The 66,214-nt window shown below is 45.4% G+C and overlaps 1 long non-coding RNA gene across 1 annotated transcript; it reads right to left on the minus strand.

Moving 5' to 3' along the window:
• Nucleotides 1–32,844: 32,844 nt before the first annotated feature.
• LOC132813902 (uncharacterized) lies at nt 32,845–58,315 on the minus strand. The gene is made up of 3 exons (XR_009644208.1): nt 58,246–58,315; nt 57,513–57,619; nt 32,845–33,588 (listed from the first exon to the last, which is right to left on the minus strand). It is a non-coding gene; the product is annotated as an uncharacterized LOC132813902 (long non-coding RNA).
• Nucleotides 58,316–66,214: the final 7,899 nt, after the last annotated feature.

Below are 66,214 nucleotides of genomic sequence, written 5' to 3' on the forward strand. Positions count from 1 at the left end.
GTTGTAATCTCCTCTGGAGTAGAGTTGACCTGCATAAGAAGGATGGATTGTCCCTGAATTGGCAAGTGTCTAATATCCAGTCAGGGAGATTTGCTAGTGATTCTCGGGAGGCATTAATCCAGTGAGGGTGTGGGGGTGAACCCAAAGAGATAGTGAGAAAAGAGGTATGTGTGAGACTGGTACAGTTCAGAAGTCAAACAGTTAAGGCAGGCAAGGGCAAGGCACAGAATGCGGTAGAACTGAGCAGTTACACTGCATTTACTTCAATGCAAGAGGCCTGACAGGGAAGGCAGATGGGCTCAGGGTATGGTTTTGAACATGGGCTATGATTACAGAAACATTGCTCAGGGATGATAGGACTGGCAGCTTAATGTTCCAGGGTATAGATGCAAGAGGAAGGATAGAAAGGGGACATGAGAGGAGGCGGAGTGGCCTTTTTGTTTTGGGGTAGCATTACAGTTGTGCTTAGCGAGGATATTCCTGGGAGTACGTCTAGTGAAGTTATTTTGTTGGAACTGGGAAATAAGAAAGGGATGATCACCTTGTTATTATTATCAGCGTGGGTTTCGTCTGTTTGCTCTGGTTTCCTCCCACTATCTAAAGATATGCAGGTTGTGTGGATATTCCAGGCTGAATAGCCCATAGTGTTCAGGGATGTGCAAGCTAGGTGGATTAGCCATGGGAAATGCAGCGTTACAGTGGTAAGGTAGGAGTCCCTGAAGTTCAGTGTGGTTGTGATGGGCTGGATGGCCTACTTCCACGCTGTCAGGATTCTCTGATAATTCTGCTCATTTTAAAATAGCTACAGAAAATAATAGATCAGATCTAAACAGTGTTCTAAATTGGACAAGGGCGAATTTTGACAGTACAAGGCGAGAACTTTCAATATTCCTTTGCTATCCCCAGGGAAAGGGACGGCTGGAAAGTGGGGACATAAGGACATAAGGAATAGGAGCAGGAGTAGGCCATCTGGCCCCTCCAGCCTGCTCTGCCATTCAATAAGATCAGGGCTGATCTTTTCATAACCTCAGCTCCACTTTCCTGCTCTCTCACCATAATCTTTAATTTCTTTCCTGTTCACGAATCTACCTTTTGACCCAAAGATAGTCAAGTCGATAACCCAAACTGCTGCACTCAGTAGCAAATTTCACAGATTTAGCTGAAGAAGTCCATCCTGAACTCAGTCCTTAATCTGATACTCCCTTATGTTGATGCTCTGCTCCCTAGTTTTACCCACCCCAGCGAAAATCACCTCCCTGCTTCTATCTTATCTATTCCCTTCATAATTTCATTTTTACCCAATCCAGCCTCCCATACTTCGAAATTCCAATGAGTATAGAATCAGTTTCCTCAATCTGTCTCCATACGCCAACCCTCTGAAATCCTGAATCAAACTAGTGACCCTCCTCTGCACCCCCTCCAGTGCCAGTACATCCTTCCTGAAGTAAGGGGACCAAACCTGTCACAGTACTCCAGGTGTGGCCTCCCCAGCACCCTGTACAGCTGCAGCATAACCATCCCTGTAGCAATGAAGTACAATATTCCCTTCACTGCTTTGATTACCTACTATCTGTTGTCTTCTGGCATGCATTCCGTCAGGGCCAGGAGATCCATCTACCATTGGGCTGTTACCTTTCCCAACGTGAGCTCTTTACAGGGAATGGTTGCTTCTCTGTCCTCATCTGCCATTGCCCCCATAGGCCTGTGACAATGAGAGTATATAGACAGTATGTTCCTGTTAAGGCTAAGGCTGGAATGTGTAGGGAATGCTGCCTGTCACGAGGAATTGTGGCTCTGGTCAAGAAAATGAAGGAGGGATATGGTAGGTACAGACAGCTGGGTTTAAGTGACTCCCTAGAGGAATATAGGGGCAGTAGGAGTACACTCGAGGGAACTAGGAGGGCAAAAAGGGGACGAGAGAGCTTTGTGAAATGGGTTTGGGGAAAATCCAAAGAGATTCTAGAAATCACGAAGGACAAAAGAATAGTCAGGCAGAGAATAGGGACCCTCAAAGATCAACAAGGCTGTCTATGGAACTGCAGGAGTTCAGGATAGATACTTCCTGTGGATTTTATGTCAGTGTTTACTGAAAGAGGATGTGGAAGTGAGAGAGTTTGGAGAAATAAAAAGTAATAACTTGGCAAGTGTCCATATTACAGAGAAGGAGGTACTGGATATCTTATAATACATAAAGCTGAATAAATCCCTGAGGCCTGATCAGGTGTGTCCTAGAACTTTGTGGGAGATTAGAGAAGTGATTGCCGGGCCCCTCGCTGAGATATTTGTATCACCAGTAGCCACAGTTGAGGTGCTGGAAGACAGGCGCCATTATTTGAGAAAGGTGATGAGGAAAGACCAGGGAACAATACACCAGTGAGCCTGGAGTCAGGCAAGTTGTTGGAAGGGCTTCTCAGGGAAAGGTTTCGACGTAATTGGAAAGGCAAGAAATGATTAGGGATAGTCAGCATGGCTTTGTATATGGAAATCACTAACTTGGACTTCAGAAAGACATTCAAGGTGGAAGAACTAACTATTTGGATACAAATTGGCTGTAACGTTTGAGACAGAGTGTAGTGGTGAAGGGTTGCTTTTCGGACTGGCCCCCTGTGATGAGCAATATGGTGTAAGGATTGGTGCTGGGTCCACTGCTTTTCTTCATTTATATGAATGATTTCTATGTGAAAATGGGTGCTATCGTTAGTGACTACATGGACACCAAATTTGAGGTGCAGTGGATCGGGAAGAAGGTTACCTCAGAGTAAAATGGGACTTCAATCAATTCGGCTGAGGAGTGGCAGATGGAGTGTAATTCAGATAAATGTGAGCTCCTGGATTTTGGAAAAGCAAATAAGAGCAGGACTTATACATTTAAGTCCTGGGGCGTGTTGCTGAACAAAGACCTTGAGGTGCAGGTTCATAGTTCTTTGAAAGTGGCATAATGGATGGGCAGGATAGTGAAGGTGTTTGGTGTACTTGCCTTTATTGGTCAGTGCATTGAGTATTGGAGTTGTGACATTATTTTGCAGCTCTACAGGACATTGATTCAGACACATCTGGAATTCTGCTTTCAGTCCTGGTCTCCCTGCTGTAGTAGTGATATTACAAAACTTGAAAGAATTCTGAAAAGATGTGCAAAGGTGTTGCCAGGGTTGAGGATTTGAGCTATAGGGAAGAGGCTGAATAGGCTGGGGCTGTTTTCCCTGGAGCATCGGATGCTGAGAGATGACCTTCCAGGTACATAAAATCGTGAAGGACGTGGAGAGGGTGAACAACCAGGGTCTTTTCCCAAAGTTAAGTGAGTACAAAACTAGAGGGCACAAGCCTAAGGTGTGAGGGAAAAGATTTAAAAGGCATCTAAGGGGCAATGTTTGCAAGCTGGGCGTGGTACATGTATGGAATGAGCTGCTAGAGAAAGTGTGGAGCCTGGTACAGTTACAACATTTAAAAGGCGCCTGACTGGGTACGTGATTAGGAAACATTTAGAAGGTTATGGGCCATGTGCTGGCAAATGAGGCGAGATTAATTTAGGATATCTGGGCAGCGTGGATGAATTGGATCGAATGGTCTGTTTCTGTGCTGTACATCTATGAAATTTAACTATTTGAGGATACATTTGGAGGGCTACGGGTAAATGGGAGGAGAGTAAGGGCGGATTGGCACTATCTCCAGAGGGAGAGCGTACAGCCCCAATATACTGAATAGCCCCCAGTCCCTGTGCTCTGTGATACTGCCCCATTCACTGTGAATGATGAAGCTCATCCCAGGGCAGAGCCACAGACATATAGAGCACGGAAACCGACCCTTCAGTCAAATTCATTCCATGCCGTCCAGATATCCTATCCTAATCTAGTACAATATGGCAGCAGTTGGTTCATTTTCTTCTCCACTCTTCCTATTCATATACCCATCCAGATGCCTTTCAAATGGTTTAACTGTACTAGCTGCCACCACTTCCCCTGACAGAAGCTTCCATACAGGCACCATCCTCTACATGAAAAAAGCTGTCTCTCGGGTCCCTTTTATATCTTTCCCCTCTCACCTTAAACCAATGCTCTCTAGTTCTGGACTCTCCTACTCCAGAGGAAAGACCTTGCCTATTTGTCCCATCAATGCCCTTCATGATTTTATAAATCTCTGAGGTCACCCCACAATCTCCCACACTCCTGGGAGGATCCCACCACTCATGTCACAAAGGGGTCCGGTTGATTGACGGCAGCTTCAGACCAGTAAGAGAGTTGGTGTAATCCTCCAGCCAATGGGAGTGAATGAGGGGTGTGGCCAACAGGCCAGCACGTGACAATGAGCTGTGCAAGTGCAGTGTCACTGGGGTGGGGGAGAGACCAGTGAGTGTGAAGGGAGTGGGAGAGACTGGAAGAGAAATGGAGTTAGTGTGGACTGGGAGGGTTTATAAACACGCGATATAGGCTGCTAGTCCTGAATTAGAAACTCTCAGTAAATGAAAACCAAAAGAACTGCGGATGCTGTAAATTAGAAACAACAACCAGAAGATACTGGAAAAGCTCAGCAGATCTGGCAACGTCTGTGAAGAGAAATCAGAGTTAATATTTCGGATTCGATTACCCTTCCTCCGAACCGATGTCACTGAGAAAACAAATGTCGGTTTTTATGCAGAAGGTAGGGGTTAAGGTGTAAATAATAGGTGGTGATAAATTCCAAAGACAGAGTTAGGAGCAGTTGGACAATGGAATGGATAATGATCTGGCTGGGGAAGATGAATAGATGTTAATGGAGACTGTTAGTGGCTAACTATAGGTAGTGTGTCATGGCAGGCTATGTAATAACAAGGCCTGGTGTGTGGGGTGGGGGACGAGGGCGCAAGGGCGTTGGAGACGTGGGACCTAAAATTAATGAATTCAGTTGTAAGGCCAGAAGCCTGAAGGGTCCCCAAGTACAAAATAAGGTGTTGTTCTTCCAGCTTACGTTAATGTTTGGCGCAGGAGAAGCACAACAGTTCAGACAGTATCCAAGGAGCAGGCGAATTGACATATTGGGCTGAAGCCCTTCAGCAAGAATGTGAGGGAGGGGAAGAGGGCTGACAGGTAAGAGGATGGGTGTGTGGGGCTGGCGGGAAGGGAGTTGCGAAGGCGATAGGAAGATGCAGGTAGGGGGTAATGGTGAGAGGGTGGAGTGGATAATTGGCAAGGAAGATGGACAGGTGGGACTGTTCAAGAGGGTGATGCTGAGTTGGAGGCCTGGAACTGGGATAAGGTGGGGGAGGGGAAATGACGAAACGTTGATTCTGTGGTTGAAGGGTCCCAAGATAGAAGATGAGGTATTCTTCCTCCAGGAGTCATGTAGCTAGGATTTTATGGTGGAGGTGGCCCAGGACATGCATGTCCTTGGCAGTGTGGGAGGGGGAGTTGAAATGGTTGGCCACAGGACAGTGGGGTTGGTTGGTGCATGTCTCCCAGAAAGGTTCCCTGAAACATTCTGCAAGTTGGCGTCCTGTCTCCCCGTGGTATAGAGCAATGAACACAATAGATGAGGTTATTCAATGTACAGGAAAATCTCTGCTGGATGTGGAAGGGACCTCTGGTGTCTTGGATGGAGGTGAGGGGAAGGTGTGGGCACAGGTTTTACACCTCTGACAATGGCAGGCAAAGGTGTTGGGAGTGAAGGATGGGTTGGTGGGGAGCATGGATCTAATGTGGAAGTCACAGGGAATGGTCTCTGAGGAATGCTGAAAGGGGTGTGGAGGGAAAGATATCTCTGTTGGTGGGGTCTGATTGTCGGTGGTGGAAATGGCAGAGGATGATGTGTTGTATCTGGCTGAAAAGTGAGGACTTGGGGGTTCTATATTTGCTGCAGTTGGGGGGGTGGGGTTCAAGGGCAGAGGTGCAGGAAGTGGTGGAGATACACTGAAGGGTATTGTTGACCACATGGGAGGGGAAATTGCAGTCCTTGAGATACAAGGCCATTTGGTGTGTTCTGGAGTGTTCGGCATCAAGCTTCCCTGGAACACTGCATTAAGAATGAGACAGATGTTGGCCAGGGAACAGGCTCGTGTGTTAAAGTGGCAGGCAACTGGAAGCTCAGGGTCTGTTTTGGTTTGAGAGGGAGCACAGATTTGTCCAGATTGCACTTCGTCTCTTTGTAGGGAGTGTCAGATTTAGTCCCAATCACCCACTTCATGATGCTAACCTGTAAACTCCTTATTTTCAATTCCCTGCAACTCCTTATGAACTCAAATTCTAGTACCTTTTTTAGGTGAAGTGTTCCAGATTCTAACAACTGTCTGTTCATCCAGAAACTGCTGCGGTCCACGTTGACTCTGGGGTTACAAAGGATTGAATTGAAAGATGAGGTGCTGTCCCTGAGCTCCCACTGACATGCATTGGAACAGTACAGGAGGCTGAGGGCAGTGTAGGGGTGAGCAGACAATGACAATGACAGGGCTGCACTGTGAGGGCTGCTTGGCTCAATGAGTATTTTGGAGTTGGGTGTAAACAGAGCGAGGTGGGACAGGGAGAATGTGAAGCTGAAACTCAGTTTTGTTTCAGCCCATTCAGAAATTCACATGGTCCCAAAGGGAAGAGCCAGTTTGTAAGCGATACCTGTGGAAATTTTGTAACAGTTTTTAAGGTATAACGTATCAACTTAAGTAAAGAATACGGGATTTTGATTACAATGTTTGAAGGGTAGGAAGATTGCTCGTTCATTTAAATTCTCTAAATGAGAATAACTAGCTGAATCTAGAGAGCCTGTGTGACTGGAGACCTCAGACCCATGGTGTGTTCCTCTTGTACAATGTGGGAAAATTAGGGATGTTTCCAGTGTCCCTGACGGGCTATGTGTGCAGGAAATGTGCCCATCAGCAGCTACTGGGAAACTGCTTTTCAGAACTGGAGCTGTGAGTGGACTCACTGTGGAGCATCTGCAATACTGAGAATGTTATGGACAGTATGTTCAGTGAGTTAGTCACACTGCAGGTGAGGGTTACACAGGCAGAAAGGGAATGGGGGACCATCAGATCAAGTAAAAGGCTCAGGAAGGAAGTGCAGGAATCCCCAGGGGTTATTCCCCTTCCCAAACAGATACTGTATACCGCTTGGGATTCGTGTGTGTGTGTCAGTCTCAGGGGAAATCAGCAACAGCCAGGTTCATGACACAGTAGATAGCTCTGCTGCCCAGAACGGGAAGAAACAGAGTGGCAGGGGATTCAATAGTCAGGGTTACAGACAGGCACTTCTATGGCCACAGCCATGAATCCAGGATGGTATGTTATCTCCCTGGTGCCAGGATCCGCGATATCATGGTGCAGCTACAGGACATTCTGGAGCTGGAGGGTAAACAGCCCGTGGTTGTAGAACACACCGATACCAACGACAGCATGAAACAAAGGGATGAGTGCTTGAAAGCTGGATATTGGGAGAGCAGGGACACATTATAATGCAGCTCCTGAAATGTAATGATGTCAGACTTGCTCCCAGTGCCATGTGCTAGTGAGAGCAGGAATAAGAGGGTAGATCACCTGGATGTGTGCCTGGAGAAATGGTGTACCAGGGAAGGGTTTAGGTTCTTTAGGCATTGGGACCGTTTCTGGGTTAGGTGGGACCTGTACCAGCCTGACCGGTTACCCCTGGGCAGAGCTGGGTCAAATCTCCTGGGGAGGCTATTGCCAGTTCCATTGGTGAGGTATTAACTAGTCTGGCAGGGGGATGGGAGCTGAAGTGTCAGGTTAGATGGGTCAGGTTCAGGACAGGGAGTGGGAGGTAGAATATTAGTGATGTCGTCAGCGGGTCCGAAAACCAAAGGAAAGGAGGATTAAACGAGGATTGAGTCCCTCTTCATCCATCAGTCCTGACATCCCAGGAATCAGAGTCAACAAAATCTGGAGCTGTACAGCTCTCTGTCTCCAAGTGCTTCAGCAAAATGGTGGGATTCTGCAACAAACCCAAGAAGTGCTGGAGATCCCCAGCAGGTCGGGCGGCATCTGAAATGGTGAAACCTACAGGAAATATTACAGCCTTGGTCATGTTTTTCACTGTCCACTAAACCTCCAGTTTTGGCGTCATCTGCAGAATTACTAATACCTCCTATGTTTACATCCAAATCATTGATATAAATGATGAAAAATAGTGGATACACACCAATCCCTATGACACTCCACAGGCCTCCAGTCTGAAAAACATCCCTCCACCACCACTCTCTGTCTTCTACCTTTGAGCCAGTTCTGTACTCAGATAGCTGGTTTCTGCTTTATTCCATGAGATCTAACCTTGCTAACCAGTCTCCCCTGAGAAAGCTTGCCGAATGCCTTACTAAAGTCCACGTTGATCATGTCGACCAGTCTGCTCTCATCAATCATTTTTGTTACTTCAAAAAACATTCTACCCCCCGGAAAACATAACAGTTACAGCACCAGAATAATCAGCCCACCGTGTCTGTGCAGATCATGATGCCATTCTAAACTAATTCCGTCTGCCTGTACATGATCCATATCCCTGATAACCTATGCCTGCTTATGTGTCTGTCCGAATGCCTGTTAAATTGTGATTGTTTCTGCCTTCCCCATCTCCCCGGAGAATACATTCTAGTCACTTATCAACTTCTGTACAAGACACTTGTCTAACACAACTCCCTTTAAACTTGCACAGATTTGTTGGAAACGCTGAGCAGGTCGTGCAGCATCTGGGAAGACAAATCAGTTAAAGTGTCTGGTCTGGTCTGGTCACCCTTCCTCACATACATTAACTCTAATTTCTTTTCACAGATGCTGCTAGACCTGCTGAGCTTTTCCAGAAACTTCTGATTCTCTTCCTGGTTTACAGCATCTGCAGTTGTTTCGGTTTTCATATCCTTTAAACTTTCACCCTCTCCTCTAGAATTTGTCATTTCCACCTTGGGAAAAAAAATCACATTATTCGTTTGGACTCCCCTACTCTGGGGGGAAAAAAGAAGAAACCATGACTAGTCACCCTATCATTGCTCCTCATAACTTTATAAAGTTCGATAAAGCCACCTAAAGTGTCCAGTGCTGCAGGGAAATAGCCTCAGCCTATTCAGCCTCTCCCTATGATTCAAATGTTCCAATACTGGCAACACCCTCGTAAAACTTTTCTGAACTCTTGCAAATTTCCCAACATCTTTCCTCTAGCAGGGAAACTGGAATTGAAAGCAGTCTGGGCATTTCAAAAGTGGCCAAGCCAATGAACTGTGCAACCGAAACCTGATCTCCCAACTCCTATACTCAATGCACTGCCCAATAACAGCTAGCATACCAAACACCACCTTCACTGACCTGTCTACCTCAACCACACTTCCAAGGAACTATCAACCCACACTGCAAGAACCTGCTATTAAGAGGTTGAGTCCTATTCTGGTAACATCTTTCTGAAATCAGGGAGACTACAATTGAATGCAGTATTCTAACACTGGCCTCACCAATGCCCTACTCAGCCACAACGTGACCTCCTAACCCCTATACTCAGTGACAGAATCCCTACAGTGTGGAAGCAGGTCTTTTGGCCCAAGAGACCATACCAACCATCGGAACAGCATTCCACCCTAACTCTGTGACCTACCATTCCCCAAAGCTAATCCAGCTAACCTGCATGATTTTGGATTTGTGGGAGGGAATTAAGAGCACCCAGAGGCAGCCCACGCAGAGACACAGGGAGAATGTGCAAACACCACACAGACAATGGAATCGAACTAGAGTCCATTTATTGATCAGCATGTTCCAAATGCCACGCTCAGCACCTGATCTCCCTGAAACTCACTTTCCAGAAACTATGCAGTTGTTCTGTGACCTTCAGGCGGAATTAAGGTGAGGAGGAGAAAACAGTAACAGGGTTGAGTTGTAGATCTATAAAATAACTCTTCTTCTTCCCCCTCTCTGTTCCCCTGTCTCCTCCCACTCTGTCTGTTCCCCCCTCTCTATCAGTCAGCCCTTTGTTGGTCACCACCACCCCTGTCGCCTACCCCCACCCCCAATCGTTCTGTCCCCCTATCTGTCGGTCTGTTGCGCCCTCAGTCTTTCCCCCTCTCTGTCAGTCGCTCCCCCGTCAGTCGCACACCCATCTTCCCCCGCCCCCACGTCGGTTGCACCCCCCTCAGTCCGTTCCCCCTCTCTGTCGGTCGCCCCCCCAACCGTCAGTCACCCCCTCTGTTCCCCCCGTCTGTTCCCCTCCTCTCTAATCTCACTTTCTATCCTCAACCATTTCTGTCCCACCACTCTCGATCCACCCACCCTCTCTCTCCCTCCACCCACCCCCTCCCAGTCCCCTAGTTCTGTATTCCCCCCACCGCAGGGAAAATATCTTCTCTATTTACCCTATCTATGCCCGGCCTGATTTTAAAAATCTCTTTCCGCTCACCGTTCAGCCTCTGATGCTCCAGGGAAAACAGCCTATCCAGCCCTGGCAGCATCCTATAATTCTTTTCTGACCCCTTTCAAGTTTGCGAACATCCATCTGATCGGAAGGAGACCAGAATTGCAAGGAATATTACAAAAGTTGCTGAATCAATGTCCTGTACAGCTGCAATATGACCTCCCAACCCCTGTACTCAATGCTCTGACCAATAAAGGCAAGCAGACCAACTGCCACCTTCACTAATCTATCTACTTGCTACTCTACTTTCAAGGAACCATGAACCTGCGCTCCAAGGACTCTTTGTTGAGCAGCACTCTCCAGGAACTTACTATTAACTGTAAGTCCTGCTAAAGTTTGCTTTTCCAAAATGCAGCAGCTCGCATTTTTCTAAACTGAACCCCTCAGCCCATCACCCATCTGATCCAGATCCTCTTGTACTCTGAGGTAATCTTTTTCCCTGTCTACCACAACTCCCATTTTGGTGTCATCCGCAAACTTATTTACAATACCTCTTATGTTCACATCCAAATCATGGATATAAATGATAAAACATAGTGGATCCAGCACCGATCCTTGTGACACTCCACTGGTCATAGGCCTCCAGCCTGTAAAGCACCCTCTGCCTTCTACCTTCGGGCCAGTTCTGTCCTCCATACGATCTAACCTTGCTGACCAGTCTCCCGTGAGGAACCTTGTCAAACGCCATACTGAAGTCCATGCTCTGACCTCAGCAATCTTCTTTGTTACTTCTTCAAAAAAACTGAGTCAGATTTATGAGACATGATTTCCCATGCACAAAGCTGTTATTAATATCCAGGATTTAACTCTGTACATCGGGGTCTGCGTTGCCCAGTTATAGGTGTTAATATTCGGGATGAAGTTCAAGTACGCCAGTATTTTGTTAGTGACTGTGTGTTGAGTCTTGTTAATATCGCCAACACAGGTTTTGCCCACGAGGAAATGGTGGCAGTGTCCTTACCTCTAGACCAGGAGGATTGAGCTCAGAGTTGAGGAACAGCATCTTTGAAGAGGATGATCAGAAAACCTGCCCAAGCCACCAGGCCATACTGTCTCCCAGCTGTCCCTGCCTGAGCGTCCAAACAGAACCTTCCTGTAGTTTCTCTCCTGTCAGACTCTCCCATTGCACAGTTTGTCCAGGATCCCCTCCTGCTGCTGCACTGATCCTGTCCCTCACTGACCTGTCCATCCCCAAGTGTCCTCCACATTCATTCATTGTTTACAATCTCATTACCCCAGTTCTCCAGCCCCACCCCTTCCCATCTACAGAGACGACTCAGTGGTTAGCACTGCTGCCTCACAGCACCAGGTACCCGGTTTCGATTCCGGCCAAACCCAGAGTTTATGCATTCTCCCCATGTCTGAGCGGGTTTCCTCCGGGTGCTCCAGTTTCCTCCCCCAATCCAAAGATGGGCAGGACAGGTGAATTGGCCATTCTAAATTGCCCCTCGTATTAGTTTCATTAGTCAGGGGTAAATATAGGGTAGGGGAATGGGTCTGTATAAGTTACTGTGTGGAGGGTCGGTATGGACTTGTTTGGCCGAAGGGCCAGTTTCCATACTGTAGGGATTCTGATATATTGGGCAGCAGCTGCTGTCAATCTCCCGGACTCCTGTATGATCGGGAGCACGTGCTGTAGGAGGGGAGGCCAGTGTATGGGCACAGTGCTGGCCAATTGTGGGAGTATGCACAGTACGGGTCAGTGCCAGCGAGGGAGGCTGTGGGTGTGACGGATTAATCTGTCATTGGCAGCTTCCACCCTCTGGGAGCAGGACCCAGGGGAATGGCCCCTTTCCCGGCCCCCCTGCCATGTGATCAGGCTATCAGTGGGGCAGTGTTTTTCAGAAAGTTATCAGAACTCTTTTGTGAAGATTCAGGGTTTTTATGGAAAGGGACAAGGATGGGCCTGCAATTAGAGCTTTAATTCGGTTCACTTTAGTAAGACGGGTTTTGGCCAGAGTGTGCAGGAAACAGGTGTATGCAGGGTATGCAGGATGGTTGCCGTCCGAGGGTTCCCGAACAACACCCCCGCCTACCCCCCCGGACTCAGAGCCAGACTCATTGATTTGGTTCTTCGTCCGCAGACAAGAGCTAGGAAACTGAATTCAAAGAGAGGAGAGAGAGTGTGAGAACTGGGTGTGGAGGGAAGGAGTGAGGAGATTGGTTTGGATTTCAGTTCACAGAAGAAAGAAATTGTTAGACTGAGAGTTAAAACTTTGGTGAACAAGAAACTACAATTTAATACTATAATTATCTTATAAAGATCCATCCTCTATTAATGCGGTGAGTTGTTTTCTCAGGTGTAGGGTACTGAAAGGGTGGATTTGCAGATGAGAAATTCAAATTGAACTTCATGTTCAGATCTGATAGTTACTTGATCCATGCCGATCTGAATATCATTGGCCTTTTCATGTGGAAGGAAAGGTGTGCATTCTGTCCTTGGGCGCATATTCCAAATCTCAGTGTGACTGGAGAAAATACTGAGGTACAGCCAAGTCCATGTTAGTGTGGTGACTGTGGAGAAAGAGTTTGTTTGTTTTTGAAAGTCTGAAAAATCATGGCATGTTTCCCAGGAACAATTAAGCCACAGCTTTGCTTTGTAGAAGGACAAGTCTTTAATTAACCATACAACCAGAAAGACACAAGGATACCTGCACCATGGGAAATATTATGAAAACGAGATTGTTGAAAAGGATTGTAATCCATTGACATTCTCACGTCGGTTCCAGCGCCGTGGGGAAACACTGGAAATGTGCTGAATGCAATGTAGGTTTCAGTTATTATATTGGAAAATGTGCAGAACAATTTACATGGGTTTCCAGGGCTCAGGGGCCTGAGTTATAGGGAGAGGTTGGACAAGCGAGGATTTTATGTTTAGAGCAGAGGAAACTGAGCGGGTTTTTTTTTCTAGAAGTGTATAAGACCATGGAGGGGCATGGGTAAGGTGAATGCACTCAGTCTTTTTCCCAGGGAATCAAGGACTGGAGGGCATCAGTTGAAGGTTAGAGGGGAAAGAATAAAAGAGAAGCTGAGGGGCAACTGTTATACACAGAGGGTGGTATGTATATGGAATGAGCTGCCAGTGGAAGTGGTTGAGGTGGGTACATTAACAACAGGTAAAAGACATTTGGATAAATACATGGATAGGAAAGGGTCAGAAGCAGATGGGCCAAGTGCAGGGAAATGGGGTTAGTGTGGATGGACATTCTGGTCGGCATGGGCCAGTTTGGGCCAAAGGGCCTGTCTCTGCTGTAGGACTCTGACTCCAGGTATATTTCCTCTTTCTCCTGCTATCTCTGGGAGCACCCTGGGATGTATTCCATCAGGGCAAAGAGACTTGTCTACCTTTAGCTCCATTAGCTTGCCCAGCTCTAACACTTTCGTGATAATGGTTGTTTCTTGGTCCTCACCTTCCTCAGTTTCCTTATCAATTACTGGCATGTTCTTCGTATCCTCCACTGTGAAGACTGACTGCGGTGTACTCATATTCCTAAACCCTGCTGGATAGGGATAACTAGGTACAGAACTCTGAGAGGTCTTCTCAGAGTCTTTATTGATGAGACATGGCAGTTACCTGGATAGTGTACATGCAAAACACCTCCAGGCAGCATCAGGTAAAGCCCCACCTATCCAATGTAAAGCTCCCATTCTTATACCTTTTGTGGTTTGGGACTTTGAATAGAGACTCTCTCTCAGTATTGTCTCCATGGCAACGGTCAGTTAGAAAGTCGACTTCAGTTTCGCACTTTGTGGTTAAAACATACACCCCTGTGGCTCCCTCAAGTACCTGACAGGCACTTCAGTTTCAGTGGGGTTGTATATCAGGATTCTGATATGGAGGAGCCGGTGTTGGGGTGGGGTGGACAAATTTATAAATCTCACAACACTAGGTTATAGTCCAATAGGTTTATTTGGAAGTACAAGCTTTTGGAGTGTGCTGTGATTTGTAACGTGATCAGGATTATCTCTATGGTAACAGTTAAGTGCTTCAACAATGAGAGGCCACATTTCCCCACACAATAGGTTCCTCTCTAGCAGTGTAAGCTGCTATTCCGGCCCTGGGGATAGCTACTCATCACTTTTCTCCCCCAATCCCATCTAGCTTTCTGTTGATCTTTAAAGTTTTTTCTAATCTCCTAGTTTCTCCTTGGTTATTGCCAATTTGTTTGCCTTCTATTTCAATTTGATAGACTCCCTTATTTCCTGAGCCACTCATGGCAGATTACTCCTTTTTCCTACAGTCCTTCCTTTTCCCTGATATACTTTTGCTGAGCACTTCGAAAAATTCCCCCGTTGTCCGTCAACTTTCCCACGGTAAAGTCTTTGCTTCCGGTTTACATTAGCCAACTCCTGCCTCATCCTATTGTAGTCTCCTTTGTTTAAGCACGGATCTTGGATTGGATCTAATCTTCCAGCTTTCCAGCTGTGTTCTAAGTTCAACCAGATTTATCAGAAGTCATTTATCAGATTACGAGGTGAGGTGAAGTTTCCTGGGTACTTTGCGTTTCATTGTCAAAGACCTTCGCTTTGTATTAAAGTACAGGATAGATATTCACAACAGAGTATTCTGGACGGCACATACATGGACACTGTGGGCAATTTAGCATAGGCAATTCACCTAACCTACACATCTTTGGACTGTGGGAGGAAGCTCGGGTACCCTAGGAAACCCACACAGACATAGTGAGAACGTGTAAACTCCACACAGTCACATCTGGCTGAAATAAAACCCGGGTCCCTGACGCTGTGGCAGCAGTGCTCACCACTCAGCTACATCTGCTTAAAATCTGCTACCCCTTATTAACCTCCCCAACCCGCAATATACGTTCCTTACGTCAGAAATCAGGTTGTGGAAGCATATGTCTCAGTAAAACCCAGTGACAGTCCATATGTCCTGTGTGTCTGAATGGGGATCCTATACACAACACCCTCCAGCCCACACTTTTCATTCACTATCCAGAAACATGTCTCCAGTGGCTTCATGGGGACTACAACTCCCCCAGTCCCTGAGGCAGGGACCACACGTGTGAGGTGAAGCCCAGAACTGCACATGTACAGAATATGGGCGGATTTTGGAGCATGTGCTTTGGGGTAATTAGCGGAAAGCATTTGACATTGATATTGGCTGGAGGAGGAACGTATCAGCTTGTAGTATTGATGGGTTGGTGGGGGGGGTCAAAGTGTCACCTCACCCACATGGGACCAAGTTCCATCCCCAACTTGTCATAATGCTGGGAATCGACCAATGGGAAACAAAGCAGGATCTGACCCATTCTCCCAGACTGAAGGTTCCTCTTCTGTCCAGGATCTGCAACCACCCTTTCTATTTATTTCCTTTTGATTTATTCTCCTGTAACATTATAGACTTGCAGTAACTGAAGGGAAAGGAAGTGAACCCAGAAAGGGTGCAGAGTCTAACCAGGACAGGAAGTGTTGGCATGGATCTGTTTATCAGTAACTCCATGAGAATGGGGGCAGGTACATTAGGGACAGCAGAGGCAGACCAGTGGGAGAGAGTAAGTGGGCTGGAGCGTTCCAGCTTTTGCAGAAGAAAGGGCAAAAAGATTTCCAGAGAAGCTAGAATTGTCTGCTCTGAATTTCTAATCTGTACATATTTGTTTATTCAGGGTGCTACATGGTGAAGGTTTGCAGCCTGAAATCTCAATCTCATGTGCAGATTGTGATTAAATTAACCAGCATTTGAAGAACCAAAGATGGAGAATAACTTGGCCAAAATCCAGCAGCACTCTCCCTGACAGCATTGTTGGTCTTTCCGCGCCAAATGGACTGTGAATGGTTCAAGACAGCAGCTCACTACCATCTTCTCGAGGGTAACTAGAGATGGGGAATAAATGCTGGCTGAGCCAGTGATGCCCATATCCTGGAAATGGTTTCTATCTCTAGTTGCTGAACCCCAGTTGATGTTACTGCAGGATGATGAGAGACACAGAGTGCATCCTCCAGGAGGCAGCACCATCACATTACCCCTGCCTACACCCACACAGTAACACCGCCACGTCACTGGAACAAAAGGCAGTGAAGCCAAAGGAGGACTTAGATATAGTTCTTCGGGGTAAAGTCATGAAAGGGGATTGGAACCCAGCAGGAACAGGAGACTGAGCTGGATGGTCAGCTGTTTCCCATTGAATGGTGGGGCAGGATTAAAAGGCTGAATGGTCTCCTCCTGCTGCTATCTCCCAGGTATGTATATAGCCATGGAGTCCGGGGCGGAAGAAGTAGGCAGGGCAGGGATTCTCCAGGCGAATGCACTTCCACATCCGGTTTCAGTGAGGGACAGTTTGATGGATTTTATTTAACATTTGTCTTTAACACAAGGTTTGTGAATTTGGTTTTAAAATATTGTAGCTATTTATTCCACAATAAATAAAACTGAAAGAAAAGAAATGAAACTATCTGAATATAACAGTTTTTAAAATTTCAAACGCACTGTAAAACAAATCCTGTCTACTCCTGGACACCATCACTTTCCAGATACTCAAGCTCCAGGGAAATATTCCCTCCCTGTCTGAACCTTTGGTTTGATTTAACTGCTTTTCTGTTCTGGTTATGTGAGCTGTGAAGTGTTCTTTATTCCCCATTTCTCTGACCCGGACGTGGTATCTCACACACAGCTGAGCAACCTTCCCACCATCAACATCATCACCCCCCATTACCCCATTTTGGTTCACATATAATCACCAGCAGTAAACCCCCCATGTAACCAATTGAATATTTATAAACAACGCCCCTTACAGGCAAAGCAAACAATTACAAATGACAAAGTGGGAAGGGATCAAATCAAAGTAGAGTTGGGAGTGAGGAGGCAGCGATGGAGATAAAGCACTGTATCCACTGCGGTACCCATCTCTATCTAAAGGCAGCGGGAGAATTGATAAAAGCTACGCGCTCCTTCTCCAAGGACGCCCTGTTGTATCACCTTTATCCTCAATCATAGAATAGAATCCCGACAGTGTGGAAGGAGAGCATTGGCCCATCAAATCCCACCAACTATCCAAAGAGCATCCCATCTGGAGCACTCCACCTCTGCAACACTGCATTTCCCATGGCTGATCCACAGAGTCTGAACAATCCTGGACACTGTGGACAATTTAGCATGACTGATCCACCTAACCTGCACATCTTTGCACTGTGGGAGGAAACCAGAGCACCTGGAGTGGACCCACACTATCCTGGGGAGAATGTGCAGACTCCACACAGGCTGTTGACTAAGGCTGGACTCTAACCTTGTACCTGGTGCTGTGAAGCAGCCGTGCTACAATCACAATTTAAATCAAAACAGATGACCCCTGCTCATTGATGTTTGTGGAGACTCATTGACCAGAGACATCCTGAGATTCATAAAGAGACAATATGAATTCAGTCAACTCCTGCCGAGTTAATGTGATTAATAACAACATCAATACTCCAACAGTATCATCAGACCTCGTAACTACTCTATCATTTATGATTTTTAACCCATGGGAAGTTTGTTACCAGCTTCGATGACAGCCATAATCCTCTGACCACTTTGACAGAGCCAGTGCTCGTCAGTTCTAATAGTTATCAATAGATTGTATCTAAACAGGATGCCCACAACAGGAAGTGCTCTAACACTCAATGCCCGTAAGGCAAGGTCATTTTCCTAAAACCACTCACGACTGGCAATACCATTAAAGATATTTTATACAGTAACCTTTCAGTCTCAATTGCCAGTTCCAGTCCATGAAGCAGCCAGTAACATGCCAGTGAATTGAATTCTAACAGCAGCATTGCCCTGGTAGGAGAGATTGAGGAGATTGAAGCTGTCTCCTCTGGAGTATCTAAACATGAAACACTTCAAATGAACAAAATTCTTCAAGAGCTCGAGAGAATGTATACAGGAAGATGTGCTCCTAGGCTGGTGTGCCTGGAATGAAATAAACACTAACTACGGTATCTTTACCCAGCATCCCCTTTAGCTGCATAAATGTTGAAGATTTATTTGCTGCTCTAATTCCACTCTCTCCATCACTCCCATTTTTCACTGCTGTAATGTTGCTGACTGTGCAAATATATAAAATTTAATTTAATCCATCCCAAAACCTCTCTGTCCCTGTGTCTCACTTGTGTTCACCGAGATGCTCACTCAATCTGACCTCTTTACAAACCCTGCCCTGATATTTCCTTAGAGGGCTCAGAATTTATTATTCACAGAAGTGTTACGGTGCAAAAGGAGGTTGATTGGCTGATCAGCTCTCCAAAGGATCACCTCACGGAAAGCTATTCTTCTCCCTTTACCCCATAAACCTTCCCATTCATCCTCTTCCAATAACACCGGCGAGTTCACAACTAACCACAGCGATCAGATTTATTTTGTTTGTTCATGCGATCATGGCATCACTTGCTGGGGCAGCATTTGTCATCCATTCTGACTGCGCAAGAGATGATTCAGAGTCAACCCCATTATTCAGGGTCTGGATTCACATGTTGGCTGGACCAGGTCAGGAGTAACACGGTCTCCCAGACCCAATGACCGGAAGAGTTGATTTCTGGCCTACTATCTTATTTCTGAAATGACAATGAATAATGTTTGCCTTTGAATTAAAAGAGAAAGATGAAAATGTGTTTTATTCTGATTGAGCCCGTCCTCCTGTTTCTCTCAGTTGTTATTGACAATCTCATTCCCCTCACACCAGAACCTGTTCCAGAGAGTGTTACAGAAATAGCAGAATGGTCAGCTGCAGCTGGTCACCTGACCGGTCACTGGTCCCGAAACGTTCACTCTCCACAGATGCTGTCAGATCTGCTGACTTTTCCAGCAATTTCTGTTTTTATTTCTGATTTCCCAGCATTTGCAGATGTTTAGTTTTTCATATTCATCTGGTCTGTTGCACAGGAGTTTATTGATGAAATTAGAGGGTTTTGCAAGTTGTACGTTAGGTCACACATCAGCTATTATCATCATGAATGGCAGAGAAGGGTTGAGGCACTGAATGGCGTCCTCCTGTTCCAATGAAAGTTGTCCATCGGCAGCTTGTGATAACATTTCCCCTCACTGCTCACTTCACCTCCATGTCTAACACACTATTACTGCCTGAACAAACCTCCTGTGTTTGAACTAAACCTGCTCATGTTCAGTGGCTCCCTCTCCTGCCACCCGGGTTTAACTCTCATTATGGAATGCTGTCTTGTATTACTGCGGGAATGCCCACAAGGACTCAGCCTGGAGTCTGTATCCCCTGGGATCCACGAACCCCATTTATTTCCTCCTTCCTCTCTCATTCTGGCTATTGAACTCTCAGTTTCAATCCATTCTCTTGTCATGCTCTTCAACATGTCCATGTGGGTGGACTAGAGGCAGCTGGGATTTAATGAAGGGAAATGGGAATTAGGCGGAAGCATGAGGTGACGTGACAGCAAAGACAGTTCTCATTGTAACGGCAGAGTTTCTCCATGACCCAGTGAGAGCTGCAACACCTGAGACTGTGGGGGAGCCAGATTCAATCAGGGATTTGGGAAAACATTCAGACACTGACCTGTCCATCTGGTGTTAACTCAGACAGAGAGAATGAAAGATACACATTAGATTGCAACTTTGATGATCTGGGGCAATGACACATGCTTCCGACCTGATGATTTCAACCTCATATCTCTGAAAATACAAACACAAAGCTTCCCATTTGTACCAGGTTGTCTCTCACCCTCCTGTTTTCTTGAGAAAAACATTTGGAGCCGTTCAGCCTTTTCTTGTAATTATAACCTCTATGTTCCTGTAAGATTTGTAATGAAACCTTTATTGTTTTCCTGTCCCTTGTGAGTGATGGCAGCAGCAGAAACAGGTCCTGACCTGTGAGGATTTTCAGTTGGAATACTTATATTTAAAAATTCGTTCTCACCCTCACATACAGTGTGAAATTGAGTGAGAACCCACAGAAACACACAGGCAGCATGTGTACCTGAGCTGAACGAACCAGGCATTAGGAAAATGTGACAGCAATCGCAACCATTTATAATCGCATAATTCTGCAGGTGTAGACAGAGGCTATTCGGCCCATCAAGTCGGTAATTACCTGCTCTCCTACCCTATCCCCGTAAGCCCACATTTACATTGGCCAACCCAACGCGCCTAACCTACACTCTCCAGGCCATGTTAGCACGGCCAATAAAGCAAACCTGCACATCTGTGGGAAGGTCACAAATTACATCCAAATGCTCGGAATTGTGGATGAAAGCTCACAAATACTTGACTGACGCAAATTCTCTGTTTCCAAAATAAAATCTGGGGGAAACTGCAGCCAGAAAGATTTCCCATTATCTCTGGAGGAACAGAATTCAAAATTTGTGCCAATGACCCGGGGGGAGTGAAAGTTACACTGGTCAGGGAACCATCAGAAATGTAACAGGTTGTGAGTAGGTAGGTGTGAGACAAGGACAGAAAGGCAGTCTGTCACATAGGGGAAGGCAGGAGAGATTAAACAGCAGAAATGGTCGTCCCTCAAGGCCAAGGGGAATAGATTTAGGGCTGGGAAAGAAACAAGGAAACAAGATATGCAGCTGCCAAAGAAATACTTTGAGAAAATAGATTATAACAACATAGAGGACAGAGTCTACAGTCTGAAATTGTTGCTCTCATTGGTGAGTACAGAACGCTGTAAAGCCTGAGTCATTCTATCACAGCCAACACATGAAGGATGGGCCAAGTGGCTTTGATCTGTGCTGTAATTTTCTGATAATTTTATTCTGACATTTGGAGCTCAAGTCTAATGATGTTTAACTTCTCAAATTGGACTGGAGTTTAATATTCTGGAGAAATGTCAAATAAATCACATTTATCCCATTCTGCAGAACTTAGTCCATTGCCCTGCACGTTCCAACATTTCAGTTCCATCCACGTACTTTTATTCAAATGTAATGCTGGCAATTGCCTCTGTCACCCCATCAGTGAGATCCTGCTCTCCACCATCTCTGAGGGAAATAAATTCTCCTTTCCCTTTTTTTCTGAGAATTATCTTCAATCTAAAACCTCTAGTTCCTGATGGCTGTGTTAATGATTTGCTGCTTCCTATCCATTCTACCTGGATTCCTCAGCATTTCATCACATCAATTAAATCTCAGTTCATCTTCCTTGGAAACCCCCCCCCCACCCAACCTATCCAACCTTTCCTCAGAGCAGAAATTCTCCAATCAGAGAAACATTCTGATCAATCTTCTCTGTCCCCTCTCTGGTGTGATCACATCAATCCTGGAATGTGGGGACTATGAGTTAGTGCAGTACTTTAGCCGTGGTCAAACTAGTGTTCCAGTGTCACCTCCGTGTTCTTGTGGTTGTTGCTGATACAACGTGTCTGCGTGGGTTTCCTCCGGGTGCTCCGGTTTCCTCCCACAGTCCAAAGATGTGCGGGTCAGGTGAATTGGCCATGCTAAATTGCCCCTAGTGTTAGGTAAGGGGTAAATGTAGGGGTATGGGTGGGTTTCGCTTCGGCGGGTCGGTGTGGACTTGTTGGGCCGAAGGGCCTGTTTCCACACTGTAAGTCTAATCTAATCTAAAAAAAAGTGTCCTGGTTTTCCCACATGGAACTGGATGTGCACTCCATGAGACTGGGATTCCCTACCATGTGTTTATTTGTTAACTAATCCTAAATTAACTTCACATTTCAGATACCCACCAATAAATTTCGTCCATTATACTCAAGTCACCTTACTTTTAATATCTCTTTAAAATTATTACTAGCACAACAGGTTTTAATTTGCTGAATAAGTATTCCGGTGTCTTCACTGTTACAATCATTGAAGATTATCTTTACCTTCAGCTACACGTGGTGAATTGAACACTGATTGTAAATGTATTAATATCAAATGGACTTCAGTTTTATGATGGTTAATCCAGTCTGACATTCTTGTTGATTGATATCTTGGAGAGAACTGTCCTCAGAACTCCAGCTGTGCTCTGACTTCAATCGCACTGGTTGTGGCTGGACTGCAGATCTTAGATCTGTTCCGTTGTTTACTGGATTGCTTCGCTCTGTCTATCACTTGCTGCTTATGCTGTTTGGTAACTTCATCAGGTGAACACCTCATTTGTAGGTATTCATGCTGCTGTTACTGCCATGCCCTCCTGAATTCTCTCAGTTGAATGAGGGCTGATCCTCTGGTTTGATGGAAGGAGGGAAGTTGGAGAATATGCTGGGCCGTGATTCTGTAAGCTTTGTTGGAGTACGACTCTACTGTTGTTGGAAGGCAAGAGCTAAACTCTTGCACTGTAAACCCGATGTACAAGAAGCTACATGCAGTATCCTGAACCCTGATAGGCCAAGACATGAAATACGAGCAACGCTGTACAATGATGCAGGATCACAACTGCAGCAAGGGGAGATTAAGATCCAACTTGACATAGGAGTAGGGAAAGAAGCAGCTGATCAGATTGTCTCCTTCATAGTCACAAAGAGACTCTGTGAGATTATTGTCCTGTTGGAGGTGAGGATGGAGGAGGTTGGGGAGATGAGGAGCTCTTCAAAGGAAACTAATCTGCCTGAGAGTTATGGGATCGACTTGATTGCTAGGTATTTAACAGAAAGGTAATTGAAACTGTTCTTATCCCCAAAAGATAACAAGACTGATGGTGTTTACAATCATGATCAGAAACAAACCTCAGAATACATGGTTCATAGATGGATGTCAATAGCCCATCAACATCCAGCTCCTGCAATTATTCAGCAAATGTATGTGTGATTAACCAGTCCTGATGTCAGTCCTGATGTACCAGAAAATCCCTGTTTACTCGGTGCAGATGGACAGTGATGTGGGGAAGTATTGGCCGAATGACATTGTCTGGACAGTTAATCCAAAGCCCCAGATAAAGTTCTGGAGGCCTGAGTTCAAAGCCTACTGCAGCAGATGGGGGAATTTGAATTATTTTTTAAAAAACTTGAAAATTTAAGAATCTAATGATGAAGATTAATTGATTGCCAGAAAAGCCCATCTGGATCACTAATGCCCGTTCAGGAAGGAAGCTGCCATCCTTACCTGGTCTGGCCTACATTGTGACTTCAGACCCACAGCAATGTGGTCGACAGTTCAGAAATGTTGTGAACATTTCCAAAACGAAGTTCTCGATATGCAAAACTTTATGAACTGCCAAAACCGTTGCCCATTACTTGGTGTGAAAAAGAGAAAAAAAATCATCCAACTGTGGGTATGAGTAAATTGACTGGTATCTCAGCAGGATGGATGCCTGAGTGAATCCCTTCCCCCCCCCCCCCCCACCCCCCACACACACACACACACAGAGCAGGTGAACAGCTTCTCCCCAGTCTGACTGGTTTGGCCAGTTTCCAGGTGGGATAGGCAAAGAATTCCCTTTTGACATTCCCCACATTTCCAGAGTCTGTCCCTAGTGTGGCTGCACTAGTGTTTTGCCATTTCAGATAAATGCTGGCAGACTGCTATACACACCGTTACACCCTCACCACCCCCTCCATATATATATATACACACACACACACACACACACACACACACACACACACACACACACACACACACACACACACACACACACACACACACACACACACACACACACACACACACCAGAACCCAGTATAAAGCAGTAAACATTATCTCCTGCTGTGGAAGGACAGACTGTATTGGTCTGAGTAGGAACACTGAACAGATTTACCTAAATGACAACTTAATCGGTGACCACAGCAAGTTAAGCAAGTCCAAATAAAATGCATTATTGCACAGAGAGAGGCCCATCAAATCCAAGCTGGCTCTCTGTAGCAGAATCCCATATTCTCCCTCCTCATATGTCCCACAAACTTTGCAAGTTTATTTCCCTCAGATCTGATATAATTGTTTTTATCAATCATTCATCTTCTCCTCTGCCTGCACCACCATAATAGGTAATGTTCTGCATATTTCTAGCCAATACAGACAGCAGAAACACTTGTTCATGTCCCTCTGTCTCAAAACCTTACATCTGATCTTAATTCTTGTACCATCGCCTATCGAATACAGATATTTTTGTCTGCTATATCTAGGTCTGTTATAATCTTATACAGCTCTATCAAAAATATATTTAGCTTGTTTACTTCAAAGAAAATAGCAATTTCTTCAAATCAATCCAATGACTGCATTTTCTTCATCAGTGAACCACTCCAGTAAGTCTGTACTCCACATCCTGAAGATCACTCATATCCTTCATTGTTGATGACTATTTTGTTCCACAAATCCAGACGATGCAAGTTTTCTGCACAACAGCAGTAGCTTTATTATCGGACAGCCGGCGAGAGCTTTAAAGCATCTCTAAAGTAGCAAAGTGCCTACTTGTAGAGACTCTTCTTCATGAATCTCTGCCTTACCCACAGAGACAGTATATTTAATAGGAATTAGACAAAGGCATATCAGTCACATGGGCGATTGTCATTACATAGTTTAAAGCAGGTAATTATGACCTTACAAAGCTTGATGAATGGCGATGTCCTGTGATAACGTATGAATGGATTATAGAAACTGATTATCGTAATGTTCATGATTATGTGTTGGTGGGAAGAGATTAAGGCTGGAGGGTTCTTCCTTCAGTAAATGGGGAATTCACTTACCTATGCTAATATGGAGGGGAGGTAAGACAATGGGAGCTTGTTAGATGATTATAACTGTTATCTCTTATAATCCTTTCCAAAACCTTTCCTACAATGGAAGGAAGGCTCACTGGTCTATAATTACCTGGGTCATGTCTGCTGCCCTTCTTGAAAAAGGGCACAACATTTGCAATCCTCCAGTCCTCGGGTACTAAACCCATTGACAATGATGACTCAAATATCAAAGCCAAAGGCTCTGCTAGCTCTTCCATAGCTTCCCAGAAAATCCTCGGATAAACCCCATGGGGACTTGTCTACTTTCACTCCTTCTAGTATTGATAACACCTGTGTGTAACTAACCTCAATCCTTTCTAGTCTAATATCTCGTACCAAGTTTTGTCCTCTACAGTATTCCCCTTTTCCTGTGTAAACACCATTGAGAAATGTTCATTTAGCACTTCTCCGATCTCTGCACGGTCCACACTCAACTTCCCACTTCTGTCTTTGATTAGCCCTATTCCTACCCTAATCATCCTTTTATTCTTCACATACCTATGGAAAATTTCAGGATTATCCTTTATTCTGTTTGCTAAAGACTGCTCTTGTCCTCCCTTTGTTTTTTTTAAAACTCTCTCTTTAAATCCTTCCTAGCTGATCTGTAACTCTCTATTGCTTCATCTGTACCATTTTGCCTCATCAACACATAAGCCTCTTTCTTCTTCTTAACAAGAGATTCAATTTCTGGAGTAAACCATGGTCTACAAACTCTGTCTGTGCCAGTTGGGTCACCCCACAGCCATTGATTTTCCAAAGACAACAATCCAAGATTTTCCAACCTATCCCAATCCAGGCAACATCCTGGTAAACCTGTTTCCACCTTCCCAAAACCCTTCACATTCTACCTATAATAAGGTGATCAAAACGGCACACAATACCCCAAAGGTGGCCTGATTCTAGGTTTATATTCACTTCCCTGACAGAAGGAGGCAAGCCCTGCCATCCACCTCCTTCACCACTTTCAGGGATCTTTCAGCTTGCAACTGAAGATCCATCTGTATATCAGTGCTGCTCAGGGCCCTTCCGTTTATTGTATACATTCCTCTTGCTATGTGTCTTCCAAAACGCATCACCTCACACTTGTCTGAATTAAAATATATCTGCAATTTCTCCACAAAACTTTCTGACTCATCTCTTTCTTGCTGTATCCTTTGACATCATTCTTCACGATTCACAACTTCAACAGTTTGTGCCATCTACAAACTTGCTCATTAAATCTTTTACATTTCCAAACTTTTCATTTACATACATTACAAACAACAGATGGCCCAGGTCTGATCCTTGTGGAACAGCACTAGCCACAGACCTCCAGCCAGCAACATGCCCCTGCACAACTGTTGCTGGGAGAAATATCAAAGAGGAGCCTTGAGTTCTGTGATGAGCAGCATGACCAACGTTTATTCAGAGCTCCTTACTAATACATGATGGGAGAGGTCTCTCTCTGGCTCCCCCAGATAACTCCAGCATTTTGATGTGTTTATTTCATACGTTCCAGTAATATTTTCCCCCTGACCTGAACTCCAGGGTTTGGAATGTCAGCTCGGATATTTCCGTGTTCCCTTTCACAGTCTCTGATTCTCTCAGCCCATGCAGCTGCTTTGCCAGTTCTTTCACAAATGGTTTAACCCTATCCTTGTCATTGCACATCTCCAGCCCTCCCACTACCACACATCTCCAGCCCTCCCACTACCAAACATCTCCGGCTGTCCCACTACCAAACATCTCCGGCTGTCCCACTACCACACATCTCCGGCCCTCCCACTACCACACCCTGTGGCATCTGCAAAGTCCATCCAGTCACTAATTCAAAGGGGGACAGCCCCATACCCTTTGCTGGGGTTGTCCTCAGTTTCATTAGGCTGGTGTGGAGTACTCTAACCCATCGCTGTCCTGTCTCTGAGAGAGCCTTAGTCAGACTAGCTATCAGTGTCTGCGTCATTCCTTCTAGTGTCCCAGAGCTCTGGGGGTGGTATGGAGGAATGGGTATTCTGTTCAGTACCAAACAGGGCACATAGCTCTTTAGCTATGTTCCCTGTAACATTTGTCCCTTGGTCATAATCTGCAGGGGAATGCTTCCACCCAATGAGTAAACCTATTTATTAAAATCCAGTAGGACTTCCTTCCCTGGGACTGGGATGGGTGTGTGTGTCAAATCCATCTGTAATTGTTCCCATGGGCCCCTGCTGCTGCCTCCATTTTATCCTGATTGCTTTCCCTGGCTCACACTGTGAACACACTGCACCCCTTCGACAAAACCTTGCTCCCTGTTCTAGGCAAGGATTGTCGTGGATCATCTGCTATTGCATTGTATCCTGCCCCATATGGTTCAGCCCATGATATGTTTTTAATAATGTTTGCCTTATACAGTGTGGTGGCACTGCTGGATCATCCAGACTCTGTCTTGTCCTATTATTGCCCCACCCTTTTCCCATTCCTGTTTCTCCTGTTGTGGGACTGTTTCTGGGAATATCTTTCAACCTTCCTCTCTCACTTCTGTAGCTATGCCCATTGCCATCTCCTCGAATGTCTTCACTGTTTCAGTCAGTATTTTACATACAAGATTATTAAAGGATTCGACATTCTGGAGGCTGGAAGCATGTTTCCGCTGATGGGTGAGTCCCGAACTAGAGGGCACAGTTTAAAAATAAGGGGTAGGCCACTTCGAACAGATTGAGGAGAAACTACTTCACCCAAAGAGTAGTGGGATGGAATGCTCTGCCCCAGAAGGCTGTGGGGGCCAAGTCTCTGGATACTTTCAAGGAAGAGTTGCATAGAGCTATTAAGCATCGTGGAATCAAGGGTTATAGGGATAAGGCAGGAACAGGATACTGATTGAGAATGATCAGCCATCATCATAATGAACGGTGGTGCTGTCTTGAAGGGCAGAACGGCCTACTCCTGCATCTATTGTCTATTCACCCGCCTTCCCCACATACTCACTGCCCTGTTAGTGTGGGGTTTCTACTTTCCTGTGAGCTATAATCTTCATTATTGCTGCTTCACTGGGAAAGTTAGCTGCTTCCACAAACTCTCTGATCTGTCCTTCATGCTCTATGTGCCCCACCAAGCCCAGGCTATCAATTGGTCATGAACTATACCAAAGGCATGCTGTCTGTCTGTGTATGTGCTGACTCCCTGACCCCTGGCTACTGTCAGTGCTTCTGTTAGGGCTCGTGATGGTTCTGCCATTTCTGGGTAATTCTCGACAAAAGTCCTCCAATAATTGAACAATCCTAAAGTTTGCCTTATCTCCTTCACGGTGTGTGGGTGTATAGTTTTGAAATCATGATCTTTCGTTACACTGGGATTGTCCTCCTTCCTTCCTGATTTGATCGCCCTGATGTAATGTCCCAGGTACGTCTCCCCCTACCTTCCCACGCTCTGTGGGTTAATTTTAAGCTCGGCCTGCCTGATCCAACACAATACTCTGTGTGATATCTGGATATGTTCTTTCTCTTCAACTGAGGTAATGAGGTGCTGGTAAGATTAAATTGACAAACTCCATCAGCCATGTATCGGTGGGATATACTGGAATATTATGGGATCCCTGAGGTAATTGGATCCAGGTCTACTGCTTTCCTCAGACAGTAAATACCAGCTTATTCTGCTTTTCCAGGTCCACAGGAACCCATTCACAATATCAAGGGCTGAGACTGTATCCTGTTGCAATTTTAATCCATTAACTGAAGTGGTGTGGTTCGCTACTGTAGGATACTGTTTAGTGGCGGATTTACTGAGGGAGGTATAATCAATAGTGAGGTGGGATGACCCTTTCGGTTTCTGTGAGTTAGTCTGGGATACTGTTAGTCTGACTATTCCCTGCTTCTCTCAATCTGTTACTGTCACAATGACTGCCTCCTCAGCCCCAGCTTTAATGGGATCCTGTTTGTGTGGGGAGTGAGAGGACCCTCGATCTTTACAGGATCTACAGATAACAACCCACATTCCTGTTTGAGTTACCCGCCCTGCTATAACTCTCCAGATTCTCTGACTGCTCCAGTCTCCCTGCAAGGTAACTACTCTGGAGATGTCGCCTCTCCTTTGCTTCCTGTCCCGGGGCTGGCCAGGTTGTTCCCATATTACAGTTTGTGTCTCTACATCAATAGTTGTTCGTAACTGTTCTAAAATGGCAACTCCCAGAATGGTCCTTTCCTCAGTTTCACGCTCCCATATCTGAATATATTTTGCCGTATCCATGATCTGCATCGGGACAGGTTTATTTCATCCAGCTTCCTCGATTCCCTCTCCAACTGCTCTCATTTTAGTAATTGAGGAGTGAGGGGCAAATCTGTATCGGTAACTGATATAGATGCTCCTGTATTAATATTATGTTCTGCTGGTTCCCAAGCACAGCATCAATGAATATTCATGTGCCTACATGAACACAGGTGCACACACAATGTGAACATCTAGCTCCCTCTCTCTGCCTACGTTCCTTGGCTATATGCCCTTTCCTGCTTCCCTTGTAACATTGTGGGTCTGGTTCCCCTCCCTGTACTGCAGCTATTCCCCTGTGTTTCTGAGTTTGCCTCAGCTCTCATGGCCCAATTCAGAAGGTGGTTAGAATTATCTCCCACTGGGAGTCCCATGTTTATAATTACAGTTAAATATGGTCCCATGTTATCTTTAAACACATCAACCTATTTCATCATCACAGGTTGGGGGTTGGTAATCCCCAGTGGTCCTTACACACCTTAGGTTTCCTCTCTGTATGATCCGCGATATTACCCTTGGGTCCCTGAGTCACCAAGGTTATTTTAGCCCATTCAGCCTGACCCCTCCCCAGTGTGTCCCTGTAATATCTGTAAATGCCTGGAGCCACTGATCGGCTGGGCACTGGGAGGGAAGCAGCTCACACCCTCACCATCTCATTGCAGAGACATGTTCTGCTGTACACATCGTGGCATCTTGGCCTGACACCATCATCGGTGAGACTGTATCTCAACTCATTTATCTGTATTCACCCAATAAGGCCCATTATTACCATTTCTCTATCAGGCTGGGTGGTCATTCACCAACATCTGTCGTTCAGCTGGATAAACGGTTCAGTTTGGTTTCTGTCAGTTCCCTTTCTTGCCCCCCTCCCGTCTGTCCAAGTTTGAGCTTTGATGCACAGCGGTGCCACAGACATGGCCTTCTGGGCCTTACAGGGCGGTGGGTCAACCCACCTATTGTCCTCTCTCTGTCCATACGTGGGCGCTTTGTCATCTAACCCGTCCCAGTCAGTGTCACCATCCTCACTGCCTTCTGAGGATAGTGGGAGACTCGGTACCTCCCCCACTGTAACTACCACCTGGCTCTTGGCTTTCAGGTCTCGCGTCTGAGAGGCACCACCTTCACTTGTTCCTGTTTCCCATAATAATGTAAGACATCCTGTCATTCCTGGAATAAAACAGAACAAAATGTAAATTTGGTTTGACTTGAAATATGAGTAATTTGACATTCACTTGACATATCTATAGAAGTGAAAATTCTACTGTGATTATTTAAGTGAATTTAACGTGATCATATGGTGAAAATGATGATAATCAACGACAATGAATGAACTGAATAATATGTGATCATTTGTACCAGTTCTTACAATGAAAATTCGATTTTATTTTAATGCTTGTCACCCATTACACCATGGGCATTGTTATTAGGGAATAAAGTAATGGAAGGATATCAGAGAAAATAAATAGACTTTAATTTTAGCTTCACTACAATAATGAACCAAAACAATATTTGGACATATGGGTAAACTACATAACAAAGTTTCCAGTGTCATTATTACCATGAAAACTATTTTAGTTTGCAAGTTGTTTTATACTAAGAATAATTGGAAATAAATTGTGATTATGAATTGACCATTTAACATATATTTTGAAGAGAATAATCAGATATATTTTTTGCAGGAAATTAGGAAAGTAAATAAATATGTATATATTGATATTAGTAGTTTTAAAATGTTTAGAAGTTGACTAGGATTATTTGATTGAGAGAGGCTGCATGATTATAAAGACTAATTCACCTTTTTCATTGCATTGTTGGTTTCACTAGAATCTGTTGTGGTCTAAGCTCTTGTTGTGTGCAATGGACTGTCACTAATAGCTTAATTAACCTGCGAGTCTCAGATCAGGTTTCCTTTGTCTGTAAGTCAGTCTGTAAGTGCGCGACACACCTGCTTTTCTGAGGGGAAACAGCGACTCTTTTCAAAGGAAATAAGTGGCAGATCACTGAGAATGGTTTCTACTGCAAACCATAAGCAGGGAAGTGTTTTTCCAAAGAATTCCAATCTTTATCTCTAAATCTGATGGCATCTGTGTTTGTCAGTTTGTGGAGGATTCAGCCCCTTTGTTCTGAGCTGTTTTATACAAGCAGTTGGTTCATTAAGTCTTTGCCAAGAATGTTGTTTACTTTCCCCTTTTACTGTGATTCTGCAGGTTAGAATATTCTGAGAGTCAATAATGTCCAATAACTGAACATTGAATGATTTTGACTCTAACAGAGCAGTTGCCTTGTTTTCAGCTAATTATTCATGTTTTTTATTTCCTGGTTGAGTTGAATGTTACAGAAACAGGCTCTGAGCAATGTTTCCATTCACTTGTGTTGGAGTCACTGACAGCCACATGGTCAGTCAGTTTCAGGCTGATGGATCAGTTTCTCTGACCTTGTACATGATGACACTGTTGGAGTATTGATGTTGTTGTTAACCACATTAACTGGGCTGGAGTTGACTGATCTTACATTGTCACTTTCTGAACCTCAGGCTGTCTCTCTGGGCAGTAAGTCTCCAAAAACAGTAATGTGACAATGCGCAAGGATCATCTGTTTTGATTTAAATTGTGATTGTAGCACTGCTGCTTCACAGCATCAGGTACAAGGTTGGAGTCCAGCCTTGGTCAACGGCCTGTGTGGAGTCCCCACATTCTCCCCATGATAGTGTGGGTCCCCTCCAGGTGCTCTGGTTTCCTCCCACAGTCCAAAGATGTGCAGGTGGATAAGTCATGCTAAATTGTCCACAGTATCCAGGATTGTGCAGACTAGGTGGATCAGCCATGGGTCATGCAGTGTTACAGTGATAGCGTGCTCTGGGTGTGATGTTCTTTGGATGGTCGGCGCGATTTGATGGGCCAGTGCTCTACTTCCACACTGTAGGGACTCTATTCTATGATTGAGGATAAAGGCTACACAGCCGGGTGTCCTTGGAGAAGGACCATGTGGTGTGTATCAATTCTCTCGATGCCTTTAGATAGAGGTGGGCACCGCAGGGGATACAGTGCTTTATCCCCACCGCTGCCCCCTCCCCACAACTCTACTTTGATTTAGTCCCTTCTCACTCTGTCACTTGTAATGGTTTGCTTGGCCCGTAATGGGCTTTCTTTGGAAATATTCAATTGGTTACACAAATGGTTTACTGTTGGTGATGATATGTCTAGATTAGAGTGGTGCTGGAAAAGCACAGCAGGTCAGGCAGGATCCGGGGAGCCGGAAAATCAACGTTTTGGCAAAAGGCCTTTTCCAGCACCACTCTAATCTCGGCTCTGGTTTCCAGCATCTGCAGTCCTCACTTTTGCACTGCTGGTGATTATATGTTAACCAAAAGCAAAATGGCATAATGATGATTTTGATGGTGGGAAGGTTGCTGTGATAACATTTCTGTGTCAGGGAAATGGGGAAAAAGAACGCTTCGCAGCTCACAGAAGGAGACCTGAAAAGCAATTACATCAAACCAAAGGTTCAGACAGGGAGGGAATATTTCCCTGGAGCTTGAGTAACTGGAAAGTGATGGTGTCCGTGACAAAAGGGATTTTGTTTTACAGTGGTTGAAAGTTTTAAAAGTGTTATATTCAGACAGTTTAATTTATTTTCTTTAATTTTATTTGCTGTGCAAAAAACTTTTACAACATTTTAAAACCAAAATTTACAAACTTTGTGTTAAAGATAAATGTTAAATAAAATCCATCAAACCTACCCTCACTGAAACCTGTTGTGGAAGTGCAATCTCCTGGAGAATCCCTGCCCACTCCTTCCTTCCCGGGCTCCATGGCTACATACATACCTGGGAGATAGCAGCAGGAGGAGACCATTCAGCCTTTCAATCCTGCTCCACCATTCAATGGGAAACAGCTGACCATCCAGCTCAGTCTCCTGTTCCTGCTGTGTTCCAATCCTCTTTCATGTCTTTACCCCGAAGAACTATATCTAAGTCCTCCTTTGGCTTCACTGCCTTTTGTTCCAGTGACGTTGTGGTGTTCCTGTGTGGGTGTAGGCAGGGGTAATGTGATGGTGCTGCCTCCTGGAGGATGCACTCAGCGTCCCTCATCATCCTGCAGTAACATCAACTGGGTTTCAGCAACTAGAGATAGAACCCATTTCCAGGATATGGGCATCACTGGCTCAGCCAGCATTTATTCCCCATCTCTAGTTACCCTTGAGAAGATGGGAGTGAGCTGCTGTCTTGAACCATTCACAGTCCATTTGGTGCAGATAGACCAACAATGCTGTGAGGGAGAGTGTTGCAGGATTTTGGCCAAGTGATTCTCTATCTTTGGTTCTTCAAATGCTGGTTAACATAATCACAATCTGCACATGATTTTGAGATTTCAGTCTGCAAATCTTCACCATCTAGCACCCTGTATAAAGGAATATGTACAGATTAGAAATTCAGAACAGACAATTCTAGCTTCTTTGGAATATCCTTTTCCCCTTTCTTCCTCCGAAGCTGTTACCCTCCAGCCCACTTACTCTCTCCCACCATTCTGACTCTGCTACCCCCTAATGAACACCCTCCCCATTCTCATGGAGTTACTGATAAACAGATCCATGCACCACTTCCCGTCCCTGGTTAGACTCTGCACCCTTTCTGGGTTCACTTCCTTTCCCTTCAGTTGCTGCAAGTCAATAATGTAACAGCAGAATGAAACAAAAGGAAACAGAAAGGGAGGTGGCAGATCCTGGACAGAAGAGGAACCTTCAGTCTGGGAGAATGGGTCAGATCCTTCTTTGTTTCCCATTTGTTGATTCCCAGCATTACAATGAATTGGGGATGGAGAGTGGTCCTACATGGGTGTGGTGACCCCCTAACAGATCAATACCAGAAGCAGATGCATCCCTTCCCCAGCCAATCACAGTGTGAAATACTTTCTGCAAAGTATACTTACCTAAAGCACATGCTCCAAAACCCGCCCACATTCTGTACATGTACAGTGCGGGGTTTCCCCACACACGTGTGGTCCCTGCCACAGGGATTGTGGGTGTTGTAGTCCCCAAGAAGCCACTGGAGCCCTGTCTCTGGAAAGTGTATGAAAAATGTGGACTGGAGGGTGTTGTGTATAGGATCCCCATTCAGACACACAGGACATATGGGCTGTCACTGGGTTTTACTGAGACACCTGCTTCCACAACCTGATTTTCTGATGTAAGGAATATAGATTCAGCCAACTGGGGCGTGGGAAGTGAATTGGAGGAGCAGATTTTAAGCAGAGGTGGCTCAATGGTTAGCACTGCTGACTCACAGTGTCAGGGACCTGGATTTGATTTTAGCCTTAGGTGACTGTGTGGAGTTTACACGTTCTCCCCGTGTCTGAGCGGGTTTCCTCTGGGTGCTCCCGTTTCATCCCACAGTCCAAAGATGTGCAGGTTAGGAGGATTGGATATGCTAAATTGCCCACAGTGTCCATGCCTGTGCAGGTGAAGCCATTAACCATGGGAAATACAGGGAATGGGTGAGTCTGAATGGGATGCTCATTATAGGGTTGGTGTGGACTCCATGGACGAATACCCTGTTTCTGCACTGTAGGGGTTCTATTCTAATTTCATGAAGAAGAATGTACCTACCTCAATGTGCTGTGAATCTGTGGAATTCCCTCTTCAAAATGCAGTGGATGCCAGGACAATGAGCAGATTTAATGAAGAGATACAGATGTTGAATTTGCAATGAGATGAAGGGTGAGAGAGAGCAGGCAGGAAAACCCAGCTGAGACCGAGGTGAGCTCAATCATCACCGTATTAAATGGTGGGGCTGGTTCGAAGGGCTGCATTGCCTCTCCTGTACCCAGTGCTCATCTTCTTATGGTAATAACTGGAAAGCTGAATCCAAAACTCACCACCCTCCCCAAAGGAGTCATGATTTGGAGATGCTGGTGTTGGACTGGGGTGTACAAAGTTAAAAATCACACAACACCAGGCTGTAGTCCAACAGGTTTAATTGGAAGCACACTAGCTTTTGGAGCGACGCTCCTTCATCAGGTGATTGTGGAGGGCTCGATCATAACACAGAGTTTATAGCAAAAATTTGCAGTGTGATGTAACTGAAATTATACATTGAAAAATTAATTGTCTGTTAAGCCTTTCATCTGTGAGAATACAGTGATAGTTTGACTTCTTTCATGTGTAAATCACAAAACCCTTCTTTTTAAAGTTGCATTCTCAGGTTAGCTGCTAACAATGGTTTATAGTGAGACAATATGTTGAAGGTGTTAGTTCCCTTTGTTCTCTGCCTATGACCTGATGTTTAGATTGATCCTCTCTCCACAGTCACCACGCTAACATGGACTTGGCTGTACCTCAGTATTTTTTCCAGACACACTGACATTTGAAATATTCACCCACGGACAGAATACACACCTTCCCTTCCACATGAAAAAGGCCAATGATATTCAGATCGGCACGGATCAAGTAACTATCAAAACTGAAAATGAAGTTCAATTTAAATTTCTCATCTGCAAATCTGCCCTTTCAATTCTCTACAACAGAGAAAACAAGTCACCACCGTTAACACAGGATGGAAATTCATAAGACAATTATAGTATTAAATTGCAGTTTCTTTGTTCCCCCAAAGCTTTAAATCTCAGTCTCACAATTTCTCTCTTCTGTGAACTGAAATCCAAAATAATCTCCTCACTCCTTCCCTCCACACCTAGTTCTAACACTCTCCTCTCTTTGAATTCAGCTTCCTAGCTCCTGCCTACAGACTAAAAACCAAAAAAAGTGGTGGCACGATGGCACGGCAGCCCCACAGCACTAGGGTCACAGGTTCGATTCCAGCAATCCAAAGATGCGCAGGTCAGGTGAATCGGCCAGGCTAAATTGCCCATAATATTAGATGCATTAATCAGAAGGAAATGGGTCTGGGTGGGTAACCCGAGGGTCGGTGTAGACTGTTTGGGCCGAAGGGCCTGTTTCCACACTGTAGGAAATCTAATCTAATCAAATCAATGAGTCTGACTCGGAGCCTCCTGGGTGTTGGTGAATCCTCCCCACACCTCCCAGGGCTTCCTTCTGGGACAGAACGGACTGACTTTTTCCCCCCCAATCTGGAACCTCTTATTTATTCCCCTACTCCGATCCTCTGATGAGAACCATCCTGCACACACTGGCCAAATCATATCTGGTTGAATAAAAATGAACTAAAATGAATGTTCCTCTCCGTAACATCCCTGAATCTTCACCCGAGTTCTGATAACTTTCTGCAAAATACTCCCCCACTGATACGCCGACCACTTGGCCCGATACCAGGGGAGGGGCCATTCCCCTGGGTCCTGTTCCCAGAGGGAGGAAGGGAGTGAGCTGCCAATGAAAGATCAATCCCACACACCCACAGCCGCTCTCCCTGGCACTGACCCACCTTGCACATACACCAACAATTGCCCAGCACTGCGCCCATGCACTGGTCTCCCCTCCTGCAGAGCATGCTCCAGATCACACAGGAGCCTGAGTGATTGACAGCAGCCACTGCCCAATAGGGTGGAGGGGGCGGGGCTGGAGGACTGGGACAATGGGATTGTAAACAATGAATGAATGTGGAGGACACTGGGGGATGGACAGGTCAGTGAGGGACATGAGCAGTGCAGCAGCAGGAGGGGATCCTGGACAAACTGAGCAATGGGAGAGTCTAACAGGAGAGAAACTACAGGAAGGTTTTATTTAGAGGCTCAGGCAGGGACAGCTGGGACACAGTATGGCCTGGTGGCTTGGGCAGGTTTTCCAATCAGCCACTTCAAAGATGCTGTCACTCAGCTTTGAACCTGATCCTCCTGGTCCAGAGGTAAGGACACTACCACCATTTCTTGGTGGACTAGAGGAAAGAAGGGAAGATGTTCTCCGTCTCACTCACATGGAAACTCCATGAGCTCCTCCCACTTACTGTCTACGGTGGGGATGGAGGAGACAGAGCAGATGGGAGCAGGGTTAAGGATATAGGGACTGCCTTTGAAAAGGAACTCACTGTGTTGGTGATATTAATAAGACTCGATACACAGTCACTAACACAAAGCTGGTGTACGTGAACTTTATCCAGAATATGAACACCCATAACTGGGTGACGCAGACTCCAATGTACAGAGTTAAGTCCTGTATACTATTAACAGCTTTGTGTGTGAGAAATCACGTCTCATGAACTTAAGTCAGGGCAAAGCGGTGGAAATCATCTACATGGTCTTCAGTAAGGCGTTCAAGAAGGTTCCCCATGGGAGATTAGTTAGCAAGGTTAGATCTCACGGAATACAGAGAGAGAACGAGCCGTTTGGATACAAAACTGGCTCAGAGGTAGAAGACAGAGGGTGGTGCCAGAAGGTTACTTTTCAGATTGGAGACCTGTGACCAGTGGGGTGTCACAAAGGATCGGTGCTGGATCCACTAATTTTCATAATTTATATAAATGATTTGGAAGTGAATATAGAAAGTATTGTTAGTAAGATGACATCAAAATTGGAGGTGTAGTGGACAGTGAATAAGATTATCTCAGATTACAACGGGATCTTGGTCAGATGGTTGAGGATTGGCAAATGGAGTTTAATTCAGATAAATGTGAGGTGCTACATTTTGGAAAAGCAAATATTAGCAGGATGTATACACTTAATGGTAAGGTCCTCGGGAGCGCTGCTGAACAAAGAGACCTTGGAGTGCAGGTTCACAGCTCATTGAAAGCAGAATCGTAGGTAGATAGGATAGTGAAGAAGGTGTTTAATATGCTTTCCTTTATTGGTCAGAGCACTGAGTATAGGAGTTGGGAGGTCATGTTGCGGCTATACAGACATTGGTTAGGTCATGCTTGGAATATTGCGTGCAATTCGGGTCTCCTTCCTCTCAAAACAATATTGTGAAACATGAAAGGGGTCAGAAAAGTATTACAAGCATGCTGCCAGGGTTGGAGGATTTGAGCTATAGGGAGAGGATGAATACACCGTTTTCCCTGGAGCGTCAGAGGCTGATGGGTGACCTTATAGAGGTTTATAAAATCAGTAGGGGCATGGATAGGGTAAATACACAAGGTCTTTTCCCTGCGGTGGGGAGGAGGTACGATGTGGGGTGGGAGACATAGGGGGGAGACCGAGAGGGGAGGGTGACGGTTAGTTTGTAGATCTACAACACAATCCTGTTCCTGTTTTCTCCCCATCCCCTTCAATCCCTCTGAAGGGCTCAGAGTAAGTGCACAGACCCTGGAAAATAGAGCTTTAAGGTGACCAAGTGCTGAAGGTTGCATTTGGGACGTTGACCTTTATTAGTCTGTGCACTTTATCAATAAATGGACCTGGGTTCAATTCCACTGTCCTGGATTCATGTCAGTGGCCACAGACGCGCCTGTCTCTGACCCTGACTACTGGATCCCCTGTCACTATAGCTCTGCCATTCTCCTTCCTCCTGTTCTGTGCAGCGGAGCTCTCTGTGGGGTCATGAACCTGGCTGTTGCTGATTTCCCCTGAGAGGCAACCCCACCTGTTCCCTCCCTTATAGAATCCCAAGCGGTGCACAATATCTGTATGAGAAGCGAAATGATCATGGGGAGTCCTGCACTCCCTTCCTGAGCCTTTTGCTTGATATGATGGTCACCCATTCCCTTTCTGCCTGTGTAACCCTCACCTGCAGTGTGACTAACTCACTAAACGTGCCGTCCATAACATTCTCAGTATTGCTCCACAGTGAGTCCACTCTCAGCTCCAGGTCTGAAAAGCAGTTTCCCAGTAGCTGCAGATGGACACCCTTCCTGCACACACAGCCGTCAGGGACACTGGAAGTGTCCCTTATTTCCCACATTGTACAAGAGGAGCGCCCCACGGGTCTGAGGGCTCCTGTAACAATGTGTCTCTAGTTTCAGCTAGTTACTCCCATTAGGAGAATTTAAATGAGCAAAAACCTTCCTTCTCTTCCAACATTTCCATTATCATCAAAAGCCCCGATCTTTACTTAAGCTGACATTTTACACTTTAAAAACTGTTTTAAAAAAAACACTCAGCAGATATCGCTTACAACTTGGCTGTTCCCTTTGGGAACATGTGAATTGCTGAATGGCCTGGACTAAAACTGAAGCTGTGGTTCACCTTCTCCCTGTCTCCCCTCGCTCTATTTACACCCAACTCCAAAACACTCTCATTGAACCAAGCAGCCCTCACGGTGCAGCCCTGTCATTTTCATTGTCTGCTCACACCTACACTGCCCTCAGCCTCCTGTACTGTTCCAATGCATCTCAATGGGAGCTGAAGAACTGCATCTCATCTTTCAATTCAGCCCTTTGTAACCCCAGAGTCAATACGGACCTCAGCAGTTTCTGAATGAACAGACAGTTGTCAAAACCTGGAACATTCCACCCGAAATGGTGCTGGAATTTGAGTCCATAAGGAATTTTAATCAGAAGCTTGCAGGGAATTGAAAATGAGGAGTTTACAGGTTAACATCAGAAAGTGGGTGATTGGGTCTAAATCTGACAGTTCCTATGTAGAGACGAGGTGTAATTTGGACAAATCTGTGTTCCCTCTCAGGGCCCAGAATTGAGCACAAAGCCAAAGGGTGATCCCTTGGAACATCTTTCTGCTTTTTGCTTGAAAAAAAGAGATACTTTCCCACAGACAGAACAGACACACCTTTCTCCTTCCTCAGTTAAATGTCAACGGTATTCCGATCCTGATGACCCTGCTGACGATAGAAAGTTGATTTTGAGATCCCTGTCTCAATTATTCTCAAATAAAATCCTATAAAATGAATTCACAAAATAAAACTCACAGTCAGTGCAGGCTGAACAGTAAAGACAAATACTTCTCTTGGTATGTGTTTGATGTGTAAATGCTCGTCTTCAAATCACCCCGACCCCACCCAGGAAGAGGATATGCCCATGCGCCTCGCTGTACCTTGTCCCCAATAAAGATGGTGGCCATAACCCAGAACCCATCACCGTTTTCCCATTTGCTGTAAACGTGGGACCAAGAGTTTCTAATTCAGGCCTAACTACCTGTACAGAGTGTAATTAAACCCTTCCAGTCTAAACTGATCCAACTCCCCTTTCCCGTTTCCTCCTTCTGCACACACTAAGGGTCATTCTAGGTCCAGTGACCCTCACTCAGAACTGACTGCAGCTGGGAAAATTAGAATCCCTACAGTGTGGAAACAGGCCATTCGGCCCAACAAGTCCACACTCACCCTCTGAAGAGTTTCTCAACCAAACCCATTCCCCGGCCCTATTATTTTACATTTACCCTGACTAATGTACCTAACCTATACATCCCTGAACACTACGGGAAATTTAGCTTGGCCAATTCACCTTACTGCACATCTTTGGACTGCAGGAGATAGGGGGTAAAGAGTAAATAATAGGTGGGGACAGAGCCCAAAAGAAAAAATAACATTTGGAAAGAAAGGAGTAGATAACAATCTGCTGGGAGGGTGAATAGCTGTGAATGGAGGGGACAGGAACCTGTGTCTGGCAGCAGCTCAGTGGAGGTGCTGGAAATGGCAGTTGATGATCTACGTTCTGCTGCAAAACAGACCCTGAGCTTCCAGCTGCCTGCTACTTTAACACACGAGCCTGTTCCCTGGCCAACATCTCTGTCTCATGCTTACTGCAGTGTTCCAGTGAAGCTTGATGCAAGCTGGCAGAACATTCCAGAACATTCCAAAACACACCATATTTCAAGGACTGCAATTTCCCCTCCTACGTGGTCAACAATACCCTCCAGTGTATCTCCACCACTTCCCGCACCTCTGCCATTGAACCACACCTCTCCAACTGCAACAAGGATAGAACCCCCCAGTCCTCACCTTCCACCCAGATACAACGCATCATCCTCCGCCATTTTCACCACCTACAATCAGATCCCACCGGAGATATATTTCCCTCTCCATTCCTTTCAGCATTCCACAGAGACCATTCCCTGTGAATCCTAGTCAGATCCATGCTCCCCAACAACCCACCTTCCACTCACAGCACCTTCACTTGTCAATACAAGAGGTGCAAAACCTGTGCCTACACCTCCCCCTCACCTCCAACGGACCATTCCCCATCCAGCAGAGATTTTCCTGCACATCCAAACACCTCACCTATTATGGCCTTTGCTTTCGATGTTGTCTCCTGGGACACCAACTTGCGGAATGTTTCAGGGAGCATTTCTGGGACACATGCACCAACCAACCCCACCATCCTGTGGCTGACCACTTCAACTTCCCTACCCACTCCTCCAAGGACATGCAAGTCATGGGCCACCTCCACCACCAAATCCCAGCTACCCGACGCCTGGAGGAAGAAATTGGGACCCTTTAACCACAGAATCAAGGTTTCCTCATCTCCCCTCCCCTGCCTTATCCCAGATCCAACCCTCCAACTCGACACCACGCCCTTAAACTGTCCCACCTGTCCACTTTCCTTTCCAATTATCCACTCCACCCTATCTCCATTACCCTCTAACTACATCTACCCATTGCCTTCCTAGCCCACTTCCCACCAACACCACACATCCCTCTTATTTATCTCTCAGCCCTCTTACTTCCCACCCCACTCCCAATCCCGGCATTCCTGATGAATGGAATATGCCCAAAACGTCGATTATCCTTCTCCTGGGATGCTGCCTGACCTGCTGTGCTTTTCCAGCGCCACATGTTAACGCAAGTTGGAAGAACAACACCTTATCTTCTACTTGGGGACCCTGCACCCCTCTAGCCCCAGTATCAAAATCAATAATTTAGGTCCTGAACTCTCCAATGTCCTAGCGCCGTAGCCTCTTAACCCACACACCAGGCCTTGTTAGTACATAACCTACCATTACACATTAGCTATAGTTAGCCACTAACAGTCCCCATAAACGGCTATTCACCCTGCCCCAGCCAGATCGTTATCCACTCCTTTGTCCAACTGCTCCCATCTCTTTGGACTCTATCACCACCTATCATTTACTCCTTAACCCCGATCTTCTGCATATATACCAACATTTTTTTTCAGTAGCATCAGTTCTGAGGAAGGGTCAGCAGATCCAAAATGTTAACTCTGATTTCTCTTCACAGATGCTGCCAGACCTGCTGAGCTTTTCCAGTATCTTTTGGCTGTTGAGTGAGATTTACAGCATCCGCAGTTCTTTTGGTTCTAATTTACCAGGAATTTCTAATTCAGGTCTAGCAGCCTAAAACTGTGCGTTTATAAACCCTCCGAGTCCACAATAACTCAATTTCTTCCCCAGACTTTGCAGTCTCTCCCACTCCCTTCACACTCACTAGGTCCCCCCCGCCCTCACCGTGACACTGCGCCTGCACAGCTCATGGCCATGTGTTGGCCTGCTGGACCCACCCCAATTCACTCCCATTGGCCGAAGGATCACGCCAGTTCTCCTATTGGTCTGAAGCTGCTGTCAATCACCTGGGCCCCATTGTGACATGAGTGGGCTCCTCCCAAGAGCATCGGATGCTGAGGGGTGACCTCATAGAGCTTTCTAAAATCATGAGGAGTATGGATGGGAAAAATAGACAAGGGCTTTTCCCTGGGGTGGGGGAGTCTAGAACGAGAGGGTGTAGGTTTAAGGTGAGAGGGGAAAGATTTAAAAGGGACCCAAGAGGCAACTTTTTTCACACTGAGATGGGTGCCTGTATGGAATCTTCTGTTTGGGGAAGTGGTGGAGGCTGGTACAGTTACACCATTCGGCATCTGGATGGGCATGTGAATAGGAAGGGTGTAGAGGGATATGTGCCAAATGTTGGGATATCTGGTCGGCATGGACCAGTTCGACCAAAGGGTCTAATTCCATGCTGTATGTCTCTATGACTCTGCCCTGGGATAAGCTTCATCATTCACAGTGAATGGGGCAGTAACACAGAGGACAAGGGTTTGGGGCTATTCAGCTGTACTGGCCGCTCTGGAGATGGTGCCAGTCCATCCCAACTCACCTCCCATTTGTCTGTAGACCTCCAAATCCTTCCTTAAAAAAGTTACATTCTAAATTCGTTTTCTCAATAACTACTGGATCTGCATCCAGCTGGCGGACAAACTGTTCCAGATGCTCAGAACTTAGTGAGTAATATAATCTTCACATTTTTAACCTGTTTTATTAGCCATTTACCTGAAGGTAGTTACTCAAAATTGTGACGTTAATAATTTCTCCCTCTGTCTCTCTGTAAATTAAATATCCTGGAAAGAAATCTGCTCCTGGTCGAAATTCCTGCCTAACCTTCTCAGCTCCAAGAAGAATTAGTTGATCTTCTGCTAACTCTCCATAAAATAGAAACCCATCTTAATTTTAGTAGTGCCATAAAGATGTACAGCAGAGAAACAGACCCTTCGATCCAAAACTTGTCCATGCTGACCAGATATCCTAAATTAATCTCATCCCATCCACCAGCTCTTGGCGTATATCCTTCTAAACTTTTGCTAATCACATACAACATCTCAAAGGCATAATTGGGTAATTGTACCAGCCTCCACACTTTCTCTGGTAGCTCCTTCCACACACGTACCATGTTCAGCTGGAAACATTGCCCCTTAGATCTCTTTTCAATCTTTTCCCTCACACCTGAAGCCTGTGCCCTAAGCTTTGGACTCACATATCCTGGGAATAAGACCCTGGGATTTCACCCTATCCTTGCCCCTCACAACTGTATCCGATGCTCCAGGGGAAACAGCCCCAGCCTATTCACCGTCTACCTATATAGCTCAAACCCTCAAACCTGGCAACATCTTTGCACATCTTTTCCGAACCCTTGCAAGTTTCACAATATCATTCCGATAGCAGGGAGACCAGGACTGAAAGCAGAATTCCAGAAGTGGATGAATCAATGTGCTGTGCCGCTGCAAAATGACGTCCCAACTTCACTACTCAAATGTACTGACCAGTAAAGGCAAGTACACTAAACACCTTCTTCACTACCCTGCCTATGATTCCACTTTCAAGGAACTATGAATCTGCACTCCAAGGTCTCTTTGTTCAGCAACATTCCCCAGGACCTTCCCATTAAATGTATAATTCCTGCCCTCATTTGCTTTTCCAAAATGGAGGATCTCACATTTATCTGAAATAAACTCGATCTGACAATCCTCAGCCCATTTGATTGAAGTCCCATTGTACTCTGAGTTAACCTTCTTCGCTGTTCAGTACACCTCAAATTTTGATGTCTACTGTAAACCTACTAACTATACCTCATATATTCACAGAAATCATTGATATAAATGATGAAAAGCAGTAGACCTAGCACCGATCCTTACACCATATTGCTCATCACAGGCCTCCAGTCCGAAAAGCACTATCCTCCGTCCCCAACCTTCCCGCCAATTTGTATATAATAGCTGGTTCTCTCTGTATCCCATGGTGTCTAACTTGCTAACCAGTCTGTTATGTGGACCTTTTTGAATGTCTTTCTGAAGTCCAAGTTAGTGATGTATGTACAAAGCCATGCTGACTATTCCTAATCACTTCTTACATTTCCAATTACATATAAACCTGTCCTTCAGAATTCCTTCCAACACCTTGTCTGCCACTACCCTCAGGCTCACCAGTGTATTGTTCCCTGGCCTTTCCTCATCACCTTTCTCAAATAATGGTGCCTGTCTTGCAGCACCTCACCTGTGGCTATCGGTGGTAGAAATATCTCAGCGAGGGACCCGAAAATCACTTCCCTAACTTCCCACAAAGATTTGGCATACACCTGATCAGGTCCCACAGATTTACTCAGCTTTCTGTATAAGACATCCCGTACAACCTCCTCTGTAATATGGACAGTTGTCAAGATATCACTATTTATTTCTCCAAACTCTCGAGCTTCCATATCCTCTTTCAGTAAAAGCTGACATGAAATCCTCGGGTAGTATCTCTCCCACCTTCTGTGGTTCCACAGACAGCCTTGTTGATCTTTGAGGGTCCCTATTCTCTGCCTGGTTACTCTTTTGTCCTTAGTGTTTGGTAGAATCTCTTTGGATTGTCCTTAAACCTCTTTCCCCCCAAAGCTATCTCTTGTAGCCTTTTTGCCTTCCTGTTTTCCCTCAAGTGTACTCCGACTGCCCCTATACTCCGAGGGATTCATTCAAACCCAGCTGTCTGTACCTGCCATATCCCTCCTTCATCTTTTTGACCAGACCCTCAATTTCTTGAGAGACACAGCATTCTCTACACCTATCAGACTTGGCCTTAACAGGAACATACTGTCTATGTTCTCTTGTTGTCTCATTTTCACCAGCCTATGGAGGCAATCGCAGATGAGGACATGGAAACAGTCATTCTCAGTAAAGAGGTAGTGTTGGGAAAGATAACAGCCCAAAAGTACATGGGTCTCCTGGCCGTGATGGAATGCTTCCCAGGGTCTAAAAGAGATGGTGAAAGGTCTATTGTCCTTCCTTGCTAGAGGAATAGTTATGCTGCAGCTGTACAGGGTGCTGGTGAGGCCACATCTGGAGTACTGGAATAGAGGTTTGATCTCCTTACTTCAACAAGGATGTACTAACACTGGAGGGGTTGCAGAGGAGGGTCACTAGTTTGAGTCGGGAGTTGAGAGGGTTGGTGTATGTGGAGACATTGAATAGACTGGGACTATACTTGTTTGAATTTAGAAGAATGGGAGGTTGTATTGGAAAAAATAAAATTAAGAAGTGAATAGATACGATAGAAGCAGGAAGGTTATTTCCACTGGGGAGTGGGTCAACCTAGAGAGCATAGCGTCAAAGTAAGGGGGTATCTGATTTAGGACAGAGCTGAGGAGGAACTTCTTCAGCTAAAGGGTTATGAATCTGTGGAATTCCCTGCTGAGTGTAGCAGTTGACGTTATCAACTTGAATGTCTTTAAGGCAAAATGTAGATTTGCAAACAGGAAAGGAATTAAGGGTTATGGTGAGAGAGCAGGAAAGTGGAGCCGAGGCCATGAAAAGATCAGCCCTGGTCTTATTGAATGGCAGTGCAGGCTTGACGGGCCAGATGGCCTACTCCTGTTCCTATTCCTTCTGTTCTTATGTTCCCACTTTCCAGGCATCCCTTTACCTGGGGGTTGCAAAGAAATATTGAAAGTTCTCGCCTTGTACCGTCAAAATTCACCATTGTCCAATTTTGAACACCAACTTTTAGATTAGATTAGACTTACAGTGTGGAAACAGGCCCTTCGGCCCAACAAGTCCACACCGACCCGCCGAAGCGCAACCCACCCATACCCCTACATTTATCCCTTACCTAACACTACGGGCAATTTAGCTTGGCCAATTCACCTGACCCGCACATCTTTGGACTGTGGGAGGAAACCGGAGCACCCGGAGGAAACCCACGCAGACACGGGGAGAACGTGCAAACTCCACACAGTCAGTCGCCTGAGTCGGGAATTGAACCCGGGTCTACAGGCGCTGTGAGGCAGCAGTGCTAACCACTGTGCCACCGTGCCGCCCATAACTGTGCCACCGTGCCGCCCAATAGATCTGGTCTATTATTTTCTGCAACTGTTTTAAAACTAGTAGAATTATCGTCAGAGAATCCCAAGTGTAGAAGCAGGCCATTTGGCCCATCACATCCACACTGACCCTCAGAGCCTCCTATCTTACCCCTGTAACGCTGCATTTCCCATGGCCAATCCACCTAGCCTGCACATCCCTGAACAATATGGGCAATTCAGCCCGGATAATCCACCCAACCAGCACACCCCTGAACAATATGGGCAATTCAGCCTGGATAATCCACCCAACCTGCACATATTTGGACTGTGGGAAGAAACCAGAGCACCCGGAAGAAACCCACACAGACAACCTCAATAATGTGATCATCCTGTTCTTATTTCCCCGTTCCACTCAAGTAATTTCAACGGGCGAACCCCTATGAATATCCTCCCTAACATAACAATAATGTTATCCCTAATCAAAAACACCATTCCACCTTCTCTCTTATCCCCCTTTCTATCCCTCCACTTACATCTATGCCCTGGAACATTAAGCTACCTGTCCTTTCCAACCTAAGCCACGTTTCTGTAATACCCACTATATCCCAGTTCCATGTTCAAAACCATATCTGAAGCTCATCTGCTTTCCCTGTAAAACCTCTTGCATTGAAATAAATGCAGTGCAGTGCTATCAAAAGGACAGACTGATGGGCAGAGGGGGTGGGATAGCCCTGTTGGTGAGGGATTACGTTCAGCCCCTTGCGAAGGGGGAGACACAGAATCAGGAGATGTAGACTCAGATTGGAGGGTGGTTAATGTTGTCCCACTTTTCAAGAGAGGTGGGAGAGAGATAACAAGGAATTATAGACCGACTAGCCTGATGTCAGTGGTGAGAAAGATGCTGGAGTCAATTATAAAAGATGAAATTACGGCTCATTTGGACAGCAGTAATGGGATTCGTCAGAGTCAGCATGGATTTACAAAGGGGAATATACTGACTTGGATTGAAAATTGGCTGGCTGACAGGAAGCAAAGTGTAGTGATAAACGCTTCCTTTCGGAATGGCAGGCAGTGACTAGTGGGGTACCACAAGGTTCGGTGCTGGACTGCAGCATTGTCCTCGGTCCTGGGACCGCAATATACATTGATAAAATAGATGAACATATTAAAAGTAATATTAGCAAATTTGCTGATGACACAAATCTGGGTGGCAGGGTGAAATGTAAGGAGGATGTTATGAGAATACAGGTTAACTTGGTCAGGCTAGGTGAGTGGACGGATGCACAGCAGATGTAGTTTAAGGTGAATAAATGTGTGGTTATCCATTATGGAGGCAAGAATAGGAAGGCAGATTACTATCTAAAAGGAGTCATGTTTTGTAAAGGGGAAGTACAACGAGATCTGGGTATTCTTGTACATCAGTCAATGAAAGCAAGCATGCAGGTACAGCAGGTAGTGAAGAAATCTCGCTGCATGCTGGCCCTCATAACAAGAGGAATTGAGTATAGGAGCAAAGAGGTCCTTCTGCAGCTGTACAGGGCCCTGGTAAGACCGCTCCTGGAGTATTGTGGGCAGTTTTGGTCTCCACATTTGAGGAAGAGCATTGTGGCTATTGAGGGAGTGTTGGGTAGGTTCACGAGGTCAATTCCCGGAATGGCAGAATGATCATATGTTGAAAGATTGGAGCGACTGAGTTTGTGTATACTTGTATTTAGAAGAATGAGAGGGGATCTGATTGAGACCTACAAAATTATTAAAGGGTTCGACACTCTGGAGGCAGGAAGCATGTTTCCACGGATGGGTGAGTCCAGAACCAGAGGACACAGTTTAAAAATAAGGGAGAGGTCATTTAGAAGAGAGTTGAGGAGAAACGTCTTCACCCAGAGAGTAGTGGACACATGGAATGCACTGCCCCAGAAGGCAGTGGAGGCCAAGTCTCTGTATACTTTCAAGAAAGAGATGGATTGAGCTGTTAAAGATAATGGAATCAAGTGTTACGGAGATAAGACAGGAACAGGATACTGATTGTGGATGGTCAGCCATGATCATAATGAATGATTGTGCTGGCTCAAAGGGCAGAATGGCCTATTCCTGCACCTATTGTCTATTGTACCTTGTCAGTCCGACCTCATTCTGTGCCTTGCCCTTGCCTGTCTAACTTCTCAACTGTACCAGCCTCAGGGTTACCTCCTTTCTCACTATCTCTTTAGGTTTACCCCCACGCCCTCACTGGTTTAATGCCTCCCGATTAGCACTAGCAAATCTCCCTGCTTGGATATTAGACACCTTCCAATTCAGGTGTAATCCATCCTTCTTATGCACGTCACCTCTCCCCCAGCAGAGATTCCAATGATCCAAAAACGTGAATCTTTCTCCCCTGTATCAGATCCTTGGCCACGCATTCATCTGCTCTACCCTGCTATTCCTACTCTCACTAGCATGTGGCACCGGGAGTAATCCAGATATTACTACCCACCACAATCTGCTTATTATTCTCCAGGCTAATTTGCTATATTCTCTCATCAGGACTTCATCCTTTTCTCTTATGTCATCGGTACCAATGTACAGCGACCTCCCACTGATCATTCTCCCCTTTCAGAATATTCTGCACCGTCGGAGCCATCCTTCACCCAGGCAGTAGGGAGGCACCCCTATCACCATCGATCATGTGGAACCTGATATACCTCACATTACACTAGATTCATTACACTAGTAACTTGGCTGTCAGTGCGATATTCCCCTGAGAGTGTGACCCCCGATGCTTTCCAGAACAGTATACTGGTTTGAGATGGAAATAACCACAGGAGACTCCTGCACTACTTGCCCTCCACTCCTCCATTTCCGAGAGGAAACCAATCTCCCTGACTGGATCGGCAGTTTTCCTACCTTTCTGAAACCGCCACCTATCTCACCTCCCCCCCTTCCCCTCCCCTGTAAATTCTTCATTAGATTTAACCATCGCTCCATCTGATCCATGAAATCCTACAGGATTTGCATCCTCACTTCCTGCAGACAATCAGGATCATTGAAACTTTCCTTAATCTCCTACATCCAACAGGAAGAGCACATCACTGTACAAATGGCCATCTCTGCACCTTAACCGTCCACAGACCCAGAAAAAGGCACACAATCTTACAGCTTTACAAAACACGACTCTAGAATAAATTAGTACCAGTATTTTATATTAAAAAAAACTTAATCAAAGTATCATAAGATGTGTATTTAAAGAAATAAATCGTCGCCCTACTGAATGTTGTAGCTTTACTAAAATAAAACAGACTAAGATTTGTCTTTGAAGAGACCGAAACTCAGAGCTGTGAGTCACAGATGAACAGCACTAAACAGAGCCTTCGGTCAAATTTGTCCATGCCGACCAGATAATCTTATCCCTCTTGCCAGCACCTGGGCCACATCCCTCTAAATCTTTCCTATTCATGTCAAGTATCCAAATGCCTTTAAAATGCTATAATTGTCAGCCTCCACCACTTCCTCTGGCAGCTTATTCCATACACGCACCACTCTCTGCGTGAAAAGGTTGCTCCTTAGTTCCCTTTTATATCTTTCCCCTCTCACCCTCAACCTATGCTCTCTATTTCTGGACTCTCCTACTCAGTGAAAAGACCTGGTCTGTTTACCGTATCCGTGCTACCAATGAGTTTATAAACCTCTATGGAGGTCACCCCTCACTCTCTGATGCTCCAAGGAAAGAAAGCCCCAGCCTTTTTGCTCTCTTCCTGCAGCTCAAACCCTGACAATACCCTTGTAAATCTTTGTTGAACCTCTTCAAGTTTCACAACATCCTTCCGATTCACGGAGAACAGAATTGCACACAATATTCCAAAAGAGGCCTAACCAATGTCCTGTACATGACCTTCCAACTTCTATACTCAATGCTCTGATCAATAAAGGAATGTATTCCAAACACTTTCTTCAATATCCTATCTACCTGCAACTCTCCGTTCAAGGAAATATGAACCTGCACTGCAAGATATCTTTGTTCGTCAACACTATTTAGGAATTTGCCACTAAGTGTATCAGTCCTGTTAAGATTTGCTTTTCCAAAATGCAGCACGTCACATTTATCTGAATTAAACTCCATCTGCCACTTCTCACCCATCTGAACAACATCCTGTTGTAATTTGAGGTACCCTCTTCGCTGTCCACTATACTTCCAATTTTGGCGTCATCTGCAAACTTATCAACTGTAACTCCTATGCTCATATCTAAACCATATATATAAATGACGAAAAGTAGTGGACCCAGCACTGATCCTTGCAGCACTTCACTGGTCACATGCCTCCAATCTGAAAAACAACCCTCCACCACCATCCTGCCTTCTACATTTGAGCCAGTTCTATATCCAAACGGTGAGTTCACCCTATATTCCATGAGATCTAACCTTGCTAACCAGTCTTCCATGGGGAAGCTTGTCGAGCGGCCTTACTGAATTCCATTGATCATGCCCACCTCTCTCCCCTCATCAACCCTGTTTGATACATCTTCAAATAACTCAATCAAGTTTGAGAGATAGGATTTCCCACGCACATAGTCATGCTGACTATCACTAATCAGTCCTTGCTTTTCAGAATACATGCGCATCTTGTTCCTCAGGATTCCCTCCAACAACTTGCCCAGCATCAATATCAGGCTCACGGGTCGATAGTTCCCTGGCTTGTCCTTACCACCTTTCTTAAATAGCGGCACCACGTTAACCAACCTCTAGTCTTTCGGCATCTCACTTGTGATAATTGATGATACAAATATCTTAGCAAGAGGCCCAGCAATCACATCCCCAGCTTCCCTGAGTTCTCGGGTACACCTGATCAGGTGCTGGGGATTAACCAAGCTTTACAGGTTACATGACACCCAGCACGTCCTCCGCTGTAAGATGGACATATTCAACATCTATTTCCCCACATTCTATATTGCCCATGTCCTTCTCCACAGTAAACACTGATGCAAAATATTCAGTTAGTATCTCTCCCATCTCCTGCGGCTCCACGCATAGGCTACCTTGCTGATCTTTGAGGAGCCCTATTCTCTCTCTCAAGTTACACTTTCGTTCTTAATGTATTTATAAACACCCTTGGGATTATTCATAACTCTATTTGACAAAGCCATCTCATGTCCCCTTTTTGCCCTCCTGATTTCCCTCTTAAGTATACTCCTACTGTCTTTAATGCTCAGGGTTTTTTTTGGATTGGAATAAATGCAAAACATTACATCTTGATAAAACAAACGAGGGCAGACTTACACTAATTAAAACAGGGCCTCGAGTAGTGATATGGAACAAAGAGGCCAAGGGATTCGGATCTTTCACGTCTGTGTCACATGTAGACAGGGTTGTTAAGAAGGTGCTTAGCACACTTGCCTTCATTGCTCAGACCGCTGAGTACAGAAGTTGGGACGTTATTTTGGATGTTGGGGAGGCCTTTTCTGGAATTCTGTGTCCAGTTCTGGTCATGCTGATATCGGGAGGACATTATGTATTTGGAGCGGATTCAGAAGCGATGTCCCAGGATGTTGATGGGAATGGATAGCTTGAATTCTAAGCAGAGGCTGGATAGGCTGCGACTTCTTTCACTGGTGCGCAGGAGGCTGAGGAGTGACCTTATTAGACTAAAATCACGGAGGGGTGGTATCAGTAATGTGAACAGCAGGTGTCCTTTCCAGGAAGGGACGCGTTTCAAGACTGGGGACATAGCTTTTAAGGGGACAGCAGAATGGCTTTAAAAACGTGTTCGGGAATTTTTTGTTTATTTTTGTTCAGACAATGGTTTGTGTGTGGAATGAACTATCAGAGGAAGTGGTAGTTGTGAATCAAATTACAATTTAGGGTGGCACAGTGGCTCAGTGATTAGCCCTGCTGCCAGGGCCCCAGGTTCGTTTCCAGCTTTGGACAACTGTCTCTGTGGAACTTGCCCATTCTCCCAGTGTCCGCATGGGTTTCTTCCAGGGGCTCCAGTTTCCTCCCTAATGAGAGAGCAGCCCTATGGTCTGGGGGGACAATGCTGCCTTTCCCTTTTACACAGTGATGCCACTGTCTCTCTGGGGTGGGGAGAGGGAATGCTGAAGGTGGTACATGGGACACCACTCAGGCACAGTGCTTTGTCCTGGAGGATGTTCACTTCCTTTAATATTGTTGGGGGCTGCACTGATGCAGGCAAGTGGAGAATGTTCCAACACAATGCTGATGTGTGCCTTATAGAGAGCAAACAGACATTGGGGAATCAGGGGTTTGGGGAAACTGAGGTTGTTCTCCTTGTAGCAAAGGCAATTGAGGGGAGCTGTGACAGAGGGTTTAGAAAGTTACACGTTATAATAATCAACTTTACGCCCATCAGCTCATTCTACAAGGCTTACAGGACACACATTAAAGGTTTGGGAAGATTCAAAGGAGAACTTTTATGCAGCAAATGGGATTCAGATGGAATACAATACTCACACACAATGCGAATATCCAGGTCCTGATGAACTGACTAATTCAATCAAAGTTTGGTGTTACAATGACTGAGATTACCATCTGAATGTCCACCTGTAGTATACTGTAATACACGTTTATAAAATCCGTCACTGTCAGCTCAGGTTAAAATCTCACACCATCCCCTCCTCCTGGCCCAGGATGACTGGACACATTACTCCTTGTGGAGGTCAGCAGTCAGTTCAGATGGAAATCTATGTGGGTTTCTAGGCGTTTCCACCTTGGGACTTCATGTGACTGAACAGGGCAGATCTTTGATACACGGGACAGAATGTTCCCGGAGTCAGTGAGATGTGGAGAGCAGGATTTGCTTCTCATTTTTTCCTTCCGTGCTACCGCTGTGCCTCATCAATAAGACATGGGATGTGAAAGACTCATGCAGCTCGATGGTCAGAATGGAGGCAACTTGCCCAATGGGCAGCAAGCTCCTCCCATAGAGTATCTCTAAAAACAGAGCAACTCTGCATGCTTCACATTGCCCAGTGCTCCCAGTAAATGTTTAGAAGGGGAGGGGGGGTGGAACTCCTAGAAAAGGTGTAACTGTAAAGTTCTAAGAGGATTGTGAAGAGTGAGAGATGCACAGGAGAAGGGGTCAACAAGTTGTCAGATGGAGTATAAGTTGAGAAAATACAAAGTCGGTAATTTTGGAGGGGATAATAAGGAACAGAGTGCTATTTACATGGTGGAAACTGTAGAAAGCTGCACCACAAAGGCACCGGGGGAAATTTGTGCAGGAAACACTGAAAGCTAGCAGATTCTGAGTCAGTCACGAAATCAAGGGTTCTGTTTCAGATTCATCAAGTTGAAGGCAACGCCGACACGGTAAGGGGTTTCATTAATAATGGAGTTGGGGGTAAGGTGGAGACAAGCAACATTTTAGAGACTGGAATTCCTGGTGTTTATGATTGTGTAGATGTCTGATCAAAAAGTCACCTTGGGGTTACAGATATAACAGCAATATTGTGATGAGTCTAGTCTAGTTCTACCTCAGACTGCACCCAGCGAGAGGGAGGGGCTCAGCAGGAAGGGAAAGGAATTTGTAATAGCAACTGAAGGTAATGGGTTTAACCGTAACAATGTTTCATTGTAGGAAATTGCAGTTAATCGAGTAGTGGGAATGCGATAAGCAGTTTGATAACTGAGTAACAGTGGAGCAATGGAGAGGGATGATGGGGAGGGAGAGCTAGGCATCGTCAGTGTACATGTGAATCCTCACACTGTGCTTTTAGACGATGTCACCTCCTGGCAGTATGTAGGTGAGATACAGGAGAGAGCAAGGATAGATCCTTCAGCGACACCAAATACAAGGAATTCAGAAAGGAAAGGGAAAGTGGAGATGGAGCAGGATTTACAAATGATGGTGAGGTCAAACGTTAGTTATTTGCAGAATGGATGAGAAGGACATAACCAGAAAAGACAGACAGACAGAACAAGGAACAATATCTGTGAATTGGCGAGGGGGTTGTGATGAGGAGGAAACAGAATTGGAATGTCTGTGGTTTAGCGAGACTAGTAAAAGATCAAGATGAGCTCTGATAAGGCTTGACAAGTGACTGGAGAAAATTGCAAGTTTGGGACAAAAATCAGGAACACAATGTGAGGTAGTTTGTCTCGTTGGGCTAGTGAGAGGGAGGGAAGCAGCAGAGGCAGTTGATCGGATTGTCTCAGTCTTAGTGACAGAGAAACTCAATGTGCTCCTTGCTCTTGTTGGTGGAGAGAAGGATGAAGGAGACAGGGTGATGGACTGTGTTTTACAAAGAAACAAAACCAGAGTTAGTGATATTTAAAATGAGTGAACAAACCTAATGTATTTAACTTTTATCCAGAATATTAAAATGTACAACTGAAGTCCTTGTTCAAATCGCATATTCAGATTCCACCATTTGCCAATTCAAGAAAAAAATAACTGCAATTAGGAATCTCCTGATCTCCATGGCGAAAAAACTCCTGCCAACCTGACAGTCGCCCAACAAGCTACTCACTGTATTAATCACTGCAAAGTCTCAACAAAGGAATGAAACTGGATGGACCACTTGGCATCTAACAAGGCATTAGGAAATACAACCACAGAATCAGCCCTCTCGACTCTCCAACATCCTGCTCACTAACATCCGGGTTTTTTTTGTGCCAAAACGTGGCGAGCTGTCTCACAGACTAGTCAAGGAAAAGCCTGACAAAGTCATACTCACAGAGTCATCCCTTACAGATAATGGCTAGACACCAACGTCACCATCCCTAGATATCGAGAGTGCGATGATGGAAAACACAACAGGTCAGGCAGCATCTGAGGAGCAGGATAATCGACGATTCGAGCCTAAGCCCTTCATCAGCCCGACCTGCTGTGCTTTTCCAGCACCACATTCTCGACTCTGATCTCCAGCATCTGCAGTCTTCACTTTCTCCTGAAATCTCTGGATATGTCCTGTCCCACCAGCAGGACAGACCAGGCAGAGGTGATGGCATAGTGGTGTACACACAGGAACCATTTGCCCTGGGAGTACTCAGCATTGACTTTGGACACCAGGAAGTCTCATGGCTCCTGCTGATTACCACGTACCACGGCTGATGACTCAGTGCTCCTCCATGTTGAACAACACTTGGAGGAAGCACTGAGGTAATAAATGGTGACAAGCCTACTCTGGGTACAGGATTTCAATGTCCTCTACCAAGAGTAGCTCAGCAGCAGGATTACTGACTGGGCTGGTCGGTTCCTCAAGGACATAGCTGCTCAACTGGGTTTGCAGCAGGCGATAACGGAACCAGCAAGAGGGAAAAACATACTGGATCTTATCAGCATGTATCTGCCAGCTGCAAATGTATCTGTCCATGACAGTATCGGTAAGAGCGACCATCCCACTGTCTTTTTGGAGACAAAGCCTCACCTTAAAGTTGAGAAAAACCTCCATTGAGCTGAGTGGTACTATCACCGTGCTAAATGGGACAGATGTAGGAACTCAAACTGGATCTCTCTGAGGCACTATGGGATAACAACAGCAACAGAACTGTACTCCAGCACAATCTGTAACCTCATGGGTTTGTACATCCCGCACTCACCCATCACAATGGACAGGAAAGGAGGGCATGCCATGAGCAGCACCAGGCATACCTAAAAATGAAGTGCCAACCTGTTGAAGCTACCAAACAGGACCATCTGCATTTTAAACAGCATCAGCATCAGGCAACAGAGCTAAACGATCCCACAACCAATGGATCAGATCAGAATTCTGCCACACCCACTTGTGAATGGTAATGGACAATTAATCAACTTGTTGCAGGAAGCACAACAGATATCCCCACCCTAACTAACGGAGGGATCTCGCACATCCATGCAGCATTTGCAGCAATTCTCAGCCAGTTGCAAAGTGGGATGATCCATCGCAGCCTTCAACAGTGGTTTCCAAAATCACACACGTGAGTTTTAAGTCAGTTTGATTTAGTTCGAATAATACCAAGAAATGGTTAAGTAGTGTAAAGGCTATGGGTCCTGCTAACATTCTGGCAATTATACTGACAACTTGTGCTCCAGAACTTGCCACCCACAAAGCCACGTACCCATCCAGCACTGGCATTGACTGACAATGTGGAACATTGCCCAGGGATGTTCAACACAAAAACACAGGTCAACTCCAACCCAGGCAATTTCCCTCGATCAGCAGTAAAGTGATGGAAGTATTCATCAACAGGGCTATCAAGCAGCAGCTGCTCAGCAACAGCCAACTGAGTGACAGTCATTTTAGGCTCCACCAGGGCCACTCAGCTCCCGATTGTGTTACCACCTGATTCACAACCTGACAACCAGCTGAATCCCAGAGGTGAGGTAAGAGTGACAGCCCAGTCCCACTCCAACACCACTATTTCTAGCGGATTCCACCCTCATCTCAGCTCATATACTGAAACTCTCATCCATCTTGTGTTATCTCCAGACTTAAATTATCCAAACACACTCCTGGCCAGCCTCCCAAATTCAACCTCCCTGTAATCTCAAGAAAAATTGAAAGCTCTATCGCCCACGTGCTCACTTCTCCCCAAATATGTTCATCCGTCAAAAGGCTCCTATAAGCAACAACAATTTAAAATTCTCATTCTTGACTTGATTCCTGGCTGTTCTCATCCCTAGCTCCATGCACCACACATCCTTTGAGACCTCGTCAATCCATTTACTTCGAGACTCCCAATGATTTGTTAATTCATTACTTCAACTGTGTAGCTGATTCTACAGTTGCTAAAGCAACATGGTCTGGAATTTGCAGACAAAACATCACAGGTCTGCGTTCCACCTTTAAGACATCCCTCAAAACCTGCTTTTTGGCAATGCTTTTGGTCACCTGACCTAATATCTCCATCTCTGGCTTTATATCTAAAATTCTCAATGATATTTTATATGAAATTATAAGCATGATAATAAAATTACAAACTGTTCTTGGTTTGGACATTATCTTCAAATCATCACTGTTGCTGTAATGAATAATCTGTAATGTCTCTTACCCAACCACATTGTGGGAGCACCTTCACCACACAAACTGCAGCTGTACAAGAAAGTCAAGCATCACCCTCTCCCCAGGCAACAGGGCTTTGGCATTAATCACTGGGATCTGTGGAAAGAGAAACACAGTTCAAGGGGGTGCAAAATGCATGACAGGGAATGAAAGTGGTGCAGAATTTGATAGTCAGAAACTGAAGGAAAACACACTTGCTTATTGGAAAAAAGAATTCTTGACTCAAAAATATTCAAGACAAAATAATCTGATAATAGAGCAGCACATGGTCAGGGGCTGGGCCACGTGAAAAATTCATTTACAAATGGTCTATAAAAGTAATAATACAGTACTAAACAGACCAAACATACCCCCATGGTTGGAGACTGAGGAAGCTAGACATTGACAAAGTGGTCCTGAGGGAGCCCAGAGGTGAATCAGAGCAGGATTGGCTGCTGTCATCACAATGACTCTGTACCAGAGAGAGGCTGCACATGCGCCTGGCTGCACCTTGCCCCCTACAAAGATGGCGGCTCCGCACGTGTCCAGTGAATCGTTGTCCCGAATAAAGATGGCGGCGCTCACTCAGGCCTGCAGCCGCTGAGGCAATTCCCCATTTACTGCAAACACGGGACTGGGACGTTCAAATTTGTGTTTTCCGACGTGCACAATTTGTTTGTAAAACCTCTCCGCTCATGACAACACAGCTTCTCTCACATTTCCCTGATTATTTCTTTCCTTACCGTCTCCTTTCTCTCTATAACTTCCCGAGCATTTATTACAGCGACTCTGCGTCGGGCGCGAGGGTGATCACATGGTTTACTTTAGCTCCGCCCTTCATTCACTGTGATTGGTTGGAGGATCAACCTCCCGCTAGGTCCTCCAGCTCCGCCCACCGTCCTTTCATTGGTCCGGTGCTGACATCAATCACCCGGGGTCACTGTTGGCTGGAGCATGCGCAGTGTGTCCTGCTTGTGCTGAGATGTTGGGTCATGTGATGGGAGGTAACAACAATGACTGCAGATGCTGGAACCCAGATTCTGGGTCAGTGGTGCTGGAAGAGCACAGCAGTTCATGCAGCATCCAAAGGGCAGAGACATCGACGTTTCAGGCAAAGCCCTTCATCAGGAATAAAGGCAGTGAGCCTGAAGCGTGGAGAGATAAGCGAGAGGAGGGTGGGGAGAAAGTAGCATAGAGTCCAATGGGTGAGTGGGGGAGAGGATGAAGGTGACAGGTCAGGGAGGAGAGGGTGGAGTGGATAGGTGGGAAAGAAGACAGGCAGGTAGGGCAAGTCCGGACAAGTCATGGGGACAGTGCTGAGCTGGAAGTTTGAACTAGGGTGAGGTGGGGGAAGGGGAAATGAGGAAACTGTTGAAGTCCACATTGATGCCCTGGGGTTGAAGTGTTCTGAGGCGGAAGATGAGGCGTTCTTCCTCCAGGCGTCTGGTGGTGAGGGAGCGGCGGTGAAGGAGGCCCAGGACCTCCATGTCCTCGGCAGAGTGGGAGGGGGAGTTGAAATGTTGGGCCACGGGGCAGTGTGATGGATTTGTTGGGGTGTCCCGGAGATGTTCCCTGAAGCGCTCTGCTAGGAGGCGCCCCCAGTCTCCCCAGTGTAGAGGAGACCACATCGGGAGCAATGGATACAATAAGTGAAATTAGTGGATGTGCAGGTAAAACTTTGATGGATGTGGAAGGCTCCTTTAGGGCCTTGGTTAGAGGTGAGGGAGGAGGTGTGCGCACAGGTTTTACAGTTCTTGCGGTGGCAGGGGAAAGTGCCAGGATGGGAGGGTGGGTTGTAGGGGGCGTGGACCTGACCAGGTAGTCACGGAGGGAATGGTCTTTGCAGAAGGCGGGAAGGGGTGGGAGGGAAATATATCCCTGGTGGTGGGGTCTTTTTGGAGGTGGCTGAAATGTTGGTGGATAATTTGGTTTATGCGAAGGTTTATAGGGTGGAAGGTGAGCCCCAGGGGCGTTCTGTCCTTGTTATGGTTAGAGGGGTGGGGTGTGGAGGGCGGAGGTGCGGGATGTGGACGAGATGTGTTGGAGGGCATCTTTAACCACATGGGAAGGGAAATTGCAGTCTCTAAAAAAAGAGGCCATTTGGTGTGTTCTCTGATGGAACTGGTCCTCCTGGGAGCAGATATGACGGAGAAGGAGGAATTGGAAAATGGGATGGCATTTTTGCAAGAGGTAGGGTGGTTGAGAGTTTACTGAGGGTAAGAATTCCCTTTGCGTGAGCTCTGCAGTAGATTTCCTTTATTCATGGAGGGCACTGCCTTCCTACTCATTACTGTATAGCTGTGACTGATGAATCAATGCCATCTGAATCAGTACAAAAACACCCCATTTTCACAACATCTAAATCTTTAGCACATTGTATCACGCTCTTCTTTGGAGACAAATAAAATGAAACGGAGCCTCAAGGAATCGGAGCAGGTGTAGGCAATTCATCCCTTTCAGCTTGTTCCCCCATTCTGTCAGATCATGGCTGGGCCAACCCAGGCCTCAACACCTCTTTTATGCTTGATCCGCATAGCCTTCAACTGCTCAATATTTCAAAACTCTATCTACCCTTTTTAAAATAATTTGAGATAGAATCATAGATTCCCTACTGTGTGGAAACAGGCCCTTCCGCCCAACAAGCCAGAACAACCCTCCGAAGAGTAACCCAACCATTCCCCTCCCACATTTAACTTTCACAAAAGTTTGGGTGAGAAAATTCTAGCCATTCACTGAGAGAAAAAAATCTTTACTTTTTCTAAAATGAATGTTCCCTTGTTTGAGACTTCACTGGTGCTGGAAGATCTAGTCAACATCCACCCTGTCAAGCTCCTCAGAATCTTGTTTCCATAAGATCATCCCTGCTTATCTATTCTTGATAGGTTAACCCTTTCATGCTCGAAGCAGCTAAGTGAATCTGTTTTGAATGGTCTCCGATGTTGGTTTATCCTTTATTAAATATGGGAGCTAACATTGTATACAGCACTGCAAGTGAGGACTCAGCAACAGCCAGTGTGGTTAACCAATCCTCAATCCATGCTAATACATTACCCCGATACCATGAGCTCCTCAATTGTGCAATTACCTTTTATGTAGCACCTCATCATTTGCATTTTTAAATTCCAAATACAGAACATCATTGGATTGCCCTGCTAGTTATCTCCTCAATGAACTGTCGCAAATTTGTCAAATATAGTTTCTCTTTCACAGAACTCAGACTACCATGTTTAATGATAAGCTTTTTTAAATGTCCTGCTATTTCTTACTTTAATATTTGACTCTGTAGATTCTTTCAGTAGATTTGCTAAGTATGATTCCCCTCTCTTAAATCCATGCGGACTCTGTCCAATCCTGTCACTGTTCAATAAGAAACTTGACTGTACTCCAATATAGTTAGTAAATGTATTTGTAGTTGTTTTTAAAAATTGATTACTTATAAATGCTGGACCCATGCAACATCAATGAATTTGTGACTCTGAGTTTGGGTTATTGTGTTTTTTTACTGTTAATTCCTTTTCGTACTGTGTTATGCAGACAGCACCAAGTGATCACTCTGAATTGTGAGTAACTTTGATAATAATATATTTTAAAAATGACATCCCAACATGCTGCCTCCGTGCAAGGAGGATTTTATTCAATAGTTTGCAGATAAAACTGAACAGCATTTTGCTACAATTTGGCCAGACTGCAAGTTACACCAAAGTAGGAGTGCCTCACCTTTAGAGTGTTCCCAGATACCTTGCAACTGCAGTATTTTGGTTTGCACTCAGCTATATGTTGTTCTCACTTGCTTCTTTGTGAAAGATTACAAAATTAACTTGGATGAATGAAGTTATGTTTTCTTTCATCAATATTAGGAGAAAAAAAAAGTCTGTATTTCAAGTGCTGATAAAGTAAAATAAACTGATAATCAGTAGAAAGGGTTTAAGATTGATAGATTCTTGTTGCCTCGAGGAATTAAGGGCTACGGGGAGAATGCTGGTAAGTGGAGTTGAAATGCCCATCAGCCATGATTGAATGGCGGAGTGGACTCGATGGGCCGAATGGCCTTACTTCCACTCCTATGTCTTATGGTCTAAGATGGATATGGAACAAATGCTGGCAAATGGGACTAGATTAATTTAGGATATCTGGTCAGCATGGACAAGTTGGACTGAAGGGTCTGATTTATGTATTGTACAACTGTGACTTCATTCTCTCAATTATTCAAGAAGTTGAATACTTCGAGGAGGAAAAGGAGAATTTATGCCGAGAATGCACTTGAAATGATGATTGAGGTATATCAAACTCACATTGTTTCATCACCTTTTCCTCTGGGTTCTTCAATGAACAAACTTGTTTTGTTCTCTGAATAACTATGTATCATGTGATTTGTTTTGCACAAAATATTTCGTTAGGATCTAGTGAACTATTAAGAAGTGTTCATGTTTAAAGTTTAGGCAGCTTGATTGTGAATCTCATCTTGGCCTGAACACCACTTTCCTGCCAGCCCTCCTTAACTCTTCAACCCATTACTGATTAAAAGTCTGTGTGTCTCTTATTTAAATTTACTTCATGTCCCAGAATCCACAGTGTTCTGAGATAGGGAATTCCCCAGGTTCACCATCCTCTGAGAGAAGTAATTCCTCCAACTTTCCCTTCATTGTAAACTTAGGACGACTCATTGTAGATTGAATCATCTTCTCTGCCTCTACTTGGTCAATCCCTTGACCATTTTATAGACCCTCAATGATACCACCTCTCATTCTTAGGCTGCAGTGAATATGAATGTAAATAGTGGTTGTCGTTCAGCTTGTGGCATTTTGATAACTGTGGCAGAGGATGTTTGTTCAAAACTGAGCTCGACAGTTAGTGCTTTTCAAATAAGAAATAGTTGACGAGATTATGTACATTAATATGTTGGCGTTTTGTTTTTAGGAAGACTTACTGTTGGGAAGATTTGGTTAAGGGAATATTGCAGTCAAAGCTGTGGAAGATTAACCTCCACCCATGTGTGAGGTAGTACACTGTGGTCAAAAGAATAAAGAGACCACTTCCTCTTTGGAAATATGTCCTTAAATAGGGCAGAGGGATCTGGAGATAGCAATGAGTCACTGGCAGCAAATGGCACCAGTTTGTGAGGTTAAATAGAAAAGTGTATCATGGGTTTATTTCTGGGACGACAGAATGGAAATGTGTTCGATATGTGTAGAACCATGGACAGATCACCCTTGGAGCACTGCAAACAGTTCCGATCTTCATATTGTAATATGGATGTAGAGGCAGTAGGGAAGATAAAGAATAGTTACTGGAATTATATTCAAACTGAATTTGAATTCATCAAGTAAGATTGGACAGTCTTGTCTCATTGTAAAAGAGTGACATGGTCCAGTTACGTTTGATCGGGTAGACATGGAAAAGATGTTTCTGCTTGTGAATGTCAGAATCCACTGGATCTGTGGATATAATTGTAATCACTATTAAATCTCACGGGGAATTTGCAGAGGGCGACAAAGTCTTTACCAAAAAGGGGTTTGAATGTAGAACTTACTTCATCAGGAATAATTGAAGCAAATAACAGATGAATTCAAGGAGGAGCTTGGAATACAAGAAATCAAAGAAAACTATGTTGATGGGTTTAGGTTGAGAAGGAAGCCTGTGTAAATCACAGATACTGAGAACCTGTTTTTGTGTCCTGAAACTATGCATCTGTGTTGTTCTGTGACATTTCTATAGGAGCAGCAGCGGCAGCAGGAAACAAGACAGCTCACCCTTACCATTCTTGGAGAAAAGCAGAACCTCTGGCCACACAAAAGGGAAATAGCTCTACTGAGGAGGTGGTTCAAACAGTGGCCAACGACTCAATCTGCAGAGACAGTGTGCCTTCATTACCTGGTGAGAAAGGTGAATTCTTTAACCAGAAATGATGTTTTGTCCTTCCAATGATCTCATGACTTAAGCAGGGAAATGTGTCTCTTCAGTTAGATGATTTGAATCAATCAAATCTTTTGCTACGTTAGCACTCCTTCCCTACCCACAGGATATGTGGGTCAAATAGGCACATGTCTTGCACTGCTTTAATTCAAGATTCCTCTATTCAGTCATGAGCTTAACCTATTCAATCCAAGTTCCTTGTGTTTCCCTTGGATCTGTGATTGTGCACAAGGAAACTTAAACAATGTGTGATTCAATATCAAAGTTGTGTTGAATCAATAATTGTAACCCCACTCTGCTCCTTGAGCAGATAGTTAATCCAAGGATTCTAGCTCAGCCCTTAACTTCAAGTTCAAGTTCTAAACCTTTCAGTGAGCAATGGAAAATAACAAAGAACAATGTCAGTCATTTATTGTCTCTACAGCCTCTGCTTCTGTTGCCACTGAATGCTCCCATAAGGTTGGCGAGCCAATGACTAAAGATGAGATTGAAGAGAAATCCTTCCGTTCCCTTCTGCCACCAGAGAGCCAACACCACTTTCATATGGGGAAGGAACGCAGCCAGCAGGATGGTTCAGATGAGGACATAGTGCGGGACCAGTCGGCTTCTCTTATGGATTAGGGTGAGTGGTGTTACCAATTAGTGGGATCTCAGTGCTTGGAATAGTTGCTCCTCTCCATGTTCGAGGTACCTTGCCATGAGATTCAGATGGAGAGGACGAGGACCATATGGTGTAACAAGTGTGAGCCAACAGTTGGGCAGGGCCTGTGTTTCTGAAAAAAAAAGCGAGTACCACTCGGTCACAATGTGCCCAGAGTTTATAAATCATGAAGGAGAATAAATACTTGACATTGTTAATCTTTGTGATCGAGTTCCCATATAGTGAAGACAACGATTAATATTTATTGGGATTCCTTGCTCCCCCAATCAGATAAACACAAGGCAAATTTGACTGTGAAGGATGTCCCTGAATTTACACCTTTCTACTGTTCATTAAAGGTAATAAGATGCAAAAGATATTTTTGCAGAGGAATTTGATTTGAACAAGAGACATTTGTGCAGATAGTAAGAGGTATTCTAATTGGAAGGATATGTTTAGTGATATCCTGCACGGATCGATGTTGGAGCCCTAATTATTCACTATACATAATGAAAGGAAAGCCACATTCAACATTTGGGGCCATTCTGCGATTCCAAGTGTCGGTAGATGGAAGCACAGCATTAGAAAGCAATCTTGATAGATTCAGTAAATGAAAAAAAACAACGACAGATGAGTTTATGTCGGCAAGTGAGAGGTTGGATCAAAATAGAATATTTTGTGATTGTGAAAATAGAGAGAGAGTGGACTCCAAAGAAACTACGTGGGATTGATCCAGCTGTATAGTTCACGAAAATGTCTCAAACAGGTTCAGAAAGTGACCAAGGGGCCGGTGGAATGTTGACATTGATCTCGACAGAAGACGAGATACCAAAGGATTAGAAGTCATGCTTCAGCAAATCCGAACCTAGTTAGACCAAGCTGTCAGGGCTGGGTACCATGGCTGAAGGAGAGTATCCCTCTGAGGGGAAGTGCAGTGTAGATTTACTGAAGTGATACTTGGATTCCAAGGTTTAACTTAAGAAGAAAGATTAAACAGATGAAGTGTTCGAGTCAGAACATTGAGGTGTGATAACGGGGAACACTTTTATACACAGAAATGGATAGTTTGATAAAGTTCCACAAACAGCGATTGATTGGAAATTATTTGCAAATTTCAAATTTGAGGTTGGTAGATTTGGAATGAAAATGCTGAAGGATTATGGGACAAAGACAGGGATTTGTCATGATGATGAAGATGACCATGATTTGGGTGAATGGTGGAATAGGCTCACGAAGCTAAATAGCCTCCTCGTGTTCTGATGTTGATGTAACCGTGGCTCCCTTATTCTCTGCAAGTGCAACTCCTGTTGTGTTTTTGGTTATTTATCAGAACCTGGCAGCAAATTAGTGACTGGAGTCCTGACCAGAACGTTATCAGGATGAGGGACTTCGCCGGTCTTAATGTGTTTCACAGACGATGAAATGACACAGCCAGCACTCTCCTTCTGTCTCTCCCCGACTCTCTTCAACCTCTCCTCCACTCCCACCCCCACCCCCACCGTCTCGGGCCCCCGGCACACCACTCTTACGCCCCACCCCTCTACCCACCCCTCCCCCCGCCCCCCTCGCCCCCACTGGCTCACCTTGTCCCAACTCGCCCCCCCTCACTACCCTCCCGCCCCGCCCCCTCAAACCTGCTCGCCCCCCCATCGCCACCCTCGCCCCTCCCCGACCCCCCTCGCCCCCAACTCGCCCTCCAATCGCTCCCCTCGCCCCCCCTCGAACCCCCGCTTCACATCCCCCTCGCACCCCCCTCGTCTCCACTCACCCCCACTCACCCTCTAATCGTCTCCCTCACCCCCGCTCGACCCCTCTCTCCCCCCGACCCCCTCGCCACAACCCCCTATCCCCCTCACCCCCCACACCCCCGCGCCACCCTTTCCCACCCTGATTCGTCCCCCTCGCACACTGATTCGTCCCCCCGCACCCATTTCCCCCTCCCTCTACCCCTCCATCTATCCCTTACACCCCCAACCCCTCCTCTCCACCCTTCCTCTCCCCCTCTCCATCTACCTCTTTCCTCTGCCCCTCCCACCCCCTTCATCTACCCCACTCCCTCTACACACACTACCTGCCCTCCCTCTACCCCTCCCTCTACCCCACCCTCTACCCCTCCCTCTATCCCCCCTCCCTCTATCCCCCCTCCCTCTATCCCTCTC

The sequence above is a fragment of the Hemiscyllium ocellatum genome, unplaced genomic scaffold, assembly GCF_020745735.1.
Source record: "Hemiscyllium ocellatum isolate sHemOce1 unplaced genomic scaffold, sHemOce1.pat.X.cur. scaffold_529_pat_ctg1, whole genome shotgun sequence".
Lineage (NCBI taxonomy): Eukaryota > Metazoa > Chordata > Chondrichthyes > Orectolobiformes > Hemiscylliidae > Hemiscyllium > Hemiscyllium ocellatum.